This window comes from Mus musculus, chromosome 17 (genome assembly GCF_000001635.26).
Source record: "Mus musculus strain C57BL/6J chromosome 17, GRCm38.p6 C57BL/6J".
NCBI lineage: Eukaryota > Metazoa > Chordata > Mammalia > Rodentia > Muridae > Mus > Mus musculus.
In genome coordinates, this window is record NC_000083.6 from 61,171,343 (window position 1) to 61,243,431 (window position 72,089).

A 72,089-nucleotide genomic window follows, 5' to 3' on the forward strand; every position below is an offset into this window, starting at 1 on the left:
ACTTGATCCATAACAGGAAGATGTAATATAGGTAGTTTCTTTGTGTCTCTTGGCACAAAAATGTATTTGTATTACCAGATAGCATGATTTACCAACAATATTAGCCAAAACATATTAAAAATATAAGTGGTAAAAGGAAAATATTTGAAGTGAAATGGAAAGATTTTAATGTGGTTGTCTTAAGAATACCTAAATATAAAATCACATGAGTCTTTAGAGAAACATAGGAATGTCTTGATTTCTCAGCTTTGTTAATCTACAGTAACATGCTAAATCCATGTACACACTAGTCAAACTTGTTGAATTCTAAACGTGTGGATGAATTTCACATAGCTATCAGATAAAATAGATAAAACTCGTTTTAAGGCACTAAAATATATCCAAATATGTTTTTATAATACAATATTATAAAGAATGGAAAATAAAATGTAAATATATACTTTTCACTAATTCATGTTGGGGCTTGAGTTCATGAACACAGCAAAATTCTGTATTTTATAAAATATGCCTTCTGAAAAAATGTGTCTACCATATTTGTCACATGAATTATAGATAGCTGTCAATTCAATCTATTGATTTATGCAGAATATCTTCATTGTTTGGGAGTTCAAATCACATATGTAATATATGAACATTGCAGTCATCTGTTAATATTGCTTCATGGTGTATTGGAATGAATGCCCATCATTTGTTACTGAAAGTTATGTTTGTTACCTAAAACTCACAAGCCAGTCACTGAGAGAATATATTATGACTTCAGGGTCATTTGCTACTTTTATTAATGTACAGTAATCATCTTATCTCTTCTTAAGATTTTTGGTTGGACAACTTATTTAATATCATCAGAATTAATACGCCAGTAAGTTTTATTTGCTTGAATGAATATGTCCTTTAACAAACTGTCTATATTCACTTTAGTCAATCAAAATTTTTTGAGAGAAAGAGAGCAGGAGCTCAAGTATTTTCTGCTCGGCCAGATAACAACCTAAGTGATGAATATATATATGTGAATATGAATATATACATACATTAATATAGCCGGGCGATGGTGGCGCAGAGACAGGCGGATTTCTGAGTTCGAGGCCAGCCTGGTCTAAAAAATTTTTTTAAAAGATTAATATATATGTATATATAATTATATATAGATATACTATTTAAATATTGCTGTTAATATTCATAATTTTTTCCTAGATTTGTTATGTCTAATCCCCATTCCTTTTCTTCTCCCATTCTTTTATGCACTTTTATTTTTAAAACAGTATTTATTTATGACTGTTCCCAGTAATCGTTTGACTCCCTATATCCCAGAATATAAATCCACGTATATTCAGTCCATTGTTTTCATGTCAAGAAACCTGACCAAGGAGATTTTTTGTTTTTTACTTAGTTTACTTTTTTATTGTTGAACAATTGTGTTTCTCTGGGTAAGAGGGTATATTCTCACTGATCCTCTGTGTTATCTTCTACAATATTCTTTTTAGTCACCCAACATCATATTGATATATGAGCTAGTAAGTAAATAAAGTTTAAGAAATTTCCTTTCTTCTTCACTGACTTTTACTTTTTCTTCTCATCAGTAAGTGTCCTAGTCTTCCATACCTCATCTTCCTGTTTATTACTAACTCAACTATAACACCCATTTCTTATAATCCCTCCCTAAAACAATAAATATACTAGAAAGTTAAGTCAGTTTTCAAACAGTGTCAACTATTTTACTTTGCCTATTGCAATTTATGAAAGATCGTTTCTACATTTAATTTTATTTACTGTATTTTACAAACTACTGATTCAAAAAAAGTAAAAAGTCGCCATGGCATGTGGGTGCCAGCAGAGCAACAGCAGGGCACTGAACAAATGAGACAGATTAGGGTTAAAAATGTGTGGATAATGGCTGAAAACATGATTCAACAGGCACGTGTTGCTCTAGCAGAGAAGGCAGGCTCCATTCTCAGGAAGCCAACAGAGCCTCACAGCTATAGAGAACTCCAGTTCCAGGTTACTCTCTGTAATGGCTATTCCTGGTTGTCAACTTGACTATATCTGTAATTAACCACAGTCCAGAAATGAAAGGCTCACCTATGATCCTGATCTTGAGGCTGGAAGACACAAATGTTTCTGACCTGGATCTTGACATGGCGATCTTGAGGCATAGTAACTATGAAAAGCTTAGGCTTAGGCAAGGTCATACATGCCTTTAATCCCAGGAGACCAAGACAAGGAGATCTTTGAATTCAAGGTCATTCTGGGACAAAACAAATCCAAGATCTAGGCATGGTGGTAAACAACTTTAATCTGGACCATGTATTCTGCTGGAGACCTACATAAGGACATTGGAAGAAGGAAGATTTGCTCCTCTTTGCCTGCTTGCATTTACTTTTGAGCACATCTGGTGGAATTTACTTCTACAGAGGACCAGTTCAAACAACTTGCCTCATGGGACTGAGCAACTTCTGGATTCTTGGACTTCCTATTTATAGTTTGTTCATTGTTGTGTTAGTTTGACTACAGGCTGTACGTCATCACAATAAATCCCTCAATATAGAGAGACATTCCATAAGATCTGTGGTTTTAGAGAACCCTGGCTAATATATTCTCCCAGCCTCCAGAAACATCTGCATCCACATAAACACACACAAACACACACACACACACACTCACACACACACACACACAAGATATAAATATTTTTAAGAGATATAAATATCTTTAAAGTTATTTCATATCTTTATTTTTACCAACCTTATGAGAAATAGGTCACACTTTCCCTTCCCTTCTCCATCTTCCTTGACTTATTTTGCCTTAATAGTGTCTGTCATCCAATTACTTCCCCCAAATGAAATAATGTAACTCTCAGTGAATAGTGAATATTAAGCTACTTTAAAATGTTATTACTCGACATTGTCTTTATAATTTTCTCTTTCATATCTCTAAATTGAAAATGACTTTCCTTATTATTCTTAGGAGCTACTTCCCTTCCATCTTTAGTTTTCTATTAGCTATTGAGAATTCAAAGCCAGTATTATGTTTCCTCTTCTCTGTAATCTTGTATAGTATCATTTTCCACTCATCATCTAAAATCTCACAATCCTGGCAGACCACTTAAAAAATGAGGAGAAAAAGTAGTAATCTGACAAAACTCAGCCTCATGAAAATTGAGAAAATATTTCCTATCATTGCAAAATTTTCTCTAGAACAAAAAAAAAATGGTTATTGAAAATCATTTTTAACCACAAAAAGTAAATGTATGTCCTGGCCCTCACACTTTGTGACCCATAAAAATACAAAGTGCAAGTGACTGGCCTCTATTACAGATTTGCTATATATAAGACCAAAGACAGATTTTATTGTCAGAATTAATATATTTTATACTACATATATTATAGAGCTTTATAATAATTATCAAATTGATGAAAAGTAACTGTAACACCAGTAACCTTGCCACCCTATGAAAGAATAAATAGTCTACTGAACTAATAATATAAAATGAAATAGAGCTTAATTATCACAGATCTGGCAGTTAAGTTTACATTATGATAAATCAATACAATAAGGTAGTTGGAGCAATGCATATATTTTCTTGATAGTATTTTGAGAGTCTATGGTATTAGAATTTTCCAGTAACCTATTTATGAATACTAAATAGCATGAAAATAATTATGTATCAGTTGAACTTCTAGTTGACTATTTTTGGTAATTGATAATATTAGTATAATAATAAATGACGTGTATATCACATTATAGTTCATTAGACATTCCACAATATGTTATTTCATTGATTTGATAAAATATGAAATAAATAAATATAATCATCTTCAATTTACTGTTGGATTCATAGGATTAAGGTAGTAAAACTGGCCATTCTAACAAAAGGAATCTACAGATTAAGTATAATTCCCATCAATATCTCAACACAATCTTCTACAGGCCTTGAAAGGGCAATTCTCACCTTCATATGCAAATACACAAAAAGCAAGGATAGCTAAAACAATCCTGAACAATAAAAGGACGGCTGGATGTCCTACAACTCCCTATTTCAATTTGCACTACATAGATATAGTAGTCAAAACTGCATGGTATTGGAATAATTGAATTGCTAAACACATATCCACATGCATGTGGAAACCTGATTTTTGATGAAGGTGCCAGAAATACACAATGGATAAAGACAAGCATCTTCACCAAATGTTGCTGGCCAAACTGGAGGACTACATGTCAAAGAATGAAAGTCGATAAATGCTTATAACCCTGTAAAAAACTCAAGTCCAAGGGGATCAAAGATGGCAACATAAAACCAGATACACTGAACCTAAATGGAGAGCAACTTGGGAATACCACTGAATGCACTGGCATGGATGTCTTTCTAAACAAAACATCAAGAGCGCTTGGCCTAAGACTGACAATGAATAGATGGAACCTCATAAATCTGAGAAGCTTCTGGAAGGCAGAGCAGGCTGTCATTCAGAAAGAAGTGGCAGGCTACAGAATGGGAAAAGATTTCTAACAATTTCATATCTGAATAAATCCAAAATATGTAACGACTCAAGAGACTAGGTATCAAAAAAAAAAAAAAAAACCTAAATAATTCAATTGAAAAAATGGGGAACAAATCTAAACAGAGAATTCTTAATGGAGGACTCTCAAATGAAACTCTCATGAGTTTTCACTTGTGTTACTGATCTTAGCCATGCTGACAGGTGTAAGGTGGAATCGCAAAGTAGTTATGATTTCTATTTCACTGATGGCTAAGATGTCACACACTTCTGTACTGCCTTGTCTGTCTTCAGTGGAAAAGTATGTACTTAGCTTTGCAGAGACTTGGCATGCCAGGTTTGGGGGATACCCCACTGGGAGCAGAAGGTGAGGAGGGGGGAAGTTTATGGGAGTTGTTGACCACAAGGGGAGTGAGTAGGCTGTAAAGTGAATAAGCAAAAAATAAATAAATAAAATAAAATACTTAATAAGTAAAAATTAAAACAAAGCAAAACAGAAAACAATGACATGAAATTTGCAGGCAAATGGACTTAACCACAACAAAAATAATTCAGTGTGTTCACTCATCTCCAGAAAGACTAATATGGTGTATATTCACTTATAAGATGATACTAGCCATTAAGTAATGACAACCAAGCTATAATCCATAGACTGAGACATGTTAGGTAAAGAATAGTCTATGGGGGACACAAGGTTCTCCCTGGGAGAGGGAAATGGAATAGATTTTACAGGCTGATTGAGAATAGATAGAGAGGGAAGCAGAGATATCAGGTGGGCAGGAAGATGGGGTGGAAGGAGAGATGGCAAGAATTGGTAGGGCTTTTGGGTGCATGTGTCTGGGTAGGTGGGGAAAGATTCTTGGTAATCATAGGGTAACTAAGAATCCAAGACTCACTATCTCAGAGACATAAGGTAAACCCAAACTTTGCTGGTCTAAAAAAAAATCAGTTAATTTATTCTTAAGGCTATCCTGCTATATTCACTGTTAGTGTCTTATGCAACCATCATCAGCGTGACTTCCTCTGGCAGTAGAAGAGAACAGATGTAGAGACTCACAGCCAGAGATGCAGAGTTGAAGAGTCTGAATTGGAGGTCTTTATCAAATACATCCCTTATAGCTTTGGGGATCCTGCAGAAGAAAAGGAAGAAAGATTTTAAGAGTCAGAGGGGATGCAGAACACCAAGAGAAAAGGGATCTCTGAATCAACTTAGCAAGATGCATGTGATCTCACAGAGACTGAACCAGCAAGCATTAGGCATACACAGGCCTGCAGAGGTTCTTTGCATATGCATTTTATAGCTGTTACCTAGTATTTTATCAGACGTCTTAATGGAAGGTTGAGTGGGTCTCAGACTCTTGCCTCTTCTCTTGAGACTCTTTTCCCCCTGTTGGGTTGATGTGTGTAATTCTGACATGATAGTTTTTGTTTCAGTTTATTTTATTTATCACAGTTGGTTGTTATCACTTAGAAACCTGTAGTTTTCTAATGGGAGATCCAGAGTAAAGGGAAAATAGGAAGGAACTAGGAGGAACAAAAGGAAGGGAAACTATAATCTGAATATATTATATTTGCAAAGAATCACATTTAAATAAAGAAAAAATTCAAAAAAGAAGATGTATTCAACCTCACTACTAATACAAAGTGGTGAAACTTTTTTGGGCATAGAATTGACTCAGTTTATGATCATTTGATAAATAATCATAAAGTCTGAAGTTCAAACCCCAGTACCAAAGTGATGAATCAAGTATCATATACAGGCCTTTAGCTCCATGTCTTGGGTGATCAGACATACTTTGTATTGTTTGTGAATTGATGTATATAGCTATACATACTTACATGGATATGCGGCCATATGAACACTGCCAGACAGCAAATAAATAAATAAGTAAATAGATAAAAATAACTAAAGAAATGCATAAATATACAAAGTATTCTTTTTTCTTAGATGTTTTCTTTATTTACATTGCAAATTGAATCCCCTTTCATCATTTCTCCTACAACCCCTCCCCCCATCCCATTACCCCTCTCCTTGCTCACTAACCCACCTACTCCTGCTTGCCTGTCCTGGCATTCCCCTACACTGTGGCATTGAGCCTTCACAAGACCAAGGGCCTCTCCTTTCATTGATATCCCACAAGGCCATCCTCTGTTACATATGCACCTGGAGACATGGGTCACACCTTGTGTATCCCTTGGTTGGTCGTTTAGTCCCTGGGAGCTGTGGGGTTTACTGGATGGTTCATATTGTTGTTCCTCCTATGGGGCTGCAAACCCCTTCAGCTCCTTGTGTCCTTTCTCTAAGATACTCCAAGATGTAATAAGGACACATGCTACACTATGTTCATAGCAGCTTTATTTATAATAGCCAGAAGCTGGAAACAAACCAGATGTCCTTCATCAGAAGAATGGGTACAGTAAATGTGGTACATTTACACAATGGAGTACTCAGCAATTAAAAACGAGAACTTCATGAAGTTCTTAGGCAAATGGATGCAGCTAGAAAATATAACCCTGAATGAGGTAACCCAATCACAAAAGAACACACGGCATGCACTCACTGATAAGTGGATATCATTATCCTAGAAATTCGGAATACCCAAGATACAATTCACAAACTACATGAAGCTCAAGAAGAAGGAAGACCACAGTGTGGATACTTTAGTCCTTCTTAGAAGGGGAACAAAATACCCATTGGAGGAAATACAGAGACAAAGTTTGGGGCAGAAACTGAAGGAAAGGCCATCTAGAGACTGTCTCACCTTGTGATCCATCCCATATACAGTTACCAAACCCAGACACTACTGTGGATGCCAACAAGTTCTTACTGACAAGAGCCTGATATAGATAGCTCTCTCCTGAGAGGCTCTGCCTGTGCCTGACAAATACAGAAATGGATGCTCACAGCCATCCCTTCAACTGAGCACAGGGTCCCCAATGGAGGAGCTAGAGAAAGGACACAAAATATTCTTCAAAATATGACTGGGCTACTTATTTTTTATTCTCCTACTCTGCTTTGTATTTATGGGTCACAATATACTTAATATTGTGAATTATTTAGAGACTTTATATGTTTAATGCAATATCCCTTAAAAATAGTCAAATACTAAAACAAAAATATAGTTGAACTGCTGTGTTGATTTGCATAAGAGAAAGCAGTGAACAGAGTGGGTAGGGTGAGGTTATTCCAGCTCACCCAATTGGGCTCCATAGGTTCTCTGCAGAATGCCATTATGATTATTTTACGTTCTGTCTTTGGAAATTATCGCAAATCTAAAGTGATTCATATATTTATTGATTTTCTTTTGTCGATCTTTTCCTTTTAAACACAGTCTTCTTCTCATTCCAGGCCATCCTCCACCTCATGATCTTCAGGCCTTGGCATCTTGTATGCTTGGAATATAGGCAAGTTCTTAATATACATATTCTCAGGAATGATATAATAGCCCATCCATTTAGTGCAAATATATGCAGGCATATTTGAGGTGGCAATAAAAATCACAAAAAGTAAAAATACAAAAGTCAAACACAAGAGTGTTGTTAAAATAGAAAACGTTTACTTAGAACTAAATTGATGACTTTATTGTTAATTTGTATGTTTGTCTAATTTAATATGAAGTTAGAGTGAGTGTGATCTAAGATATTTTATATGTGAACAGCAAAGCACAGCTACAATTATATTTACATATATAGGGAGAATTAATAAGACTGATTTGGTAGCCTAAATTTATATTTTATTTAAATCTACTTGGCAATTGGATTTATAGGTACAACTTACCCATCTTCAATAAAAAATTGGATGTGGACTTAACAGGCACATCACTTTCTACCTTATAATTTATCATTCTCTTGAAAATACATACATTTTCAAAATATATATGAAATATATACATTTAATAACCATTCAATTTTAATATATGACAACATATCTAAAAGTAAAAGAAATATTAAATAGACACACTAGTTAATCATGTAATTGATCAAGGTATACAGTTTCTAATACAATATCAAGTTAATATTTTTTTCTCCAGGTTATTGACTTCTAATTAAATTAAAAAAATTAGAATCCAGAATCAATTAAGCCGTTACAAGTGAACAACTGGAACTGTATTTCTTAATCTGACTCTTTAGTACATGTATTTAAAGTTATTTAATGACATTTCATTGGTGTCACAATTGCTAAAAACATACCCTGAGAACTTAATGAAAACGGAATTATCTTCAATAACAGTAGTGAAGCTGAAAATAATCTCTCTTGCAGGCGTTCCATGAAGGGCTCCTATCGAAAGCCTCTTAGGACACCTTGGTGCTTGCAAATTCACAGGCTAAATAGGTAAAATACTCTCTTCAAATATTATAAATGTATATATTCATTGAATGTACTTTAATAATTTCTGAGATGCAAAATACATAGCATTTGAAAGTTGCACTTTTCTTTGTATGATAGAACCATTGTGTATGGATGGAATACTTAAAAGGACATATATAGCTGTCCTCTGCATATAAAAACTACTATGCCTCTAATAAGAAAAGCAAAAGAAATAAGCAACATGTCCTTTTAGAATAAAGATTGTGCTGTGTCTGAGTGATTTCTAAAGAACAACAAAACTAAAGGACATGGATTTGTGTAGAATACCTTTCTTGTTTAGACACCAGATGATTTCCAGTGTGCAGTCAGGTACTCTGTCCTACATTTGAGTCACTGTCCAACCTACATCCTCTATGGAGTATGAAGCATCAACATTTCATTTCATTCTGCTTGTGGAAATTTTGCATACATGACCTTAGTATGAACTCTTGCTCACTGCCTAAGTTTATTTCCTGCTTCTTACACACATACCTAGAAATACAACTAAAGCTTCAGAAAAGCACGAGGGAGCTCAGTAATACCACATTTCATATGGACAGGCCAATCTAACACATCATTTGTGTGTTTTCATGGTAGCAATCCTACATATTACACACATATTTTTTATTCAGATGATCAAACAATCAAGCATGTTACAGGATGGCAAATATTCAAGTGCTATTTTCAAGAAGTAATGAATTTATATTTCTTTCTTCCTTCCGTCCTTCCTTCCTTCCTTCCTTCCTTCCTTCCTTCCTTCCTTCTTTCCTTTCATTTTGTTTTTTGAGACAAGGTTTCCTCTGCCTCCTAAGTTCTACAATTAAAGTTATACACACCATCACTAGCAAGATCAAGAGGCTTAAGTGCTTTTAAATTATTGATATTTGTTTTGCTGTTGTTATTTTTATTAATAATTAAAAATGGCTTTGACAATCTCTTACATTTCTATAAGTCATCTGACTATTCTCATACTTATCTCCTGTCATCTCCCTCCTACGACAGTGTACCCACCCTTCTTGCTAAAAGTCTCTTTCTCGTGTCCATGTCTCTTTGTGTTGCAAGAACCAATGAGTTTATCTAAAGCCATAGGTGTTATAATGGATTTGGAACAATCCAATGGAGCTTGCTGGGATTACCAGTGGATATACAGCTAATCAGAGTAGTTCCTTTTCTGTCAGAATTCATCACTAGCTAACAAATCAGTGGGTAAGACCATGAGGTCCATGAGGACCTTCTCAACTCATAACTCACTACTTAAAATCCAAGGCCTAGGCAGGCCCATTCTTGGTAACTACAGAATCCATGATTTTGATGACTGTATCCTACCCAGGAACTAGCACTCTTACTTCTTATCTTTGTTCTTTCCTTACACCTTCCAAAGTATTCTTTGAGACCTCAACCACTTACCCTGGAGGTAGGGGAGAGGCTACATGGATTCACAACAGAATTATATCAGACTTTCAGAAAAGAACTACAGTCAATGCTTTTCAAATTATTTCTTAAAATGGAAATAAATAGAACACCTCCAACCACTGTTTACAAAGTAAATGTTAAGTAAAGCAGAAAGGACACAACAATAGAACAACACTATATGTCAATATTCAAGATTAAAATAGCTAAAATATAACCTTGATGAAAATTCTTGCGAACTAATACAAAAATACATAAGATAGATCAATCACCATGAACAAGTTAACTTTATTAAAAAGATACAGCAATGATTCAACATAAACAAATTTTTGAATGTAACAAGTCTGTTAATTGATCTTAAAATCAAGAATTAATTATTATCTCACAAATGCAGAAAAGAATATGGTCAATATCTAACATTCCTTCATTAAAAAAATCTATGGAGAGAATAAAGACACTTCAATGTAAAAAAGTCATATATGATACCACAGCCACCAATATCCTTCAAAACAAAACAAGAAAAACAGAAACTCAAAAGAATATCATTAAAAGATAGAACACTTCAATGTTTTCCATTATCCTTGCTTATTTTCAAGAGAGTGGTTAAAGTATTAGCTATATAATTAAGAAAACAAAACATACCATAGGAAAAGAATAACAAAACATTTCTGTGTATAGATGATATAATTCTTCATATACTCTCATAACTGAAAAATATTCAGAAAAAAATCATGAAATAAAAAGTAGCATGCAAAAATCAGAAGTCTTTCCATACACAAGTCACAAATACATAAAAACTATAGGCATAATACCAGACATAGTAGCTGAATAAAGGTGTGTGTATGTAGTCAAAATATCACTTTTTGCAGATGATATGATAGTATATATAAGTGACCCTAAAAATTCCACCAGAGAACTCCTAAGCCTGATAAATAGCTTCAATGTAGTACCTGTATACAAAATTAACTCATTAATTAATTAAGTCAATGGCCTTTCTCTACACAAAGAATAAACAGGCTGAGAAAGAAATTAGGGAAACAAACCCTTCTCAATAGTCACAAATAATATAGAATATCTCGGCATAACTCTAACTAAGGAAGTGAAAGAACTGTATGATAAGAACTTCAAGTTCCTGAAGAAAGAAATTAAAGAAGATCTCAGAAGAAGGAAAGATCTCCCATGCTCATGGATGGACAGGATCAATATAGTAAAAATGGCTATTTTGCCAAAAACAATCTAGAGACTCAATGCAATCCCCATCAAAATTCCAACTCAATTCTTCAACGAATTAGAAACAGCAATCTGCAAATTCATCTGGAATAACAAAAAACCTAGGATAGCAAAAACTCTTCTCAAGGATAAAAGAACCTCTGGTGGATTCACCATGCCTGACCTAAAGCTTTACTACAGAGCAATTGTGATAAAAACTGCATGGTACTGGTATAGCAACAGACAAGTAGACCAATGGAATAGAATTGAAGACCCAGAAATGAACCCACACACCTATGGTCACTTGATCTTCAACAAGGGAGCTAAAACCATCCAGTGGAAGAAAGACAGCATTTTCAACAAATGGTGCTGGCACAACTGGTTGTTATCATGTAGAAGAATGGGAATTGATCCATTCCTATCTCCTTGTACTAAGGGCAATTCTAAGTGGATCAAGGAACTCCACATAAAACATAAAACCAGAGACACTGAAACTTATAGAGGAGAAAGTGGGGAAAAGCCTCAAAGATATGGGCACAGGGAAAAATTCCTGAAAAGAACAGCAATGGCTTGTGCTGTAAGATAGAGAATTGACAAATGGAACCTCATGAAACTGCAAAGCTTCTGCAAGGCAAAAGACACCGTCAATAAGACAAAAAGGCCATGAACAGATTGGGAAAGGATCTTTACCTATCCTAAATCAGATAGGGGATTAATATCCAATATATATATAGAACTCAAGAAGGTGGACTCCAGAAAATCAAATAATCCCATTAAAAAATGGGGCTCAGAGCTAAACAAAGAATTCTCACCTGAGGAATACTGAATGGCTGAGAAGCACCGAAAAAATGTTCAGCATCCTTAATCATCAGAGAAATGTAAATCAAAACAACCCTGAGATTCTATCTCACACCAGTCAGAATGGCTAAGATCAAAATTTCAGGTGACAGCAGATGCTGGCGAGGATGTGGAGAAAGAGGAACACTCCTCCATTGTTGGTGGGATTGCAAGCTCGTACAACCACTCTGGAAATCAGTGTGGTGGTTCCTCAGAAAATTGGACATAGTACTACCAGAGGATCCCGCAATACCTCTCCCGGACATATATCCAGAAGACTTCCCAACCGGTATGAAGGACACATGCTCCACTATGTTCATAGCAGTCTTTTTATAATAGGCAGAAGCTGGAAAGAACCCAGATGCCCCTCAACATAGGAATGAATACAAAAAATGTGGTACATTTACACAATGGAGTACTACTCAGCTATTAAAAGGAATGAATTTATGAAATTCCTAGGCAAATGGATGGACCTGGAGGGCATTATCCTGAGTGAGGTAACCCAATCACAAAGAACTCACATAATATGTACTCACTGATAAGTGGATATTAGCCCAGAAACTTTGTATACCAGAGATATAAGATACAGTTTGCAAAACACATGAAGCTTAAGAAGAACAAAAACCAAAGTGTGGACACTTTGCCCCTTCTTAGAACTGGAAACAATCACCCATGGAAGGAGTTACAGAGACAAAGTTTGGAGCTGAGACAAAAGGATGGACCATCTAGAGACTGCCATATCCAGGGATCCATCCCATTATTAGCCTCCAAACACTGACACCATTGCATACACTAGCAAGCATTTGCTGAAAGAACCCTGATATAGCTGTCTATTGTGAGACTAGGCTGGGGCCTAGCAAACACATAAGTGGATGCTCACAGTCAGCTATTGGATAGATCACAGGGCCCCCAATGGAGGAGCTAGAGAAATTATCCAAGGAACTAAAGAGATCTGCAAACCTGCAGGTGCATCAACATTATGTACTAACTAGTATCCCGGAGCTCTTGACTCTAGCTTCATATGTATCAAAAGATGGCCTAGTCGGCCATCACTGGAAAGAGATGCCCATTGGACATGCAAACTTTATATGCCCCAGTACAGGAGAATGCCATGGCCAAAAAGTGGGAATGGGTGGGTAGGGGAGTGGGGAGAGGGCATAGGGGACTTTTGGGCTAGCATTGAAAACGTAATTGAGGAAAATACGTAATAAAAATAAATAAATAAAGAAAACTGTAACTCAACAACTTACGATGGATAATAGAGTACTTTCTCCAAAGTTATGAAATACCAATGGACTAGACATTGTGAATATATATAATGTATAAATGTAAAATAAAGTTCCTTTTATTGGACAAAAAAAAAAAAAAAAAAAAAAAAAGAATGTCTGGCCTGGCCCTGTGCCTCCCTATCTCCTGCCCTTCTGACCTAAGTTAAATGTTATCTGCATGTACAGTCTGTTGATGTTTAAATGATCCAATCATGTGAAACCATGCCAATTCCTCTCCCAGCCCCAGATCCTTTCCTATAAAAACCCCTAGCTTTCAAGCCACGTGGTCGAATCTACCTTCTCCTAAGTGAGGTAAGTTTCGACCTGGACTCTGCCATTAAACTGCCTCGTGTATTTACATCAAGATGGTCTGATCGTGTCTCTTTGGGTGCATGCCAAATCTGGGATTGAGTGAGGGTTTCCCCACTAGGTTCTTTCACCATCAGTGTAGGTCTTGCATTGGAGATGTATTTATTGGGGCTGAATTCCCAAATTCATATTCTAATGTGCTATCATCTCCTGTAATCACCCCTGTTGTTCAAAAGGAGAAGTTTCCTAGATGTGGAATGACAGCTATATTTCTTTGTGGGCACAAAGATGCGCTTTAAAATGTAGTTAAAAATTATGGTCCCCTAGTAAATTTCATGTAGTATGTTAGTCTTTATGTCCTATGAGCTCATTGCATATTGATACCTGGCTAGGTTTTTTTTTAAATCAGGCATGATTTCTCTCCTGTTGAGCAGGATTTAATGAAAATTGTGAGCTGTTGATTACTGGCCCAAATGAAAAGTGAATCAACACATCTGGAGGCAGATCATCTTTCTTCTAACTTTTCCTCTTTACCTCCTCCTCCTGCATGACACACATACATTAATAAAGTTTCCAATACTGCTTTGAGACAGTTTAACTCTGTACTGTTTTAGTGCTACATCCATTCCATTAGTGACAAGCGCAACAGGCCCCGAAAACCTGGGTGCTGTCCCAAGGCAAAAAGTTCACAGAAACATAGTCTCCTGGAATCGTGGCAACCTTGTATAAAGAATGCTCCAATATCCTTGCTTTAGTTGGTAAACGGATCTGTGTGCTTTCCCTTAATATTGCTTTATTATAAGTGCTCCTAAGGATTGATATTTTGACATATAGCTAAGTTAGATTCTAGGCAGTCCTTGATTCAACCTTGGGCATGGATAGCTAAGTCACTGCCCTACACAGAAATTTACCATTATCTAGGAGGAAGGAAGTTTGTGACCTAAAGAGGAACCAGAGTAGATACTTAGAACTACAGATAGCTGAATTACACCCATACACAAACAAGTATTTACAATGGTCTATGGGGAAGGTGGACTATACAATAGACTAGAGTAGGAACTATGGCAAGGGCACAAAGCCCTTGCCCCTGGCTTCGAAGATTAAGTGAACCTTAGGTGGAGCTGTTTTTGATCCTAGTTGTTGACATTGAGTTTTACCCCAGTAGGTTCCTGCCAGTTCTTCCATGTTTGTATTCCTTTGTTTTGTGTAAGAATCCAGTAACCTCTTTGTATCTTGCCTGTGTGTCACCGGATTTCCCTATTTTCTTCTGTATAAAAAGTTTGACGCTCGATTTGACAAATTACATTCAGATCCACAGTCCCTTGTGTTGGGTCTGTCTGTCAATTCCCACTGACTCTATGCCCATCTGTCTGAACCCCTGATTCCCACGGGTTGAGGGGGGCCGATTTGGCCCAGTCCGTGGCGGAATGGCTCCTGAACAGGAACCCCCGGATAGGTAAGACTTTATCTCTTTTTCCTTTTCTTCAGTTTCTACTTTACTTCTCAGGCATGGATAGGATCTCTTCAGGGCACTACAGGCCCACTGACAAAGAATCATCAGTTTGAGGATGACGAGTAAGTTTTTACCATGGGGCAGTCTGATGTTAAAACACGTTTAGATGTCTCACCAACTGTAGAAAAAGCCTACGTTGTAGCAATGAAGAGACAGAAACTCAGCGCCAATTTTAAGAACACCTGTGAGAATGAAAGGCGTTCTCAGGGGAATCAAGCTGCATGTTCCAGTTGTAGAAATCTGGAGCACCGGAGGAAATATTGTAAAACTCCCTCGGGAAACAAGAAGGACTTTCCTCCAGGTCTCTGCCCACGCTGCAGTGAAGAGAACCTTAGAGGAATGAATGCAAATCAAAGTCCCATAATGATGGGACTCTGCTCACTAAAGAAGCTGGTAAGACAAAAACCTACAGGGGCAGTCTCTTAGCCCCGTTCAGGAACTGTGGACCTCATTATAGGACACAGCCCCAGTTATATGAAAACTTCAAGTTGTGAATTCTGATACTTTAGGTAAAATTAAAAGTTATGGTTAGATTATGGTTAAAGTATAAAAAGAGACTTCATAAAGGTCAAAATATAGCTCAGTTCTTACTGTTACCTTATTTACAAACCTGCCTCCCCCACTCTTACATTGTGCCAAAAAATTAGTAGATTAGGTTTTATTGGAAGTTAGGAAATCATTTCCTGAAATATATATAATTCATTTTGTCTATGGAGTTTTGGATGGTTGCAGAAAGTAGAGAGCGTTTTGCAGATGGCTGTAAAATATTTGACTAAGTGTGGGCTGATGATGGCTTCAAAAAAGATTCAGCATGGTAAACTTTTAGGTTATTTGAGACATTTAGCGGATAGAGATTGTGTGTTTTCTCAAAAAAAATTGCCCTCAGATTAAATAAATTAGCAGTTTTAGATGCTTGCCAGAAGTTGTTAGAAAGTTTTGGGTTTAAATCCTGGTTTGACGAGCTGCCTCTTACAAGCAGGAAAGGAAAGGAAGGGATAGAGGTAAATGGATTTTAGAACTCTCCAAGGGACAAAGAGGAATCGGGGGACACCCTGTTTTATTCTCTCTGGCCCCTACAGAAGAAGTTCTCTTCCCTCTTTTTATAGTCTATGTTTGGTGCACCAATCTGTCCACCTGGCATTTCATGCATGTTTTTGTTTCGTTGTCTGAATGATTGTTTTGTTGTCTGAATGACTGACTGTTTTATGTTTCATGTTGAAAAGAAAAGAAAAAATAAATGGTTAAAACTTTATCTGCAGATTCACTCTCAGTTAGCACAATGGAGGCCGAAAGAGGCCCCTCACTTTACCCAAAAAACAAGCACAGCAGGAAAGGCCCTGCTGAAAACTGTTTTTTTTTTTTTTTTTTTTTTTTTTTTTTTTTTTTTTTTTTTTTTAAGGAGTCTGTAACCTCTTCATTCTAAGGTACATAAGCTGATAGTTTTTTTCCTAGAAAATTCTCTGCAATCATGATTATTGTGTTTAGCAACCGACAAAGTGTTTTTATCCTGAAATTATAGCTAGGAAAAGTAAAATTCTTTGGTATGAATTTATAAGATTCATGTAGCCACTTCATTTGGTATTTGACTGGACTTAGAGTATTAGCTTATAAGTTATTGGATATGATTAAAAGGGTGTAACAAGAAAGTTAGCTTTATATTGGTAACTCAGAGTTGGAGTCCAACATGTGGCATAAAGCAGCCCAGAAAACTAGGCCTCTAGGGATACTTCTAATTGAGATAATATTTAATGTGTTCTTATCCTAGAAACTAAACTTACAAGAGATAAGATTCAAAGCAATGTCTCTTTAATGAAACATTAAAATTTGCACTGTCATGCATTCATAGGTATATATTGGGAGCCAAACTTTGTAACTTGATAGTGATGTTTCTAATATTGATTCTAAAGATAAATTGTTTTAAAATTGGGTTTTGCTTTCCCAAAGTTGTAGATATTATTCTAATGTTACAAAAGAAACTTAAAAATTAAGGTTAAAATTGCCAGTGTTTCATTGACTGCAGCTTGCAGTTTGATCACAAGGTTAAGATTTTAAACTCATCCATATATTTTTAATTAAGATTATTACAAGAGTAATCATCTTATGAGAGTGCTAGTGCAGCTCATTTCAGCCATCAGGCCATACAAAGCAAGGCAGACTTATAGATATATTTGTCTTTGTACAGAAATTAGACCCTCATACAATCAGTTTGGCTATGGTTGCTGCCTGGCAAGAATACTACAGCACAAGCGATTTTTTCCCAGCACTAAAGTTATAAAGAACGTTTTAAATATAAGTCGTCGTAAGAAAGACTGTCCAAAATTAGAGGTATAGACAGACAGTCAAATTGTTCCCCTAGAACCTGTCCTCATTGCAGGAGGGCCAAGATGCTCAGATTTAAAAATATATACATTTAAGTTGATACAAAGCCCAGAGCAGCCTCAGGGAAGCTTGCCCCTGGCTTCTAAGATTAAGTGGACCTTAGGTGGAGCTGTTTTTGATCCCAGTTGTTAACTTTGAGTTTTACCCCAGTTGGTTCCTGCCAGTTCTTCCATGTTTGTATTCCTTTGTTTTGTGTAAGAATCCAGTAATCTCTTTGTATCTTGCCTGTGTGTCACCTGGCTTCCCTATTTTCTTCTGTATAAAAAGTTTGATGCTCAATTTGACAAATTACATTCAGATCCACACTCCCTTGTGTCGGGTCTGTCTGTCAATTCCCACCGACTCCTTGTCTACCTGTGATCAGAGACCCATTCCATGCAGACAAGGGACCAAGCGGTTCTGCGGCATTTGAGTTAACTGCTTGGACAATGAGGACTTCCTAAGATGAGATCTGCTAAGTTGATTAAAGGATAATAGATAAAAGCAGCTCTATCAAAGAGAAGTATCCTTCTACTATAGAAGGCTATTCGCCATCTTCCTTAAATTTCTTCCTAAGAAGTTGATGTTAATTTTTCTACCTGACTGTTCCAGGCTAAGTCTATGGCTTTTCAGACATATCCAACATCCATGATGCCTCTCTCGCTGATACTGAGAAGGAAGCACAAACACTGTTATTATAAATGACCGTTGTGAGTCATTACTTTAAGAAGTTTTGGGCCAGTACCATTTAACAAGAAAAGTTATTATTACGTGTAAAGAGACCTAAAGGCCCCCAGAACTGTTTCATGTAATGTGTGAGATACAAAAGCCCCAGGTTCAGCAACTAAAACTACCATTTGATGATGACAGGATACACTTATTTTTCAAGTCTATTTCTCATACCTAGACAGTCTGCTGAGGAAGCAAGTTTCGAATTACGACTTTGATAAGTTTCCATTATGAATTCTCTTCTTTCTAAGCAAAAGAGTCCATCAAAGCAACTGAATCAACATAACAATGTGGCATTTCAGTCTTCCAAGTAGGTGATGGCTACGAATGCCCGAGAAACACAATCACTCTCACAGATCTATCCCCAATTGTCTGATATTGTAAAATGTAATTGGATTTCACTTCAAATATTCAATTTAGGCTGTTCAATCATTAATCTCTACTTTTGAAGAAATAATGTTAATATTGTTGCAATCCATTTTAATGATTTATTAAATGAAATTATTTCACCTTTAACCAGTTCTGTCAATCTTAAATGTATCTGTGGTATGTTGTGACTATAATGTTTCCTCTTTTATGCTTTTATATCCTAATTTGACTGTATCAGATTACACGTGTTAAACCAAGAGTAATAATAAACTTGATATTAGTTAAAATATGTAGGGGTGATTATAGGGTTATTTAATGTCTTAATCTTTAATTAATCATGAGTAACTAAATTTAAAGATATTCCTCAATTTTAGTGTGCTTCTTATGATTTTATTAACTGGTTTTCTTAGAACAGATATAAAAACCTAGAAAATATGCATACAGCTCAGTTCCATTCTTTTTCCCTTGTGTATCAATGTTGTAACCTATGGAACTGTTGAAATTCATGCCTTGGTTACACTGTCTTTCTTTCTTACCATATTGTATTATGCTAAAGTCACTTATAAAGCACAGTAAACACTGCAAATTTCAACCAAAGGCACTGATTAGCCATATAGGCCAATGTACAATTTAGGTGAAAATGAATCGTTCATGTTAGAGAAGTTGATTCCTGGTGAGGCAAAGATTAATTTTTTAAATACTTGAATAGAAACCGTGGAGAATAACTGCCCATTAAAAATCACCATTCTTTTCTGTTTTTACCAGTGTGCCTGAAGACTGTGGTCTCATTACTCTTAAGGATGAGCAAAATAGGCCACTCAAAAATATCCTTTTCCAGCTTATTTCCAGAGGGCTATTCTGAAGTACTGCAGACACATGGAAGAATTTCAGAGCTGCCACTCTGAAAAAAGTAATGTGTATGTGGTAAACTACCAATGCAGGTAGAAGTGCTTCTGTCCAGTATCACTCTGTCTGGAAAGATATTTCACATGAAGAATAGATGCTGACACCTACTCCAGAGGGCGATTACCACATGTAGCTAGATGATGTCTGCTGCCTAGGAGACTTGATCTGCTAAATAGATAACTCCATTTGATATTTCAGTGCCCTCTTCCATTGTACCCAAAAAGCTTCATGTAGTATCAGCATCCTCTTCTTTCTCTCAGCTAAACATGATTTACACTTCTATCTCTAGGCTCTTCCTTTGTCTCATGCTTAGTGTATGGTTACTATGCTATTTATTTCAATACATTTGCATGTGCATTTTATTCTTTAATGTTATTTTTTTCTTTAATTAGTTATTCCAGAGGCTAAAATGACTGAACTTTCATAAAGAAACAGAAACCTTATATTTTTGTTAGTTATTAGTATTACAGTTCCTCTTACATGTACATGATGTTTGTCATGATTAAATGTTACCTCAAGACATAGCACTTTGACAGTTGAAAAGAGTAAAAACAGGAGCCAGTAGAAAGGCACAGTAATATTCTCTTTCCCCTTTATCCCTGAAGCAAGGACTGAAACATGGAAAGGTCATTAAAAGACTTACTTTCTCCTTTTACCCCGAAGCAGATGTTACATTTAAAACTCAAGAAGTCTCTTCTCAAAGGCAGAAAGAGACACATCTCTGGCATGGAAGACAAGGGGACAAAGAGTGGACCCTGAAAAAAAATCAGGTATTTCTATATTTTCCTCATTTATTATTTGTTGGATACATTTTTATTTTTTAGATATCCTTCCCTATAGCTGTCTCTTCTTCATCAGCTAATGTATAGAATCTTGCAGGCTTACTTCCATATTTGCTGATGCTCAATTTCCTGGTGCCAATTATCATGCTATATAAAGCATAAAATAGACAAAATTGTAGAAAGGCACAGTCACATTCTCTTACCCCTTAATCCCTGAAGCAAAGTATGAAACACGGAAAGGTCATTAAAAGACTCACTTTCTCCTTTTACCCTGAAGCAGATGTTTCACTTCTGACTCAAAAAGTCTCCTCTCAAAGGCAGGAAGAGAAACATCTCTGGCATGGAAGAAAAGGGGACAAAATTGTCTATTTTGTGTTTTGCTATAAATTCTCATACATGGAGAACAGGTTCTTTGTTTGTTTGTTTGTTTGTTTTGTTTTTTGTTTTAAAAAAATTCTGTTTTGTTTCTTCTTTCTTTCCCCAAGTGCAGAAGGGAGTTTTCATTACAAACAGAGTCATATGTGATATTATGTACAACTCTAAATTGTAATTATGAAAAGGAGAACATTTTTTCAAGTTCTTCTCAGCCCTTTGGTATTCCTCAGTTGAGAATTCTTTGTTTATCACTGTACCCCATTTTAATAGGGCTATTTGAATTTCTGGAGTCCAGCTTCTTGAGCTCTTTGTATATATTAGATGTTATTCCTCTATCAGATTTAGGATAGGTAAAACAACATGTGAATACTTCATTCCTCCTTAGAATAGGGAACAAAATACCCATGGGAGGAGTTACACAGACAAAGTTTGGGGCTGAGACGAAAGGATGGACCATTCAGAGACTACCCTACCTGGGGATCCATCCCATAATCAGCCACCAAACGCAGGCACTATTGCACATGCCAGCAAGATTTTGCTGAAAGGACCCTGATATAGCTGTCTCATGTGAGGCTATGCCAGTGCCTGGCAAATACAAAAGTGGATGCTCATAGTCATCTATTGAATGGAACAGAGGGCCCCAATGGAGGAGCTAAAGAAAGTACCCAAGGAGCTGAAGGGGTCTGCAACCCTATAGGAGGAACAACAATATGAACTAACCAGTACCCTCCCTGGAGCTCGTGTCTCTAGCTGCATATGTAGCAGAAGATGGCCTAGTCAGTCATCATTGGGAAGAGAGGCCCCTTGGTCTTGCAAACTTTATATGCCCCAGTACAGGGTAATGCCAGGGCCATGAAGTGGGAGTGGGTGGGTAGGGGAGCAGGGTAGAGCGAGGGTATAGGGGCCTTTGGGATAGCATTTGAAATGTAAATGAAGAAAATATCCTAATAAAAAATTGAAAAAAAGGAAAAAAGAAAAAAGAAAAGGAGACCATGACTATGTGTATATGTATTGTATGTGTCTGTTTTGTTTAAATGTATTCATATTGTATATATGTTGTTCTGTCTGTTTTGCATGTGTGTTGTGTATATTGTGTGTCATATATATGTTGTATGTGTGCATGTATGTGCATGATTGAGTGTCTGTGTAGCAAGGTATGGGTATATGTGTATATTGTGTGTGGTATGCATCTATGTGTGTATCCATTTTTCTCTGCCAAGTCAAATATCCAAAAGTAAAACAAAATAAATTTATTATTAGATTCTCCTAACTAGAAATTAGAAACAGTAGTAGATATATGTTCTAATTCGAAATATATAGTTATTTCAATTAAAAATATCCCTACAGGGGTTATATATAAAGCTGCCTTAGCATTAAAAAAAATGTTTGTGCTATGACAGAGAACCTGGGCTTATTTCCCAGCATCCATATGGTGACTTACTACAATATGCTCCTCCAATGATGTAGAATCTGATGGCCTCCTCTGGGTTCAGCAGATACCAAATTTACATATGCTATGCCAACATGCATTCATGCAAACACTCATACACATAAACATCAATAAATGTCTAAAATAAAAGTATTCCCATATAGCATAACATTCCACATGAAATATGAGATTTTTCTTCAAGATTAAATTATTGATTTATAACTGAAGAAAAACTTCCCTTCAACTTACTATGCATTGCAGGAAGAAATTGTTTATTAAGTAAAGAAAAAGTTCGACTCATACAAGCATTAATTGTCTGAAACTATATATGTAAAACTGATGTATTTCTTTCAAGTTGAATTGTGGAACAAGGTACAATAATTACTCACCTTGATAATACAAGTGTCAAATTTTCTAAAATCTCAAAATATGAAAATTAAACTTTATTTGAAAATGCAAATATCACATACATTATTTATAGATCTTAAAATGACTGCAAGGTTTCATGGTAGAAAGGTGAAAAAAAAGCCATTGATGTAGTTTATTTGATCAAATTTAAATTAATTTTAGAATTCCTTTTCATCTTTTAAACACAATTCCTCATGTGTATTCTACTTAGCAATATTGGGTCATATAAATTTTGTAAAATTCTTTTGAAGAACACATATGACAGGTAAGGAGTTACAAAATAAAGAAAAAGAAACAGAAAATATTTAGGTATGATGTAATAAAACAAGATCTAAGGCAGCATTCGTCCTACAATTAAATATGACTACGATATTTTCTAGAAGAAAAATACCTTTCCTAACTTCTCACTGGAGATTATATATATAAATATATAAATATATATGGGTTCCTGAGGCTTGTTTAATTTATTGTAACCATTAAATGCTACTTCATTGAGAGATTTACACCAAAACCAAGGCAGATTCTGATGATATATATTTGCATTAGTGATGAGAATCTTTTAAATTAACATTTTCTTTCTGCATCTAGCCCTAAAGTAGTATTTCTTTCAAAAAGCCATTGCAATACAATTAGCATATTTATTAACATTGATCTCCTGTTAGATTCTTCAATAATATTTTATGCTCATATTTCTTGTATTCTAACTCAAATATGAAAAATTTATAAAATCACAATTATGTTTGTGTCACAAAGACTAGTATAATCCAAGTTTGTTTTATATTTTTCCAAATTAAGTGTCTAAGTAATGATAAAAAATGTTTTGTAAAGATCACATATCTTTTGAAAAAGGACCTGGGATATTTTTGCAGATATTATCTCTCTGATTTATTTCTTATGTTATTTACTGACCTTTACTCAACAGTAAACACACTAAAAGCAAAATTAAATGTAAAAATACATATGCATATGCAAACCACCAACATTTGAGATTTTCACAGTTTCATATTGTCTAAGCATCCTGGAACTCATCTCATTATATTGCTGTATAGAGCTGGGGATGTCCATGATCTGAAGGTCCTCCTGTTTCTATGCCTAAGCACTAAAATTACAGAAGTATATCAACATCCCCATTTTATGTGGTTCTGGGAATTAAACTCAAGATTTTGTGCCTACTAGAGAAAAAAATTACCTGCTGACGACAACTTGAGCTCTTTCTCCTCAATTCTTAAAATTAAAGTATGCAATATAGCTGTCTCTTGTAAGGCTATGCCAGGGCCTGGAAAACACAGAACTGGATGTTCACAGTCAGCTATTGGATGGAATACAGGGACCCCAACAGAGGATCTAGAGAAAGTACCCAAGGAGCTGAAGCGGTCTGCAACCCTATAGGTGGAACAACAATATGAACTAACCAGTATCCCAAGACCTCGTGTCTCTAGCTGTATATGTATCAGAAGATGGCCTAGTCGGCCATCATTGGGAAGAGAGGACCCTTGGTCTTGCAAACTTTATATGCCATAGTACAGGGGAACACCAGGGCCAATAAGTGGGAGTGGGTGGGTAGGGGAGTGGGGGGGGGAGTTATGGCGGACTTTTGGGATAGCATTTGAAATGTAAATGAAGAAAATACCTAATTAAAAAATGTGCTACAGAGCAAAAAAAGAAAAAAAATTAAAATATAAAATCAAATAACCAAGTCAAAGTTTTCTTTTACACTAAAACTGATGCACAGGTTGACTAGTCTTTCTTCCATCTCTTGAGAAATGCCAGGGTTCTTAAATTGAAGATACATTTGTAGGTGCATTAATTAATTTTCGCAAAATCAAGTAATTCCCTATTCACTGTAAACCCTGTTTATGTGTCATTTATGGCAGAAAAGAATTAGGAGCACACTGCATATTACCTGACCATGGGATGACATGTGATAACTGGTACTTCTTATTGAATAAAAATATAGAATTGATATTTTTAAAACAGAATGTTACAAATTCAGGTTGTTTCAAATCTTCCCAGGTGCTAATTCATTAAAGCAATTAATCCATTCAAAGAAGAATATTTAGATCTTTAATCTTTAATTTCTATAGAAGAATATACTAGCATAACATACTTACCTCAGAAAGCTTATGGAATATAATGATGTCCATATTAGGAAGTAGTGCATTGAAACAAGTAGTTAATGGAATATGATCTTCAGAGGATGACACTGAACATTCAGGAAGTTTGCTTATTGCAATACATACATTGTAATGATATTAAATGGGTGCTATACAAAATTTACTATCAAAAGCATCATAAAGAATTACAGATAAAGAAATTAGCATACATTAAAAACAATGATCAACATGGAACACTTTAAAGTAAATTACATGTGTGTATTGCATGTTATACAATGGAAAGTCTTTACAGTTAATAACAGAACACTGTATATATTGGTCTCATAAAATTATAATAGGGTTGACAGTTTTTGATCACCAAGTGATATGAACATCACAGCTTCATGTGTTGATTCAAATGTAATCAAATCAACTAGGACAGTGTTGTACAGAAGTAAGAGTTATTCAAATAAGCACAATAAATGATACTTTATCATGGTAACACATGGCTATGATACTACCAGTATATGTACTAACTATGCTATGCTTTTGTCATTCTTTTACAGTATGAATGCTATTCTGTTTAGAAAACTTACTCTAAAACAGTAGGGTCCCTAAGTATCAAATTCACATAGTTCACATTGGCTGGAACTTTTAATGATTTCATGTGGTCTCGTGGAATGAATGATTTATGTCATCAAGTGTGCCTACATTCTGATGTTCAAATAAATAGGAAATCAATAAGTAGTGCATGCCTTAATTCGTATTCATGTTGTTAGTTAATGTATAGCAGTCTAGCTCATTGTGGGTGTGTTGCTGGGAAAGGCACTCATGATGGTAAGTCAAACATAAGATAAGAAACAAATTAACATAGTGTCTTTATGCCATGGCAAAGAAAGTGACTGAAGTCTACAAAGTATATAAAATGAAAAGTTGAGGGAAGTATTATCATTCATTAATGCAGTACATATTTATACAGTTAGCTAAATATTTTGTGTTTCTTAGACAATAATATAACATAGTCTCAAATATAAGAAAAATGTATTAAATGCCAACCAAACATTTTCTAAATCTGAAAAAAAAACTGCTCTGATTTTAGATATCATGGAAATGAAATTCAAAGTGAATCTTACCTTACCAGAAGGAATTTGCATCACAATATTTATGTTAATTTCCACCTAATGAGGATATTGTGAAATATATGGCAAATTGCTTAATATCTGCCTAATACTATGTATAATGACCTAATGCTACATTAATATTTCCATATCAAAACAATATAGATTAAAAATTAGATAATTTATTAAACATAATAACAAAGACAGAATAGAGAAAAATGAAAAACAAAATAATGTTACTGCAAAATATATAATATTTTGTGTCTTCCGTATACTTGGAGTACCACAAAATAATCTCTCATTCATGATGATCTATCTAAAGGAACATGAGATTTAAAATGGGCGATTGCTAGCACTATAAGCACCTTCTGGTATTCTGCTGGGGACGCTCCTTACCTGCATTCCTTTCTCCACCTACAAGTCCTTTCTGGGCTGCATTGAACCTCACCTCCTAGCCAGACCACTCAAAAGCATAGTACAGTCAGTCTCTTTGACACTTTCATCCAACCCATCAGATCTAAACTGTTGCCAAATCGAATTCTCCACTCTTGTCTGGTCGATGCCACAAACAAACTCAAAGCTTTGTCGTGGAACCTCTCTACCACCCCAAAACCCGCACAGATTACCCCAATGTCACACAAAATATTTCCTCCAAGTTATATTTATAACCTCATCCAGGTTTGGACCAGGAGGCACTAAACTTGCTTAGTTCATTATGCCCACCAGACTTCACTCCACTGAAGCCATTTTCAACCTCTAGGCCCAGCCTGTTCACAAAACCACCCTTCTGAAACAGTCTTCTTAGTCACTTAAAACAGAAAAGAAGCAACCAAAACAGTCCACAAGCCCCAATCTCATTACAAAAATTCAAACACTTGGAAAGATCAAGTCAGTATCTAAATACTGCCAGACTTGCAGAAATGATTGCCAAATGGAATTATATAGATGAAACCATAGGACACAGAATATCACAGAATAATCATAAGCTTCATCAAAGAATTCAAAGAATTTAAAGAGACAAAAATGAAATGGCTCAAAAGATTAAGAAGAAAGACCACAACAGATATGTAGGATATATGCAATCTCAAGAAGCCACCATCAGCCGGGCGTGGTGGTGCACGCCTTTAATCCCAGCACTCGGGAGGCAGAAGCAGGCGGATTTCTGAGTTCGAGGCCAGTCTGGTCTACAGAGTGACTCCCAGGACAGCCAGGGCTACACAGAGAAACCCTGTCTCGAAACACACACACACACACACACACACACACACACACACACACACACACACACACACACACACACAAAAGCCACCATTAAGGAACATTTCTAAAACAGTGACAAGGATATGTTGCAAAGGCTAAGAAGAAAAGTGACAGAATATTTAGTGTCCAAACTTAACTAATTTGATTTCCAAAATAACTACTAGAGTTAACTCATGGCTCAAATTATAATATAGTAACTATAAGCACACACACTTACTCACCGGGCCAAAGGCCGTCTGATAGGGCCATGAGAAATGAAGCCAGACCATTTTGTTGGTCAAGAACAAAACTTATGCTAGGGAAATTTTATTGAGAGTAACCAACTTTTTATTCTTTTACTACAAACAGAATATAGTGACAATTGCTAAAACTGATATAGTTGTAGTTGCTAGGAAACATTGAAGTTTGCAAGCTACATGGGGTATAGCAACTTAATGTTTATGATCAATTGTCATGTCAAGGATTCATGCCTTCTTGACCACTAAGGGCAACACAAAGCAACCTGAAGGCTCCAGTGCCTGAAGGAGTGCATCAGGCTGTCAAGAACTGAAAGGCACATTGTGTCTGAGGAGCCATTTACTCTAATCCTTGTGACACATGAAACTCAAGGGAGCTAGACCAGACCAACCTCATGGTTCTCAGCAAGTTACAAAAGGTTTTTGTTGCTATAAATGCATAATTGTATAATAGCTTATGTCAGTGTGTGTGTGTGTGTGTGTGTGTGTGTGTGTGTGTGTGTGTGTGTGTGTGTTGTGTTCGTGTGTGTGTTTAAAGATTGCTACATCTACTCCAGTAGTGACAGGCATGACAGGCCCTGAAAACCTGGGAACTGTCCTGAGGCGAAAAGTTCACAGAAACTTAGTCTCCTGGAAACATGGCATCCTGTATAACAAATGTTCCAATGTCCTTGGTTTAGTGGTAAACAGATCTGTGTGCTTTCCCTTAATATTGCTTCATTATAAGTTCTCCTAAGGATTGATTTTTTGACATATAGCTAAGTTAGATTCTAGGCAGTCCTTGATCCGACCCTGGGCATGGATAGCTAAATCATTGCCCTACACAGAAATTTACCATTATCTAGGAAGAAGGAAGTGTGTGATCTAAGGAGGAACCAGAGTAGATACTTAGAACTATAGATAGCTGAGTTACACCTTTATACAAGTATTTACAAAGGCCTAGGGGGAAGGTGAACTATACAACAGATTAGAATAGGAACTATGGCAAGGGCACAAAGCCCTTGCCTCTGGCTTCTAAGATTAAGTGGACCTTAGGTGGAGCTGTTTTTGTTCCCAGTTGTTAACACTGAATTTTATCCCAGTTGATTCCTGCCAGTCCTTCCGTGTTACTTTCCTCTATTTTGTGTAAGAATTCGGTAACCTCATTGTACCTTGCTGGTGATGTGTCACCTAACTTCCCTATTTTCTTCTGTATAATATGTTTGATGCTCAATTTGACAAATTACATTCAGATCCAGCACACTCCCTTGTGTCGGGTCTGTTTGTCACCCCAATCCCCACCAACTCTATGCCCATCTGCCAGAACCCCTGATTCCCACAGATTGAAGGGGGGGGGCGACTAGGCCCGGTCTGTGGCAAAAGATATGATTAAATAGAAGTCAATGCAATCATACTGTTTGTTTTGAATGAGAAAGGCCTTGATAGGAGTCTTAGTGAGGGTTTATATTCCTGCACAAAACACCATAACCAAGAAACAAGTTGGGGAGGCAAGGATTTATTCATCTTATACTTCCACATTGCTGTTCCTCACAAAAGGAAGTCAGGACATGAACTTACACAGAGCAGGAACCTGGAGGCAGGATTTGGTGCAGAGGTCATGGAAAGACACTGCTTACTGGCTTGCTTCTCTGGCTTGCTCATTTTGCTTTCTTATAGAACCCAGCCCAGGGATGGCACCACCCACCATGAGATGGGCCCTCCTCACCTTGATCACTAATTGAGAAAATCTATTATAGCTGGAGCTTATAGTGGCATTTCCTCAAGGGAGGTTCCTATTTCTGAGATAACTCCAGCCTGTGTTATTGACACCAAAAACCAGCCAGTACAACAGGCTCATATATTTGAACTCCTGAATTCTAGTTGGTTAAACTGTTTGGGTTAAGAATTAAGTGGTGTGACTTTGCTCGAGGATGCTTGTTGTTGGAGATATGTGGTTTTCATGTTTCCAAATCAAATCCATGGGCAAGTCGGTCCAAATCTTGGTCTACACAATCTATGTTGGTGGATCAGGTATACTTTCTCAGCTACTGCTGTATTGTTATGCCTACCTGCCTGCTGCCATGCTTCAAACCACAATGATCATGTATTCACCCTTTAAAGCTGTGAATAGGCTCTCAATTAAACATTTTTCATTTTCTTTTTTTTATAATTTATTTTTATTGGATACTTTATGTATTTATATTTCAAATATTATCCCCTTTCCCAGTTTCCCCTCTGGAAACTCCTATTCCATCTTCCCTCTAGCTGCTTCTATGAGGGTGCTCACCCTCCCACCTACCCACTCCCAACCCATCACTCTGGCATTCCCCCATACTAGGGCATCAAACCTTTACAGGACCAATGGCTTCTATTCCTATTGATGCTAGACAATGCAGTCCTCTGCTACAAATGTGACTGGAGCCATGGGTCCATCCATGTGTACTCTTTGGTTGGTGGTTTAGTCCCTGGGAGCTCTGGGGTGTCTTGTTGGTTGATATTGCTGTTCTTCCTATGGGGTTGCAAACCCTTTAAGCTCCTCAGTCCTTTATCTATCTCATCCATTGGGGTCCCTGTGCTCAGTCCTGGTTTTGAGCATCTAACACTGTGTTTATCAGGCTCTGGCACAGCCTCTCAGGAGACAGCTATAACAGGCTCCTGTCAGCAAGCACTTCTTGGCATCTGCAATAGTGTCTGGGTTTGGGATATATACATGGGATGGATCCTCAGGTGTAGTAGTCTCTGGGTAGCCTTTCCTTCAGTCTCTGCTCCATACTTTGCCATCATATTTCCTTTAGATAGAAGCCATTCTGGGTTAAAAATTTGGAGATGAGTGAGTGGTCCCATCCCCCAACCTGGATCCTTGACTTAACTCTAGATATGGTCTCTACATGTTCTCCCTCTCCTTTGTTGGGCATTTTAGCTAATCTCATCCCTATTTGGTCCTGGGAGCCTCTTGCATTCCTCCCATCTGGTACTTTTTGTTGACTACCCCCAGGTCCTCAACCTCAATTGCTACACTGTTCAAATACCTGACCCTTTGTATATCATCCCAGACTCTTCCCATACCTGATCCTGCCTCCCTTTTTCCCCAGACCCCTGATCTCAAGCTGTATTTCAGAGCAATAGTGATAAAAAATAAATGGTATTGGTAGAGATATAGACAGGGAGATCAATGGAATATAATTGAAGACCAATTAATGAACCCATGTACCTATTGTCACTTGATCTTTGACAAAGGAGCTAAAACTATCCAGTGGCAAAAAGACAGCATTTTCATCAAATGGTGCTGGATCAACTGGCAGTCAGCATGTAGCACAATGTAAATTGATACATTCTTTTTTTTTTTTTTCCAGACAAGGTTTCTCTGCATTGCCCTGGTTATCCTGGAACACGCTATGTAGACCAGAACTCACTATGTAGACCAGGCTGGCCTCAAACTCAGAAATCCACGTCTTTGCCTCACAAGTGCTGGAATTAAAGGCACGTGCCACCACTGCCCAGCTAAATTGACCCATTCTTATCTCCTTGTACAAAGCTAAAGTCCAAGTAGATCAAGGATCTCCATATAAAACCTTATAAACTGAAACTAATAGAAGAGAAAGTGGGAAAAAGCCTCAAACATATGGGCACAGAGAAAAATTTCCTGAACAAAATACCAATGACTTATGCTTTAAGATCAACAATAGACAAATGGGACTTCATAAAATTGAAAATCTTCTGTAAAGCAAAGGATACTATCAATAAGACAAAAAGGCAACCAACAGATTGAGAAAAGATCTTTAGAAATCCTACATCCAATAGTGGGCTAATATCCAATATATAAAAAGAACTCAAGAAGTTAGACTCCAAAGAACCAAATAACCCTATTAAAAATGGAGTACATAGCTAAACAAAAAATTCTCAACTGAGAAATACTGAACGGCTGAGAAGCACCTAAAATGTTCAACATCCTTAGTCATCAGGGAAATACAAATCAAAACAACCCAGAGATTCCACCTCATAACAGTCAGAATGGCTAAGATCAAAAACTTAGGTGACAGAAGATGCTGGATAGGATGTGAATAAAGAGAATACTCCTCTGTTGTTGGTGGGATTGCGAGCTGGTACAACCACTCTGGAAATCAGTCTGGTGGTGCCTTAGAAAATTTGACATAGTACTACCTGAGGACCCAGATATACCTCTTCTGGGAATATACACAAAAGATATTCAACATATAACAAGTACAGATACTCCACTATGTTCATAGCAGCCTTATTTATAATAGCCTGAAGATGGAAAGAACCCAGATATCGTTCAACAGAGGAATGTATACAGAAAATGTAGTACATTTACACAATGGAGAACTATTCAGAGATTAAAAAGTGACTTCATGAAGTTCACAGGGAAATGGATGGACTTTAAAGTATTATCTTGAGTGAGGTTATCCAGTTACAAAGGAACACACATGGTATCAACTCACTGATAAGTGCATATTATCCCAAAAGCTCAGAATACCCAAGATACAATTCACAGACCATAAGAAGCTCAAGAAGAAGAAAGACCCAAATGTGCATGCTTCATTCCTTTTTAGAAGGGGGAACAACGTTCTCATAAGAGGTAGAGGGTTTGAGGAACTTGGAAGGAAAATAACTATTTTAAAACTGATGTTTGGGTTTGGTGTTTGTTTATGGGATGAATCCCCAAGATTTTGTTGACAGGACCCCGATATAGCTGTCTCCTGTGAGGCTATGTCAGTGCCTGGCAAATACAGAAGTGGATGCTCACAGTTATCTATTGGATGGAACACAGGGTCCCCAGTGAAGAAGCTAGAGAAAGTACCCAAGGAGCTGAAGGGGTCTGCAACCCTATAAGAGGAACAACAATATGAACTAACAAGTACCCCCAGACCTTGTGTCTCTAGCTGCATATGTAGTAAAAGATGGCCTAGTCAATCATCAATGGGAGGAGAGGCTCTTGGTCTTGAGAAGATTATATGACCCAGTACAGGGAAATGCCAGGGCCAGGAAGTGAGAGTGGGTAGTTTGGGGAGAATGAGGAGGTAGGAGGGTATAGGGGATTTTCGGAGAGGAAACTAGGAAAGGGGATAGCATTTGAATTGTAAAAGAAGAGCACATCTAATAGAAAAAAAAACCAAATGTTGTTTGGCATGGTGACTCTTGACAACACTTAAAAAATAATTAATTCAGAAGTGGGTATCAGGAACTGAGCTATTGCTGTAACAATATTGAATGTTGGAGAAATAAGGAAGATATTAAACCTTTGCAATAGAAAAGAAGTAGAATGTTATATAAGAAAGGCTTAATGAACTATCCTTTTAAAGGCATAGAAGACAATAGTGCTGATAGAAATGTAGACCACAGAGGCTCAGTTCCAGAAGCTATCGCCAACTGATAGCTGCTCACATATGAAAAACTAGTTACCTCCAAGCAAGTCACACTGGGCATAAAAAACACTCAAAAACAAGCCCCGTGGCATGGATGATGGACACTAAATAAAGTCATGGCTTCTTTGGAAGCTCTTTATTTCATAATATTTCATGGCATTTTTGGCAGTTGTTTGTCTTATAATGTTTCATCAGGGCACCTTTAAAAAACTTTACTGTTCTTTTTATATGTTCTTTTATGGCTTTCAGTTTCATATTTTATGAAATTCCTGTGTGTACAACCAATGAATTTTTTTCCAGTTACTAACTGTGGAATGCAAGAAGGATATGTACATGGTGAGTAATGATTCCAAACTATTTGCAATACTTACAGAGTACCCCAGTGTGTCCCAGTTCAGGAAAGACGAGATTCTGGAAATTGACGCTCACTGCACAATTTGGAGGCAACTCAATAGGACAGATTATTTTTTTCAGGTTGAGTATTTTGCCTAAGTTTTGTTTAGTTAGCTTGACTAATGTCTGAAAATCTCAGGAGCCCGATTGCTTATATTCTACCCTATGTTTTGGGAAGGGTAGAATCTACCACATCACATCAATTCCAGGGACTGTGAGAGTCATCAGAGTTCCTCACTTCCCAGTCTTAAGTAGTGACCCTACAGGATGGGATGATGTCCCTCTCTTAGGAACATTCTGAGTCTTGGAGGTTTTCCTTCCAAGATGGAATTCTCTTTCCAGTCATAGCACTATGCCAATATATCCCATGGGAATATTAATCTTCCTTAGAAGTTCCAGTGACACAAAAGCAAAAGCAAGTGACACAAAAGCAAACATTGAGGGTATGTGTAAAGATGTTCTTTCTGTGATCTGTAACAGAAAGAGTTTCCCAGAGCAGCCAGTGTGATGAGTAGACACCCACTTTAGTTACTGTGTCAGTACCAGTTCTGTTAATGTTGGAAGTGCACCACACGTGGTGATTTAAGTCAGAATAATTCCTATAGGTTGATCTCTATGAATGCTTAGTCACCAAGAAGTGGAAAGGTTTGTAAAGATTACATGGATTAGGGGTGTGGCCTTGTCAGAGAAGGTGTGGCCTTGTTGGACGAAGTGTGTGACTTGGAAAGGCTTTATGGTTTCCAAAGCCCATGTTAGCACCAGAGTATCTCTCTGGGTCAGGATTGTACTCACAGCTCCTGCACCAACACATGCCTGCATGCTTTCATGATTGATGCCGTGATGAAACTGGTTGAAATTCTTGGAACGGTAAACAAGTCGCCAATTAAACACTTTCCCTTATAATAGCTGTATTAGTCAGGGTTCTCTAGAGTCACAGAACTTATGGATAGTCTCTAGATAATAAAGGAATTTATTGATGACTTACAGTCGGCAGCTCAATTCCCAACAATCGTTCAGTCACAGCTGTGAATGGAAGTCCAAGGATCTAGCAGTTACTCAGTCTCACGCAGCAAGCAGGCGAAGGAGCAGGAGCAAGAGCAAGAGCTAGACTCCCTTCTTCCAATGTCCTTATATTGTCTCCAGCAAAAGGTGTAGCCCAGATTAAAGGTGTGTTCCACCACACCTTTAATCCCAGATGAAAGGCATAGCCCAGATTAAAGGTGTGTTCCTTAACTCGGAGATTCAATCTTCTGGAATCCATAGCCACTATGGCTCAAGATCTTCAAACCAAGATCCAGATAAGGATCTCCAAGCCTCCAGATAAGGGTCACTGGTGAGCCTTCCAATTCCGAATTGTAGTTCATTCCAAATATTGTCAAGTTGACAACCAGGAATAGCCACTACAATCCACCCCTTGTCAACTTGACACAAATAATATCTCATGTTCACATGAAACAATAACAAGGTTGTAAATACGCCTAACATGATATAACTATCCCTCGTACAATCGCAAACGCATTAGTAAATTTACAATGGGCATTCATATTACTTTATAATCCTCGTTTCTGCAACTGGTTACGTGGCCTTAATTGGTATTTATAACTACCTTCCTCTACTACCCATTCTGTATTTCCTTCACCTTCAGCCAGCACCTCAGCAGGTCTTGGCTCTTTTCCTGGAGGATTGACCCATACCTTCATTCCTGATGGGTCTGCGTCCTTTGTCATCCTGCTTGGATTAGGCTGTTGTAGTTTCCCATTGACTTTAATCACAGGACATGGTAGTACTAAGAGACGCCCTAAGGGATCTCCTGCACTCCAGACATAATCTTGCTTACCACCATTGTGAAGAGGTAATCCAATTTCCCCATGGTAATCTGGATCTATCACCCCTCCTAACACTGTTATTCCTTTTTTAGCCTGTTGGTTTAAGGGCATTAGAAGCCCAAAATGACCAGGGGGAAGTCTGAGCTTCCAGTTCAATGAAATGTTTGTTGTAGCTCCTGGTAGGAGCACTCCCCTCTCTGGAGCCAAAACTTCTAAGCCAGCAGAACCTAGAGTTATGGGGACAGGAAGCAAAAATTTTCCTAGAGGGTCACTAGGAGTGATAGTAAGTGGAACTATTCCGTTTTCCACCCCTTGATTCCTGGACCCATGAATCCTGGCTATGGGTGAAACTGTACCATATATTGAGCGCTGATTCAAAGCATATACTGCCTTCTGAAGAACTCTGCCCCAGCCTTCCAAGCTGTTACCACCTAATTGGCGCTGTAACTGCGTCTTCAAAAGGCCATTCCATTTTTCTATCAGCCCAGCTGCTTCAGGATGATGGGGAATGTGGTAAGACCAGTGAATTCCATGATCGTGAGCCCACTGTCGTACTTCTCTGGCTGTGAAATGAGTTCCTTGGTCAGAAGCAATACTGTGTGGAATACCATGACGATAGATGAGGCATTCTGTCAGTCCGTGAATGGTGGTTTTAGCAGAGGCATTACGTGCAGGAAAGGCAAATCCATAACCAGAATAAGTATCTACTCCAGTAAGAACAAAACGCTGTCCTTTCCACGAAGGAAGTGGTCCAATGTAGTCAACCTGCCACCAGGTTGCTGGCTGGTCACCTCGAGGAATGGTGCCATATCTGGGGCTCAGTGTTGGTTTCTGCTGTTGGCAGATCTGGCAATCAGCAGCAGCTGTAGCCAGGTCAGCCTTGGTGAGTGGAAGCCCATGTTGCTGAGCCCAAGCATAACCTCCATCTCGACCACCATGGCCACTTTGTTCATGTGCCCATTGAGCAATGACAGGGATGGCTGGGGAGAGAGGCTGATTGTCCACAGAACGGGTCATCTTATCCACTTGATTATTGAACTCCTCCTCAGCTGAAGTCACCTTTTGGTGAGCATTTACATGGGACACAAATATCTTCACATCCTTTGCCCATTTGGAGAGATCTATCCACATACTTCTTCCCCAGATGTCTTTCTCACCAATTTTCCAATTGTGATCTTTCCAAGTCCCTGACCATCCAGCCAATCCATTGGCTACAGCCCATGAGTCAGTGTATAATCGTACATCTGGCCATTTCTTCTTGCAAACAAACTGTAATACCATGTGTACTGCCCGAAGTTCTGCCCACTGTGAAGATTTCCCTTCACCTGTGTCTTTCAAGGTTGTCCCAGAAAGGGGTTGTAATGCTGCAGCTGTCCACTTCTGGGTGGTGCCTGCATAACGTGCAGAGCCATCAGTAAACCAGGCTCTAGTCTTCTCCTCTTCGGTCAGTTGATCATAGGGAACACCCCATGAGGCTATAGGTGCATGCTTGGCAGCAGATGGCATTGTAACAGGAGTAGAAACCATAGGCATTTGAGCAACTTCTTCATGTAACTTGCTTGTGCCTTCAGGACCTGCTCTGGCCCGATCACGTATATACCACTTCCATTTGATAATAGACTGCTGCTGTGCACGTCCCACTTTATGACTTGCAGGGTCTGATAGTACCCAGCTCATGATGGGTAGTTCAGGTCGCATAGTGACTTGGTGTCCTATTGTCAGACGTTCAGTTTCCACTAAGGCCCAATAGCAGGCCAAGAGCTGTTTTTCAAAGGGAGAATAGTTGTCTGCAGATGATGGTAGAGCTTTGCTCCAAAATCCCAAAGGCCTTTTCTGTGATTCACCTACAGGGGCCTGCCAGAGGCTCCAAACAGCATCTCTATCAGCCACAGACACCTCAAGTACCATCGGATCTGCTGGGTCATATGGTCCAAGTGGTAGAGCAGCCTGCACAGCAGCCTGGACCTGTTGAAGGGCCTTCTCCTGTTCCAGGCCCCACACAAAGCTAGCAGCTTTCCGAGTCACTTGGTAAATAGGCCTAAGTAACACACCCAAGTGAGGGATGTGTTGTCTCCAGAATCCAAATAGACCCACTAAACGTTGTGCTTCTTTCTTGGTTGTAGGAGGGGCCAGGTGCAATAACTTATCTTTCACCTTAGAAGGAATATCTCTGCATGCCCCACACCACTGGACTCCTAAGAATTTCACTGAGGTAGATGGTCCTTGAATTTTGGTTGGATTTATTTCCCATCCTCTGATACGCATATGTGTTACCAATGAGTCCAAAGTGGTTGCTACTTCCTGCTCACTTGGTCCAATCAGCATAATGTCATCAATATAGTGCACCAATGTGATATTTTGTGGAAGATCCAAACGATCAAGATCCCTTCTAACTAAATTATGACACAGGGCAGGAGAGTTAATATATCCTTGAGGCAAAACTGTGAAGGTATACTGTTGGCCTTGCCAACTGAAAGCAAATTGCTTCTGGTGGTCCTTATGGACAGGTACTGAGAAGAAGGCATTTGCCAGATCAATAGCCGCATACCAGGTGCCAGGAGATGTGTTAATTTGCTCAAGTAAGGAAACTACATCTGGTACAGCAGCTGCAATTGGAGTTACTACCTGATTTAGTTTTCGGTAATCAACTGTCATTCTCCATGATCCATCTGTTTTCTGCACTGGCCAGATAGGAGAGTTAAATGGAGATGTGGTGGGAACCACCACCCCTGCATCTTTCAAGTCCTTGATAGTGGCAGTAATTTCTGCAATTCCTCCAGGAATACGATACTGTTTTTGATTCACTATTTTCTTTGGCAGAGGCAACTCTAAAGGCTTCCATTTGGCCTTTCCAACCATAATAGCCCTCACTCTACAGTTCAGGGAACCAATATGAGAATTCTGCCAATTTCTGAGTATATCTATCCCAATTATACATTCTGGAACTGGGGAAATCACCACAGGATGTGTCCGGGGACCTACTGGACCTACTGTGAGTCGGACATCAGTCAAAACTCCATTAATCACCTGCCCTCCATAAGCCCCTACTTTAACTGGAGGGCCACAATGTTTCTTGGGATCCCCTGGGATCAGTGTCAACTCAGAACCAGTATCCAGCAGACCCCGAAAAGTCTGATTATTTCCTTTTCCCCAGTGTACAGTTACCCTTGTAAAAGGCCGTAGGTCCCTCTGGGGAAGAACTGGAGAAAGGGTAACAGCAAAACCTTTGAGTGTCTTATCAAGATCCTTCCTCAGAGGAACCTGGCCACCCCTTCATTCAAGGGGTTCTGGATCTGCAAACTGTCTCAAGTCTGGAAATTGACTCACTGGCCGAGATTGCTGTTTACCACGATCTAATGTAGCCTTTCTTTCATTTGGCTGTTTACCACGATCTAATGTAGCCTTTCTTTCATTTGTTTGAGAATTTTTCTGCTTATACAGATCAAACAAATATGCAGTAGGCTTCCTATGTATTTCATTCCTGGAAACACCATGATTGGTTAGCCAGTACCAAAGGTCCAACCGAGTCATGCCATTATAAATTTCACCTCTCCTGTGCTGACCATTACTGGGTATGTTATTATAAACATTCTTTTGTCTACGCTGTCCATTATAATAACTAGAATCACCTTGTCTCGGGCGATTCAATGCTGCCACCTGGCCCTTGTTACCTCGGAATCCAACTAAACCCAGTGAATTTAATTCATCTAATTGAGCAGAAGCATCTCCAATGCTAAGATCTGGCACAAGGAAAAGGGAAAGAACAAAACCCTTCAAATGTGCTGGTGCCCCTCTCACCAATTTGCGTCTTATAGAGCTGGTGAAAGGCATATCTTCTGGACCTTCCCATTGTGGACAATTATGCTTTACACAATATATCCACTCTAGCATTGCAATTTCCCTAAGTCTTAAAATCCCTTCATCAACACTAAGCCACGGAATATCAGGCATCTCCAAGTCATTTCCAGTAGGCCATCTTTTGATAAACACCTCAGCCAACCATTCAAACAAACTTTTGACACCTTTTTTAACTATGCGAGCTTCCGTATTAAACCTAGAATCTCTACTCAGAGGACCCATGTCAATAAACTCAGCCTGCTCTAGTTTTATGTTCCTTCCACCCTTATCCCACACCCTTAAAATCCATTCCCACACATATTCACCAGGTTTCTGCTTGAATGAATTAGCAAACTCATTAAGCTCCTTAGTAGTGTAGCGAATTTCCTCATGGACTACACTTTCTACCTCCCCTCTAGGAGCCTGTTTTGCTTTGAGTCTGGTTACAGGTCTAGAAGAAACTATTGGTGGGCCGTGAGCAGACTCTGCAAAATTAATTTCCTCATGTGGGGAAGGCATTATTTCAAGAGGTGGGGCTGAGGGTACTACTTCCTCAGGTGGGGCAAACCCTTGAGAATCTGAGGATTCAAAATTCTCAGCTTCAACATGGTCTTCCCACACATCCCCATCCCATGTTGTAGGATCCCATTCTTTGCCAATTAGAGCCCTTACTTTAACTGTCGACACACTCTGAGGCTGAGACTTGAATTTTCGCTGTAGTTCAGCCAACCTTACAATGAGAGTTTCTGTTTGATTTTCTGCAACTTGAGCTCTATTGCTACAAGAGAGAAGATTCTCCTCAAGGACACACTTAGCAACTTTTAGATCGTTTACTTGTGTCTGGAGCCTTTCGATTTTATCACACAACTCCTTCCTTTCATTCATCATTTTTTTCCACAGATACTAAGAGCAGCCAGCCTGTAAAATCATTTTTCGATTTTTTCCCCATCTTGTAGAAAGCTTTGTGCACTGAATCACCTAATTCATTAAGAAAATCAAGGGCATTAGCTTCTTTAAGTTCGGAATATAGTTTCAACCATGGGTCTTCAAAATTCTCTGAGCTCCCAGGAGGGAGAGAATCTGGAGAGGTTTCAATAGTTGAAAGTGCTGGTGGATCAACAAGCCAATTCCAGAATTTTAAAAGATTCATCCTTGTACTTCTGTTACTCTAGAACCACTCCTGGTACCAACTTCTGTATTAGTCAGGGTTCTCTAGAGTCACAGAACTTATGGATAGTCTCTAGATAATAAAGGAATTTATTGATGACTTACAGTCGGCAGCTCAATTCCCAACAATCGTTCAGTCACAGCTGTGAATGGAAGTCCAAGGATCTAGCAGTTACTCAGTCTCACGCAGCAAGCAGGCGAAGGAGCAGGAGCAAGAGCAAGAGCTAGACTCCCTTCTTCCAATGTCCTTATATTGTCTCCAGCAAAAGGTGTAGCCCAGATTAAAGGTGTGTTCCACCACACCTTTAATCCCAGATGAAAGGCATAGCCCAGATTAAAGGTGTGTTCCTTAACTCGGAGATTCAATCTTCTGGAATCCATAGCCACTATGGCTCAAGATCTTCAAACCAAGATCCAGATAAGGATCTCCAAGCCTCCAGATAAGGGTCACTGGTGAGCCTTCCAATTCCGAATTGTAGTTCATTCCAAATATTGTCAAGTTGACAACCAGGAATAGCCACTACAATAGCTATTTGATTATGCTGTCTTTTCACAGCCATAGAACAGAGACTAAGCCGTCATTGTTCCATACAATAAAAATAAGACATTGTATATGTGGCGACTTGAGACTACATGTTTTCCTCAAACATCCTCATCAGATTAAAACTTGTTTCATGTCAAAATCTTTCAGAATACTCAGCATTTTCTCATGTTAAGTACAGGATATTTTACGACAATGCTGTATCTACACGGTGGGGGGGGGGGTGGGAAGACATATACTTAAATGATTAAAGGTATTTTTTTAAACTTAACAGTGAGAACACAAAACTCAATTTAAAAAGAAAACATCCAACAATTGTCTTATTAAATGCAATATGTGAATGTCAGATAAGCACCTGAAAAGTTGTTGGGTTTCATCGACTACTAGGAACATGCAAAACAAAGCTTCAAGAGCACAGCATTTAGAACTATTAAATTTAACAATCCTGACAGTGCAGAGGGTTGAAAGGTGGCAAAGCATTAAGGATCCCTATAATTTGCTACAGGGGAAGCAAGAGAATGGAAAATAAATCAGGGTCCCAATATAGAAAATCATTCTTCAGTTTCTTCTGAAGTTCAATCCATATTGATGTAAAATATTACTCAGAATCCCACTCCTGGATATTACACTATACTCATACAAAAGCCTGTACACATGTTCTTACAGCACTCTTACGATCAATCATGAGAACTTGGAAATAAACGCATCTTTCAGTGGGATAGATAAAATATTATGTTATTTTATCATATAAAATATTACAAAATATAAAGCAGAAGTGATGCATGACAAACATAGACGAAGCTGGAAGACTTTGTTCTTAACAAAAGGGGTCAGACTGAAAACTTCTCGTGCTAATTCTACTAGATAGCATTTTCAAGCAGATAGAATCACAGCAAGGAAGATATTAGTAGTTAGTAGCACTATAGCTGGAATGATGATTGAAAATAAATATGAATTAATTGTGTTTTATGCAACTATTTTCTGAGGAATATTTTTAGTTAGAATACAGTGATGAACAAATGTTTGGGAGGGAGAGGGATATCCAGATACAGGTGGAAAGTTAATTAAAGTTTGAGAGTTTTATATAATCTCAACAAAAACCAACATATTTGTAACCTTAATGGAAATAATAAAAGAAAGTTGATAGGGTTAAAATGTTAAGAGGCAGCCAGGCCCTGAAGAGACTGTGAGCATGGAATAGGCTGTGAAGCTCTTGGTAAATAAAGTTATTTTCTGAAAGGTTAACAAACTAGAATGACAATATATCCTACTCAAGTAAGACATCACTTAGAGTAGAAATGCCCATTGGGCTTAATTTATCAGGAAGTGAAGTGCTGCCAAGCAGGTTTATACCACTTTATATGAGAGGAAATAGATATGGTTTTATTACCAAACACTTTTACAGTGGAAACCATACTCAGAACTAAAAATTAATCAGCAATTTTACATATGTCATACATAATTATGATCATAAATATGAGACGATGAATGCATAAAATGGACAAATAAAAATGCATATGTAATGCAAATTTTCAGAAACCATGAAATCCAATAGCTGGAAGAGACAGCATGGTCATGTTTCCCAAACCAGAGTTTTATTTCTTGAGGCTGAGGCATGAGATAATTTAGGACATACAGATGGATGTTAAAAGTATAATACCTGCTGGTTTCTTAAATATATAATACAAAAAATTAAACTATCACTAGTACATAAATGCTTGTATTGCATGAATATATCTTTAATTTAAATAGATCTTTTAAGTACAATTAGAATTAATACTTTCAAAACTATTAGTATATAAATATAAAAAACAAAGTTTCAGTGTGTAAAAAGTGTTATTGTATATAAATATGAAAGTTATGCAGGCTTCTTTTTTAAAATAACCCAAATGCTTTTCAAGCTTTGAGTAGAGAACATTTCATAAGCACTGTTATCTCTATCGACTCTGTAGATTCTGTGTACTATGAATTTTCTCTACATATTATAACCTTTTTGTTCAAAGTCCAGGTATATCTATTTACTATTTCTGCCATCGGTTAAGTGTTCAGGAGCTAGAGAAAATTGTATGTTTCACTGTGGTCAACATGAATGAAAGACAGACCACTAAATAGAAGCAAGAGAGTGTTCTTGGTCCTGCTATAGGAGACTATAGTGGAGAGCAAATGTCACCATACCCATTCTTGCCTAATACAGGAATGAATGGCTGAATAGACTGAGGCAGTAATAATCTTTCCATTTAAAAAAAAAAGAAGATAAGGCTTAGCAACTCCCTGGCAATGGGTATAAAACGATATTTCAGGAGAAACAAGACTTTCAGAGAAAGAATAAACAAGGATTTATAGGCAAAGATGCTATTTTCTCCCTCAAACTTACAACTATAATAGCAACACTCTTTATAATTTCTCTTTATCATTCCATTATGTAAGTAAATTTATTCTTCTTTATTTTGCAAAACAAGCCTCTTTCTACATTTAAATGCTTTCAAAGATAGATGTGTTTCCTACAAATATTTCAAATGATAATTTGGGTTCTTACAATAATGTGAAAATATCCTTACAACATGAAATATTACTGGTTTCTTTTTTATTTTTAAATACTACACGGTTTTAACATCTAGAACTCTCCTGAATAACGATATCTTGTTTTTTTTACAAATATTTTTGTTGATTCTTTAAGAAATTCACACTATACATTTTTATTACATTCATCCACATTCCTCCAGTAAATTCTCTCCAAGAATGCCTTACTTTCCCACTTGAAGTTCACACACCTTCATGTAAAAAAAATCTATCTATCCATCTATCTATCTATCTATCTATCTATCTATCTATCTATCCACACATATATATGTATATATATGTATACACTCTATATTATATACATTATATATTGTATACATTTATATAGTATATATAGTAAATATAAAGTGTGTATATATAGTGTATATATACATATGCATAATATATATGTCTGCATGCTTTTTATGTATGTATACTATAATACATACATATACATACATATATGTATATACATATATATATGATAAGCATATACATAGTATATGATATGTATTTTGTATATAAAGTATACATGCACTGTATATATATATATATATATATATATATACTATATATGTCTTTACACTATATGTGTATTATGCTATATATACATACATACACATACATACATGCACACATACACACATGTATATGTATATGTGTATGAGTATATGTGTGTGTGTATATGATGTATATGTATATACATATATAAGCTCTCTGTAATCTCCTGGGTGTGTAGCCACTCACTGGAGAATGAGTTGCCTTTCCTTTCTTAGAAGGCATCAAATTTCCACAGCGTCTCAATTTGGTGCAGGAACACATGAAGCCTAACCCACTCCATTCTAGAATGCTGACTGATTTCCTTATCCAGATTCTAACAGACTCTTCTCTATTTTATCAATAGGGAAAATTATTCTGTATTTTGGTCTCGTGAATAGTTCTTTTCTCAGTTAGACTGAAGTAACATTTTAACATATTAAACGGATGTTTTTGGTTTTGGTGGTTTTTTCTTACAAACACATATATCCACAAGATGCAGAAATTAAGTTTTTAACAATCCTTAATTCCTTGATCCTTCAAAAACCAACTCCTATGTTTGTGTTTACTCGTCTTTGTTATTTCTTCACTGGGGTTGTGGAAGCACGGGGAAGCCTCGGCTCTGGGAGAGATATGAGAAGAATTTACAGAAGGTATGGATCATACCTTTACCCCGAAATTTTACTTCTTATGCGTAGCCTTCAGAAAGCAAGAAAAGTGTGCTTGCACTGGAAAAATCTTTACTTTTAAGCAAATTTCTAGTATGTCACTTATACAGGTATAAATAGGCGAATAACTGAAATTCACTTACATTTATGATAAATATTGGCCAGTTTAATTAGAGATTTGCAGTTACTAAAACAAGTTCATCTTCTAGGTCTCTTATTAAAAAGCCGTAGTGAAACTCCAAAGCACAATGTAGCAAAGTCCAGACTGGACTAAATTCCTGCCAGTGCATGCTTCCACCATCCAATTGTTTTTGCCTCTAATGTTACTAATTACTGAGTATATTTTACCAAAGAGCAGTCAAAGAGAACTACCAGGCATAGTCAGTGAATTCAGATTTGTATGAACCCTCATCCAGCTTGGAATAAAAAACCCAGACATATGTCAGAGGAACAAGAAAAGCCAACACTGTATTAAATATTGCAGATCCAATATTTAGTTTTTTCGGCTTAATTTGTGTACCTTAGAAGAGCACATTTTTATGATAGGTATCTTCTTTCATTGTGAAACATAATTATGCCAAGGTAAAAATGAACTTTGTTTAAATTTTACATACAAGTTTCAATTGCACTTATTCATGTTTTAGAAGAATAAACTATATGCTTTTTGGTGTCGACATATGGCAACCCTCATTTCTAAGGTTGATGAGGAATGAATATTTATTTATAAGAAAGAAAATGCAAAAACACCAACAAGAGCAACCCAAAAATCATTGTGGCCCACCCTAATAAACTGAAGGTTCGAGATTTATTAGAATGATTTATTTATGAAATGGGCAAAATGTGCTACTCAACACTGGCTACTTCTGTCAGTGTTTCCTAAAAAAACCACTGGTGTTATCTAGAGGCTTTACTTTTTAATCTTTGTCTAGTCAATCAAAAACTATTATAACCTTTTCAACTTCAATTTTCTTCTTTGCACAGTGAGGAATTGCAACTTCATGGCTTTGAATAAAACACATACAATTCTATTCTTAATAATATTTTTGTTAATTCTCAACAATTTCATACAATATATTTTGATCATAGTCACGATTGAACTTCTCTATTCCTACCCCATTTAACTTTCCCTCCCTACCCACCCAACTATGCTATGGCTACCTTCCTTCCTTCCTTCCTTCCTTCCTTCCTTCCTTCCTTCCCTCTTTTTTCCTAATTTCTTCTTTTCTTCCATCATCTTCAGTTCCTAGTGTCTTGTTACTCGTACAATGTGTTTTATTTATCTGCCTGAAATAACATCATCCAGCAAAACACTTTCTTTCAACCAGTATTTGTCAATTGTCAACAGTTCCTTAGCTCTTCTATTTCCAAAATTTGGATAAAATTAGTTAAACATCCTATTTCAAGTGTGTGTGTTGTGTGTGTGTGTGTGTGTGTGTGTATGATAGTCAGTTTCTAACCATTGTTTCTGGACACTCACACACACACACACACACACACACACACACACACACACACACAGAGCCAAACTGTTCTCTAAGCAGAAGTAAAACCCATATGATGACACAGCATACTTAGGACTTACTGGGCAGGAAACATGCTTTTTTCTCATCTCATTTTCTTCTAATGACGCTGCCTCTTTAAACATCAACATAGCATTAATCACACCGCGCAACACAGATTCAAAGGGAAGGAAAGTCTGCTAGCCCTCTCCAGTGAATTCACATAAAGGATGTTACTCTCATCCGAGTAATTCCGAAGGTGACAAATATTACAGATGCTGAATTTATGGGAGTGCTTGCTCCCTGTTTATTAACTCATCCATCTTGTGAGAAATAAAAGGCCCAAACAGTGAGACAAGTGGGCTTTTCTTATCCTGTCAGCTCAATGATGTTTTAAAGTAATCAATATATATAATTACTGAATTCTGCCAAGGCTGTTTAACCCTTCGCTTTCTCACTGTTGCAAACTTGCTTCCTATGGCAACAGCACGTTCAAAGTTAAATAGACACAACTATAACATTTCTTTTATCAAGGTCATATCAATTTAGGAACATCACGTACCATTTTTCTAGCTGTGGATTTGTGTATCAGGAATTCATGAAGTGGGACAAGGTGACAAACAGAGGTCTTTGTGGAATGTTAGATACGTGGTCATCATGGGCCTCATAGTGGAGACTTATTAGCAGTCTAGTGACATCAGATTCTATGCATCTATTCTATGTATTCTTGCAGACCCAACATGGAGGTCTAATGGGTTGAAATTGATCTTAGAAGAGGATTGGGGAGTAATATCATGAAAATAATCCAACACCTGTAAAATTAATAATATGTCAGGGTCAAGCAGAATTTATTCCCGAATTAGTAAATTCACACTTGAAAACCAAACAATACAGTAAATCGTGCTGAGAGAATTAAACTTAGAGCAAACTTACCAATTCAACAATACAGAAAAACATGTAATTGGTGTAAAATCTTCTCAACCTTCTCAGCCACAGAGGAATGATGGAAGGGCTCAAAGGCTCACTCTCTAGAGATTATGAAAATGTAATGCATCGGTTTCTCCTGAGTATAGAGTATCCAAGGATGTACATACTTCTTAATTTCTTTGAACACTTTACAGGGTTAAGTCTTTCCATAAGTCAAGATAAAGACCCAAAAGATGAAAAGCAAGTAAACATTTGTCCCCATCATCTTGGAGCGTCAGAAAACAAAACAAAACAAAAACAAAGTAAATCTATGGTCAGAGCAATAAAATATGTCTGTTTCTAGAACTCACACGCCAATTCAAGCAAAGTTTCAAGATTAAATGTGTAAATTTAATATTCAAAACTATAATTCTCTACAATATCAACAATTATAAAACAAAATCCAAAGGAGGGAAAAAGACATCCCAAAAAGAGTACAATAGCAGTATTGGTATGACTCAGTTATGAAATCAGTTATTGATAATTCCATCTAAAAAGGGAAAATGTGAAGGAAGAAGCTACTGGCTTCAAATAATTTTATCATTCCTGCCAGTTAAATAACATTGTTTTCAAAGACAATAAATAAGCTACCAACATTGACCTCTGCACTTCAGCCCAAAATGTTTGTGTGTGTGTGTGTCTGTGTATGTGTGAGTGTATATGTTACATTCTTATATATTCACTTATATGTTCATGGATAATCTGTTTAAATAATTTTAAGGGACTAATTATGATTGTCTATTTGTTCAGTCAGTTTGACAGTTTTTATTGTTATATGGAATCTTAGCTACTATGTGGGGCTCCCATTTCTGTGACAGTGACTCATCTCATTAAGTATGAGCCTCTTCTGTGCACCTTTCCCTAGGAAAAAAAATCTCCTTTTCGCATTGGGCACTCATTAAGACATATTAGATGATTTTTTTAAAGATCAAAACCTAATATTTTAAAAGAACATTTTGTGTTACTAAATTTTTATGCTTCAGTTTTTGAAATAATGAAATGTCATTGGCCTTGGATAAAATAAACATGAAATAAACCAGAGCAAAGCTTTAAACTGAAATTATAAATATTTTCTATAAAATAAGTCAAAATCTAAGAGTTATATGCAAACACAACCTCTCCATGCGAAAAGAAAATCTTTTTTAAAATCTCTATTGCTTTAGATGGTAGATAAAATGTTGGAGAGAAAAAAAAAATCCCTCACCAACCTTCAAAATGAGAATAATTACTTTAAACAAGATGGCTATGTATGTTTGTATGTATATATGTATGGTGTATTATGTATGTATGTATCTATATGTATATATAAGTATATGTATATATGTCATATATATATATCCATTCATATAAATTAAAAATATCATGACAAAAATGAAACCAGTGTAAAAAATTGAGAGTTCAAGAGATAAAACATATGAAAATAGAAACATTAAACTTAGTGCAAAAGGCAGTCGACCTTACAGAAACTATCAAAAGTCAATGCAAAGATGGAAAATACTGAGCCTTATCGCTCAAAAATAGAGGGAAACATTTGAGTTAAAATTAGACAGGTATGCAAATAACTGTATTCTGCAGTCTCTGTGAAGGAGAATGGTAAAAATTGGGATGATAGAATATTTGAAAACTGAAAGACTGGAATATCTATAGTTTGGTAAAACATAAGGATAAAACATAGTTAACAGATAAATTTGAAAACCAAAATTTGAAAAAATAATCCCTCTAATAATTGTGAATATGGACTAACAATTTGATTGATACTGAAATGCTTTCTGAAACCATAGGTGTCAAAGGTGCTAATTTTTAAGCACTGAAACAAATAACTGTCAAAAGCAAGTTTTAAAAGAAAAATTATATCTGAGAAAACTAGACTTCAAAAATAACAGTGGCATAAAAGTAGCCTTTCAGGACAAAGTGTCCACCTCTTCTTGGACCCTTTTGACTTTAAAGGTTTCTGTCCAGTCATCCTGAGCTATTCTAATAGGTCTGCCTTTGTAGGAAACTTGACCTTTGTCTCTTGCAGATTCAGTCCCCTTTCTTTATTCTGTGTCTTTGAAGTTTTGCATTAGTGTGTCATGGAGAATTTCTTTGTGGTTGTTGCACAGCAGTTTCCTTAAAGTAAAAATCTCCATCTGGAAGGTAAGCTCAAGTCACAGGTGATTAGAAAGGACAACAGAATTTTATAAGGGGAGGTAGAACATTCCCTCCTACAGTGATAGATTTTAAGGTCAGGAAATGAACATCTGAAATTCAAAGTTCCTGAAATGGACCAGATGCACAAAGCGTTTCCAGCCAGAGCATAGAAAGTTTAATTTTCTAGAAGAAGTAGAGATCAGCCCAGCAATCAGAAAGTTGCTCAGAACATCTGAGCTGTTTGAAAGAGCCAGCCTCCTGCCTGTTGAGAGACCTGTGAGTCCTGCAATGTCCTTCAAGATTCTAACTTTTCTGAGTTGTCAACATGCTGAGATAGGCCTTCAGTGATGTAGTCTATGAATCATGTAAATTCCTATAAGTGACCCCTCACTCATATTTCTGTGACATTAATAAAATCCCTTGATTCATCAAGTCAGATTGTGTTGGTATCAGAAAAATGATCTGTTGTTGTTCTTATTTAGAATGAGTAGACATGATTTTTTCATTTTCACTGTTTAAGAATTGAGCCATTCAGCACATGGCCTTGACTCTTTGGTATACTTTAACAGTCTGGTATCTAAATGGGCATCACTTTCTCTACATGTGGAAAATTTCCATCTAATATATTATGGAAGATAATTTCTATGCTTCCACTATAGTACTCATTTTTTTTTTTTTGCTAAAGTTCATAATTTGAAGGTTAGTTACTTTCATGTTTTCCCCAAGTTCTCCATGTTCGTTTCATGTATCATTAACTTCTAATGAGTGATTTAGTTCCTCCATCTTAGAGAATCTGACCTAAAATTGAATTCTCTAGCACCAGGATCCAGGTTACTCCTCAACAAACCCAAGTAAGTTTATAATTTGGTGGCCAGCACCAGTCAATTATTTTAAAGGCAAACAACATTCCATAATAGCACCCCCCCCCCCAGGCAGATGTGTGCCAGACTAAAATCCCCTTTATGTCTTTGCATGCCTCTATAGATGCTTACATGAGACTGAGCTAGGGTATCCAACCTCCTGTCCTACTGCTTCTGAGATTGTGATGTGGCCAAGCTCGAGCTTGAATAAAGAACCCTAGTGAGATTACATTGAAGTCAGCTCCTTGGTAGTCTTTTGGGGCTCTGGAAGGTTTAAGAAGCACAACAAACTCTACTCTACTGCACCGCAATCACCGTTCTGACTCCTGCCTGACTTTCTCTTTCTGCACTTCTCTTAAGTAGTTTCTCTTTCCTTTGCTGTTCCTGTGAGAGTTGGGTGTTTCCTACCTTTGACTCATTCTGTCAAATATTTCCTGACTCATCATATTGTCTGCCCTTCAATTAGGTTTCACGTTCAACCATGACTGCTTCCCTCTACAAACTCATTTCACCTACATTGTTAGGGAAGGAAGGTGTATGCTAAAGGGGTCTACACTCTAGATAGAGAGATTAAAGGTGTGTAGCATGTCTGCACTGCACCCAGATCACACAGGCCTAGAAGGGTTTTGGATGTGTGCCTTGCCAGAGCAGCCACCTTACTGGATTAAGATTCCTCTACAAACACACACACGCCCACATGCATGCACACGCACGCACACACACACACACACACACACACACACACACACACACACACACATGCACTCTGTATGTGTATGTGTTTTATGAGTACTTTGATGAAATGAGGGAAGCAAGTAGTCCTACTCTACAACATGTACAAATTTTATTTAAAAAAAATTGCAAATTCACATTGGCCATGAAATTCAAATTAGAAATTAGTGTCTGGCCAAGGAAAATCATGATTATGAACTACCATACAACTATATATATTATATATTAGTATGCTGCTTTAATTAAAGCTGGGAGAGAGAACAAGTGTTGATGGCATGGTATGGTGGTATAGTACCTTTGTTAACCATTATCAGTGTTCCACAACATATTAAAAATATTGTTATCATGTAATCTAGCAATCAAACTTAGAACTATGTTTCCAAGAAAGTTGAAAGCACATGTCTAGCTAAGTACTTGTATATGAACTGTTGCTAACAGCTTTATTCCTAATAGCCAAATAATGGGAACACCTATTCAATCATCTAAATTGAGTAAATAAAACGTTGCATATAAAACTGAATATTATTCTAGTATAAAAGCAAATGAATTACCATGACATCCAATAATATAGATGAACCTTGAAAACACCATGGAAAATGAAAGAGCTCCTAAGAATTACCAATGTGCTGCATATTTCACCTTAATATTTCCTAATTGAAAATATTCATAGCTACAAGAACGTGTTAACATACTTACTTCAATGATGGTTTTAGAGCAGAGAGAATGAAATTATCAAGGACAGTTTTGTAGGCAAGTTATTCCTTCTGATATTATGAAAACATTCTAAACTACATAGTAGCAATGACTGTGAGTCTTTGTGAGTGAATAAATAGGATCTATATGGTCTCTAAGAAATATATATCAACATTAAACATTAAAGATGCACAAATATAAAGAAACATATATATATGTGTGTATGTGTATATATATATATATATATATATATATATATATATATATATATATAGTGTTTTAAATAAGAATGACAAGAATGGCACTGATAGTCTCATATATTTGAATACTTGTTCATCAGTGAGTGGCACTACTTGAGAGGGAGGAGAAGTGGCCTTATTGGAGGAGGTATAACCTTTGTAGAGTAAGTATGGACTTTTAAAGGAAATGTGACTTTAGAGATGTGTTTTGGGTTTCAAAGCCTTAAGTCAGTCCTAATACCTCTCTCATCCTGCTGTAAATTTAGATGTCAATCTTTTATCTACTTACCAAATACTTTGTCTGCCTGCATGCTGCCCTGCACTCTGCTCTCTGATATGATGACAATAAATAAACATTTGAACCTGTAATAAAGTCCAAACAAATGTTTCCCTTAAGAGATGTGGTAATCATAGCGTCTCACAGCAATAGAAACTTACTAAGAGATCTCTGTCTCTATCTAACCTATGTCTCTATTTAATCTGTATCTATATCTATCACAGTAGAAGAGACATGTTTTTTTTTCATTTTTTATTAGATAATTTCTTTATTTACATTTCCTAGTTTCCCCTCTGAAAATCCCCTATCTCTTCCCCCCTGCCCCTGCTCCCCATTCTCAGTCCAGGCATTCCCCTATACTGGGGCATAGATCCTTCACAGGACCTAGGGCCTCTCCTCCCATTGATGACTAGGTCATCCTCATCTACATTTACAGCTAGAGACCCATGTCCCATCATGTGTTTTCTTTGATTGGTAGTTTAGTTCCAAGGAGCTCTGGGGGTACTGATTACTTCATATTGATGTTCCTCCTATGGGGCTTCAGATCCCTTCAGCTCCTTGGGTACTTTCTCTAGCTCCTTCATTGGGGACCTTGTGCTCTGTCCTATGGATGACTGTGAGCATCCACTTCTGTATTTTCCAGGCAAAGGCCCTCAGGAGACAGCTATGTCAGGCTCTTATCATCAGGCCCTTGTTAGCATCTGCCATAGTGTCTGGGATTGGTGGTTGTTTTGGGGATGGATCCCAAAGTAGGGCAGTCTCCAGATGGTGTTTGCTTCAGTCTCTGCTCTGACCTTTATCGCTGTAAGTCCTTCCATGGGTATTTTGTGTCTCCTTCTAAGAAGTATTCTGAGATTCTGGGCTAATATCCACTTATCTGTGAGTACATATCATGTGTGTTCTTCTGTGACTGGGTTACCTCACTCAAGATGATATTCTCCAGATCCATTCATTTGCCTAACTATTTCATAAATTCATTGTTTTTAATAGCTGAGTAGTATTCCATAGTGTAAATGTACCACATTTTCTGTATCCATTCCTCTGTTGAGGGACATCTGGGTTCTTTCCAGTTTCTAGCTATTATAAATAAGGCTGCTATGAAAATAGTGGAGCATGCGTCTTTACTACAAGTTGGAACATCTTCTGGGTTTATGCCCAGGAGTGGTATTGATGGATATTCTGTTAGGACTATGTCCAATTTTCTAAGGAACTGCCAAACAAATTTCAAGACTGGTTGTACCAGCTAACAATCCCACAAACAGAAGAGGAGTGTTCCTTGTTCTCTACATCCTCACCAGCAACGGTATTCCCCTGAATTTTTGATCTTAGCCATTCTGACTGGTGTGAGGTGGAATCTCAGGGTTATTTTGATTTGCATTTCCCTGGTGATTAAGAATGTAGAACATTTTTTGGTGGGTGCTTCTCAGCCCTTCACTATTCCTCAGTTGAGAATTCTTTGTTTAGCTCTGTACCATAATATTTAATGGGGTTATTTGGTTTTCTGGGGTCTACCTTCTTGAGTTCTTTATACATATTAGATATTAGTCCCCTATCAGATTTAGGATTGGTAAAGATCTTTTCCCAATCTGTTTGTTGCCATTTTGTCTTATTGACTGTATCCTTTGACTTACAGAAGCTTTGCAATTTTATGAGGTCCCATTTGTCGATTCTTGATCTTACAGCACAAGCCGTTGGTGTTCGGTTCGGGAAATTTTCCCCTGTGCCCATATCTTTGAGGCTTTTCCCTACTTTCTCCTCTATAAGTTTCAGTGTCTCTGATTTTATGTGGACTTTCTTGATCCACTTAGACTTGGACTTTGTACAAGGAGACAAGAATGGATCAATTCAAATTCTTCTAAATGATAACTGCCAGTTAACACAGCACTATTTTTTGAAAATGCTGGGATTTTTCCCCCCACGGGGTGGTTTTAGCTCCTTTGTCAAAGATCAAGTGACCATAGTTGTGTGGGTTAATTTCTGGGTCTTCAATTCTATTCCATTGATCTACCTGTCTGTCACTGTACCAGTACCATGAAGTTTTTATCACAATTGCTCTTTAGTAGAGCTTGAGATCAGTGGTGGTGATTTCTCCAGAGATTCTTTTGTTGTTGAGAATAGTTTTGCTATCCTAGTTTTTTTGTTATTCCAGATGAATTTGCAAATTGCCCTTTATAACTTGGTGAAGAATTGAGTTGGAATTTTGATGGGGATTGCATTTAATCTGTAAATCGCTTTCGGCAAGATCGCCATTTTGGCTATATTAATCCTGCCAATCCATGAGCATGGGAGATCTTTCCATATTCTGAGTTCTTCTTCTATTTCTTTCTCCAGAGATTTGAAGTTCTTATCATACAGATCTTTTGCTTCCTTAGTTAGAGTCACATCAAGGTATTTTATATTATTTGTGACTATTGTGAAGGGTGTTATTTCCCTAATTTTTTCTCTGCCTGTTTATCTTTTGTGTAAAGAAAGGCCATTGATTTGTTTGAGTTAATTTTATAGCCAGCTACTGCACTGAAGTTGTTTATCAGGTTTAGGAGTTGTCTGGTGGAAATTTTAGGGTCACTTATATATACTATCATATCATCTGCAAATAGTGATATTTTGATTTCTTCCTTTCCAATTTGTATCCTCTTGATCTCCTTTTGTTGTTGAATTGCTATGGCTAGGACTTCAAGTACTATATTGAATAGGTAGCAAGAGAGTGGGCAGCGTTTCCTAGTCCCTGATTTTAGTGGGATTACTTCAGTTTCTTTCCATTTAGTTTGATGTTGGTACTGATTTTCTATATATTGCTTTTATTATGTTCAGGTATGGGCCTTGAATTCCTGATCTTTCCAAGACTTTTATCATGAAGGGGTGTTGGACTTTGTCAAATGCTTTCTCCGCATCTAATGATATGATCATGGGTTTTTTGTTTTTGAGTTTGCTTATATAGTGGATTAGCTGATGGATTTCCATATATTAAACCATCCTTGCATCACTGGAATGAAGCCTACCTGATCATGATGGATGATAGTTTTGATGATAACAGTGCATTTGTAAATAAGTATCTTGAAAGTCCTTTTTCAGTCTTCTGAAAATAAATGCATAAAAATGTATTTGTATAATTGGACCTGGAGGGCATCATCCTGAGTGAGGTAACACATTCACAAAGGAACTCACACAATATGTACTCACTGATAAGTGGATATTAGCCCAAAACCTAGGATACCCAAGATATAAGATACAATTTCCTAAACACATGAAACTCAAGAAAAATGAAGACTGAAGTGTGAACACTATGCCCCTCCTTAGAAGTGGGAACAAAACACCCTTGGAAGGAGTTACAGAGACAAAGTTTGGAGCTGAGATGAAAGGATGGTCCATGTAGAGACTGCCAATCCAGGGATCCACCCCATAATCAGCACCCAAACGCTGACACCATTGCATACACTAGCAAGATTTTATCGAAAGGACCCAGATGTAGCTGTCTCTTGTGAGACTATGCCGGGGCCTAGCAAACACAGAAGTGGATGCTCACAGTCAGCTAATGGATGGATCACAGGGCTCCCAATGGAGGAGCTAGAGAAAGTACCCAAGGAGCTAAAGGGATCTGCAACCCTATAGGTGGAACAACATTATGAACTAACCAGTACCCCAGAGCTCTTGACTCTAGTTGCATATGTATCAAAAGATGGCCTAGTCGGCCATCACTGGAAAGAGAGGCCCATTGGACATGCAAACTTTATATGCCCAAGTACAGGGGAACGCCAGGGCCAAAAAGGGGGAGTGGGTGGGTAGGGGAGTGGGGGTGGGTGGGTATGGGGGACTTTCGGTACAGCATTGGAAATGTAAATGAGCTAAATACCTAATAAAAAATGGAAAAGGAAAAAAATATCAATATTATATTTACTATTATGTAGGAGAATATACAGTTTTGAAAAGATATATTCTTGAACATGTAAATGCTTAAACATCACAATAGATAAGCATAGACTAGGGGAATGAAATACTTGCCACAATTTACAAAATAAGTATGGACGTGTCTGTCATAAACATATGCCAAAATGATTTGATTATTTTACACTTCAATGTTTTCACAGTGATAAATATGTAAAGGTAAACTACTAACAAAACAGAGTATAATTTCTAAGCTGTCCCCATAATATGTTTCTTGTTATATATTAATCTGCTAAAATATTGTTTATAATTGCAAAGAGGTTTTGCATCTTTATTATTCTGATCACATTACCCCCTTCAAGAATTCTTGAGTAGTTCTCACTATTGCCTAGTGAAACACAATGTGTTATATAAAGCAACACTGCTTCTGACCTCATGCAGTGGTCCTGAGTCTATTCTGTGTATAATGCTAAACATGGATACTGCACAGACACATATGAAGTAAATGAGAACTTCATGTACTTCATATTCTTGCTTCAATCATTGGTGTGCTTTGGAAATAACTCTCTCTCTCTCTCTATCTATCTATCTATCTATCTATCTATCTATCAGGATATATATATATCCTGATGACTTGAGAGGAATCTGAAAAGAAAAGTAGTTATGTTTTCATTTTAATTTATTCATGCCTTCTTAAGAATTCAACCATTTAATTGCTATGATAGGGTTTCACTAAATACACCAACTTTGTAAATTCTATTTTTTTGGGGGGGGGGTTCGAGACAGGGTTTCTCTGTATAGCCCTGGCTGTCCTGGAACTCACTTAAAATAATGAAATAGTTAAAAAGAATGAGGTATAATTTATACAGCCACAATAGTTTAACTGTTCATGAGTGTCTGTTCAAAGGTCAAAGACAGTGACTTTCATTATTGAGCGCTGTAGAAGCTAATTTATGTCCTATGGCCTGAAAGATGTTGACAAGCCAAGATATCACTTGTAGATACTGCCAACCACAGCTTTTGTTATTGCACTTGTCAAAATGACTCAGTGGGATGGAAGATTTATTAGAATTTTCTTTCCAGATAAATCCCTGTTGTGAATCAAATTATTCACTTTGAACTGAACAATATTTTTAGCAGTAATTTTGGACTCATCTAAAAGTTATCATGAAGTCTTCAGTCATATATTTTGATAATAAAATTAAAATGTCCCGAAGTTCAAATGAATGAAAAATATATTTTATAAGTTGTCTTTTCACTATTTAATATCATTAGATTTTTACGGTAGCATTACATCATATTTATTTTGAGTCATAAATTTTATTTATGATCTGATAATAACTATCTTTTTTGAGTCACTGAAAATTGTGAAAGATTTCAACTAGAGATTCAATTCCATAGTGATGAATGCCCCAAAGGGTTTTGAACGGTAGCCCTTCTTGTATATGGAAAGACTACAACCAGAAAATAGATGAAAATGGTTTAAGCAAAATTTGTTGTGTTCATTTGTCATTGTGCTTGAATGGTTTTCCAAATGTGATAAATGTAGAGGAGAGCAAAAAGAAGTATTTGGTTCTCAATGGCAGTATCTTCTCAATACTTAAGTGAATGACCCCATCCCACTGAGGTTCTTCTCTGTGAGTTAAGTTTAGAAGCACAGAAATATTTCGTTAGAAACAAACCAGTATGTGGAGGCACTTGATCTAGTAAAATACAAAATGGGTGCACTTTGAATTGTGTGATCTGTATTCAAATGAGTCACAGTAGTTTAAAAAGCACACATACATATTCAAGCATACATTTGAGGCATATTCAGGTTTGTAAAGTAGGAAGACTCGAACTGAAAATGAAATCTGATTCTCAGGGTTTAAAACATATTTCTGAATTAACACAACACAGTTGTAGCATGATCACCTTCATCTGTGTTTCAGCAAAGAACTTAAGAAAAACCAAAATCCATGGCCTTTAAAAATTGTCAGCAGTGAAAATGGAGGTAGTAATGTAAGTTTGGAAGTTTGACCTTACACATAACCAAACGTTTCTCTAAAGCAAACATATGTTTCCTAACTCCTATGGAAATCTTCCTGACACTTCATTTGCTTTGCTAATTTTAAAAACACAGCTTACAAAGCCACAATTCACTATATCTGTGTCTACCTAACATGAAGAACAATCAGGAGTGTATTACATCATTAGTCAAGAGAAAATGTTGATGCATCTCAGAGCATTCAAAGTGGTTGGACGTTAGAGACCTATGGATCACTGAAAAGCTGATAATCATTTGTATGCATGCAGGAGCACACACATGTGGGTATATGCACATAATCAAGAATTGAAAACAAAACAGAAGTAGACATTTAAACCTATTATGAACCTCGGATTAGAATACAGAAGTCTGCAGTAGATACTGAATAAATTCTGAGTGTATGATCACTTACAAATTTGTGTTAGCAATCATGGCAACATTATGTTGAGGTTCCTTGTTTCATTAGATTTTCATGAACTTTAAATAAAACTTCTTCAAACTCTGCTACATTTGCTAAGTCTTAGAAGAATAATATTAAAGTTCTTTCTCAATTTAGTAAGATTCAAAACCTCGTTAGGTCTTCACAGATGCCCTATTTTTTTTTTTTTTTTGGAGATGATTTATCTTTTTATGAACTGTAACACAAAATAATATTTAAATGCTACATAAATTGTTAAGCAAATAAGAACATATAAACACATAGACACACCAATACACACCCTATTTTTCCTGATATTAAATGATGACATTGGTCGCGTTTTCTTTCTTGTCTTTCTATTAAACTGTCTCTTCATTTCAAAATAAAAACAAGTCTAGTGACATAAGAAAGACGATCTGGGCTACTTTGCTACTATAGAATAAAAGAGAATGTGAATCTTTTAAATAAGCATTAGGGATGTTTTTGTTGTTCCTTCATTATGTTTTGGTTTATAGGAAAATATGAATAGTCTCTACTTGAAGCAATTAATGCAAAAGTTATTTTTTAAGCAAGAAGCATCAATTCCAGCATCAATATCTTGAATTCACTTGGAAAATACATTGGGCTCTTAAAATAAATAAGTATATGGTTCATAAACTAAAAATCTAACAAAGTAGTACAATAGCACAACACTGGACATTGTAGCAAACAAGAAGACACACCTTGATTCTTTCTGCTTCTTGCTTTCTTTCTGTCTACCAAGGAAAGTCACTGAAACTTCATAGGACTAGTTTGGCTGTTTTCTCTCTTTACTTCCTAGTTCCATATTGAAAGGCAAGGTTAAGCCAAAATTAAAAAAATGAACAAACAAACAAGAACTAAATAACACAAAGAGTTATTTGTACTCTTGCTCACTTCTGACTAGAACACAGGTATTTCAAATACACACATATTCTACAACACTAATCTCCTTGGGCATAGCCATTCAGACATGTGCATGTCATTAGACTGAACCATACAAATTCAATACTTTCCTCTCTCTCTCTCTCTCTCTCTCTCTCTCTCTCTCTCTCTCTCTCTCTCTCTCTCTCTCTCGTTTGGTTTTTGAGACAGGGTTTCTCTGTGTAGCCCTGGCTGTCCTGGAACTCACTCTGTAGACCAGGCTGGTCTCAATCTCAGAAATCCACCTGCCTCTGCCTCCTAAGTGCTGGGGTTAAAGGCATGTGCCACCACCGCCCGGCTACATTCCCACTTCTGGTTCTAAGATACAGATGAACTTCCCGGTGTAAATTTATTTTTGATAACTTTCTCCCTTTCTTATTCTATTCAAAACAAAATAAAAGATTAATTTTACATTTGGAACAGAGGAATATGTCATGCCAGCATCCTTTTTGTTTCCTTTCTCCCTCCCTTCCTTCCTATCTCTCTTCCTTCCTCTTTTCCTTATTTCCTTATTTTTCATTATCTTCTTCACTTTTCAATCTTTCCACAGAGTATATCAGATTATGATTAATCTTCAAGATATAAAATATTCACTATTAACTTTATTTTAACCATAAAAATAACATGTTCTGGACTATCTCTTTAATAAATCTAGATTTTTTGATAAAACTAGATTTTTCTGCTATACTAATCTAAATTATAACTTAAGAAAGACATTTGTAGAGACAATGATAACAACAGAAACAGAAACAATAGAGGCACATTATATTGTTACAGAATGGATTGAAATAATGTTAGAGTTCATTTCCACATACTGATTAGTAGTATAAATATACCACACAGTTACATTAATTGAATTAGAGAAAGTGTAGAAAATGAATTCCTCCTCCTCCTCTTCTTCTTCTTCTTCTTCTTCTTCTTCTTCTTCTTCTTCTTCTTCTTCTTCTTCTTCTTCTTCTTCTTCTTCTTCCTTCTTCTTCTTCTTCTTCTTCTTCTTCTTCTTCTTCTTCTTCTTCTTCTTCTTCTTCTTCCTCCTCCTCCTTCCTCCTCCTCCTCCTCCTCCTCCTCCTCCTCCTCCTCCTTCTTCTTCTTCCTCTTCCTCCTCCTCCTCCTCCTCCTCCTTCTTCTTTCTTCTACTTCTTTCTTCTTCTTTCTTCTTCTTTCTTCTTCTTCCCCAGCAAATGCTGCAGGGCACCCACGAGCAGGTTGTGTGGCAGATAGATGGAGGCTCTGTAGCCAGCTAGCAAATCAAGCTTTATGTTAAACTGGATCATAAGTCTCTATTTGGTCTCTATTTGTTGTGAAGCATCTGGTTTTAGATGAACATTGCGCCAAGCCCATCCTTGTGTCCCTGCATTCGGTTGTGATGAGCCTATGTGTGGTGGCTATTCTTGGTTGTGAACTTGACTGTATCTGCAATTAACTAAAATCCAATCAGCTGGGTAAAAAAAAAAAAAAAAAAAAAAAAAAGAAAATGAATTCCAACATAGCTGTAACTTATCCTTTATCTATAATTATTTTCCTCTTACATTTCCATTGGGATAAAACAATAATTATATATATATATATATATATATATATACACACAACAAATTCAAATATAAATGTTTTAACTGCTTGACAATAAAGTATATAATCAAGAGGTTTATTTTATAATATTTAGAAAAACAAACATGTAAAATGAGTAATAAATTAATTATTATTCTATTCAAGCTTTATCCATTATTATTAAGCTATCTTGATAAATCCACTTATTTTATTGACATTTCATAAATCTTGTCAAAATAACCAACAATAAAATTCTGTTTTAATATATGTAATCATAGACCATATATTAAAATTTAGCATTATTGCTGAGGGTTATGTATTTCTTTTCATCAGAGAAATAAGAAGCATGGTCTATTTTCTGTAAGCGTATGAAAGGCTGAGAAATTAAAACAGTATACTGGAAATGTGAGAAATCACAGAAGTCACAAAGAGTGCTCTAATGGAGATAATTTGATAATAAGCACTTAAAGCTACAACCTTAATCAAGTTATTAAAGCAAGATTAGACTGATTTTTTAATCCTGTGAAATAGCTCCCACACTGAAGGCTAGCTAAGGAAGGTATACGTCTGTCCCCTTTAGTCCCTCACTTATTGCCATCTGGAGTGACCACTATTTTCATTTGTCTTCTGAAGGATGTATAATTTTTGTTCTTGCCTTTTCTTGATGGCTACTGAACATTGCCTAGGTTCTGGAAATAATCTGCTTTTCCTCAAATCTTTTGGAGGTAGTGTAGCCACACATTTCTCTCTTTTGATAATGACCCATAATGCCCTTGTTTTCCTCTTATTAGTCCACAGTCCACATCTCTGCAATCAATTTGTTGTGCAAACACGTTACCTTCTGATTAGTAAAACACTGTTACTGATTTAATGTTCAAAATAAATTAACTAGGACAGCAAATCCTGCTTTTCCACCCAGCCACACTCTGCATGTCCTTCATCAAGGTATGAAGCCCTCCAGATTCCATTCTCTGTATACTCTTTAGCCAAAGATGATTATATATAGATGCCATTATAAATGCATTATATATACATTTTATACAAATATGCCAAAAACAAATGCTAGTACAAAGAAAAAAATTTCAACAAGTGGTATGTGGGGTCCACATAAATGCCTATCTTTTCTCGTGAAAGATAACTCCAAATTCATCAAAACTCAAAAGGTGAAACTTCAAACTGAAACTACTAGAAGAAAATATAGGTGGTACCCTAAATAATATGTGAGTAGGAAAGGACTTCCTGAAGAGGACTCCATTAGCTCTTGCACAAATGAACAATCTACTGGGTAAAGAGGAGGCCATAGAATGGGAATATTTTTTTTCCTGTGGTACATGTCTTCCATTTATTAATATCAATACTTTTATTTTTTCTCAATTTCTTTTTTGTTTATTCTTTAATCTTTTTTTATGGTTCAGACTTTATCCCCCTCCCAGCCCACCCTCTGACTGTTCCAAATCCCAATGCATTTTTTATCAATACTTTTAGTACAATTAATTATCAAATGCTTTAGATATATACATACCCAATACTTTTACTGTTCAATATCCAATTAATTTCCAGTACTAAGAACTAAAAGGAAAAACAAATAAAACAATGTAAAACAAACAACACCCTCCCCCACACACAACCAAAAGGGCATGGGTGCCAGAATATAGTTTTTTTTTTTTTTTTAACAGAAAGGGAAGGGATACTAAGAAATATCTTCTTCAAGAGAAAGTAGCCAAGGAGCTAAAGGGATCTGCAACCCTATAGGTGGAACAACATTATGAGCTAACCAGTACCCCGGAGCTCTTGACTCTAGCTGCATATATATCAAAAGATGGCCTAGTCGGCCATCACTGGAAAGAGAGGCCCATTGGACTTGCAAACTTTATATGCCCCAGTACAGGGGAATACCAGGGCCAAAAAGGGGGAGTGGGTGGGCAGGGGAGTGGGGGTGGGTGGATATGGGGGACTTTTGGTATAGCATTGGAAATGTAAATGAGTTAAATACCTAATAAAAAATGGAAAAAAAAAAAGCCCATAATCCCTAGCAACTAGGGAAATGCTAATCAAAATGCCTTTGAGATTTCATTGTACCCAAGTGAGATGTCAAAGGTCAACATCAGCAAATGCTAGAGGAAGGTGAGATAAAGAGGTCTTTTGCACTATTAGTGACATGACAAATTAACCAACTTATTATACAATTCTCACAGTGCAGAATTACATTAAAAAATCTACCTTATGAGCCAGCTCTATTGCACCTTAGGATATGACCAAAGGACCTGACACCTCATAGCACAGATACTTGTGTGGTCATGTTCACTGCTGCTCTATTCACAATAGCCAAGACATGACGAAAAGCTAAATGTCCTTCAACTGATGAATTGATAATGAAAATAATGTTTGTGTTCATTGTGGAATACTGCTCAGCTGGAAAGAAAAGTGAAATCATGAACTTAACAGATAAATGTATAAAAGTAGAAGAGATCATGTTAATTGGTCTCTCCAGACCTAGAGAGATACACATAGTGTTTTCTCATGTGAGGCTTCTAGCTCCAAATAGTTAAAAATGATTTCATGTCTTTCAGTAAGGGCAGAACCAGGGAAGGCAAAATAAGCAAGCTTGATTGTGGTTATTAGGGAGCAAGAAAGGAAAAATGTTCAGGCTATAACCGATTTCATGAGGTAAATGCAAAAGAGGGGAACTCTAATTTGAGAGGGAGAGAAAGATAAAAGCAAAAAGATGAGGTAGGGTAAAATATCAGCAACAGTTTCTAAAGAGCTCTAATGAATCATAGTATTAACTATCTACTTAGAGAACTATAATACATATAAATCTGCTTGTAAATATACATAGACAGCTTAAATAATCATTTTTAATTTGTGTTGACAGTGGTCTCTCAGAATCCAAACACCATCTAACAAAAATTCCAATATTAGACATTTTCTAATGTCTAATATTGAGTTCTAATTTAACTCTTTCTTTTTGAGTTCTAATGTCTTCTTTTGAGTTGTGATATTATCACAAAGAAAAATAAATCCAATATTGCATAAAGAATGAAGAACATCAATATAATGAAATACATTGAAAGCTTAATCGTGTAATATTCTTGTCTTAGTGGGGGTTTTATTGCTGTGAAGAGGTACCGTGACCATAGCTACTCTTGCAAAATAAAGCATTTCATTGGGGGTGACTTACAGGTTCAAAGGTTTAGTCCACTTAGTAATTAATGGCAGGAAGGATGAGTCACTCTCAGGACAGATACGTTGCTGGAGAAGCAACTGAGAAGTCTTAAGAGAATTAACAAATGTAGGAATTATTTTTAAAATTAAGATTATATCTGAAAATCTTGGAAGAAAAAAACTTAGAAGTGTCCTGCAGATCAGCCTGAAACCTGGGCATTCACCTAAAATGATTTGGAATTCCATAAGCAGTAGAGAGTTACGAAATACTTCTAAGATTCTAAGTATTATAAGGAGATACTACACCTGCTCCCACCACTTGGCATGTAGGGGTATGGTCATATAAATATTCATCAGATAGCTTGAAAGAAGGAAATAGTCACTGTAACCTACAGAGCAGAGGTATAGTGATCCATGGTAAGTACAGAGCTTGGACACACATTAAATAGTAAATACTCAAAGTCCACAGCAGCAGAAGGAGTGCAAGAAAGATGCCTAAAAGACTTTACAAATGGGGTGGGGTGAGGAAGAGGGTAACATGATGTGGTATTGCGTGGGGGAAAAGAACTGAAACCCTGAGGGCCAGCAGAAAGAATGGAAACAGGGATCCTCAGCAGGTAGGAGGTTGGGGGGACCCTCCAGAATGGACCAAAGACTTGGGAGGTGAGAGATTCGCAGGAATCAAAAGGAGGACCTTAGATAGCCTACAGTGGAGAGAGGGAACTTCTAGAGCCCACCTCCAGCATAAATTGAGGTCATCAAGTGTGGGATGGGTTCCCATACCACAGTCAAAACTCTGACCCATAATTTTCCCTGTCTGAAAGAATGGCAGGGATGGCAATGGATAGGAGTCTGAGGAAAAGAAGGTCTAGCAACAGGCCCAAAGTAGGATACAGCTCAAAAGGAGGCCCCAAGGCCTGACACTATTACTGAGTCTACGGACCACTCACAAAAAAGGACCTATCATGACTGCCTTCCGGAAGACCCAACCAGCAGCTAAAAGAGTAGATGCAGATATTTCCACCCAACAAATGGATAGAAGCTGTTGACCACTGTGGTTAAATTAGGGAAAAGCTGGAAGAAGATGAGGAGGAAGATGACCCTGTAAGAGGACCAGCAGTTTCAATTAACCTGGATCTCCCAAATCTCTCAGACACTGGATCATCAACCAGGCAGCATATATCAGCTGATATGAGACCCCGACACATATAGAGCAGATGATTGCCGGGGCTGGGTTTAGTCAGAGAAGATGCACCTAATCTTCAAGTGACTGGAGGCCCCAGGGAGTGTAGAGGTCTGCTGGGGTGGGGCTTGGGGGTAGGGACATCCTCGTAGAGTCAGGGGTTTACGAAGGAGGTATGGAATTTGAAACAGTCAGAGGGTGAACCTGGAGGAAAATGAAATCTGGAGTTTTAAATAAATAAATAAATAAATAATTTTTAAAAGGCTTTACAGAAAAAAGTCCATTTTTAAAGTTGATTTTGATCACAATCATAAGAACAAAAACATTCATACTAACTGCTGTTGAATACTGAGTAATACTAGGCATGCGTCAGAGATGTTGATTTCTACTGACCACTAACATCCAAAACGTTACCACATTAGGAGGACGTACCTAACTGAGATGTTACTTCACACTGGACAATAATTGGAAAGGAGAAAAGGTTGCCCGGCTTCCAAGATCTTGCTAAAGTATGTGTAGTAGCATTTTGTCTACTCTGAGGAAATTAGAATATATTTTAAAATATAAGGATAAATTATTTTTGAAATCCATATTAAAGTGATATGAATAAATCCCTATAATTAATTAACCCAGTAAAAAAGAATATCTGGTACTGGCATGCTAGATTGCAAAGACAGAGATAGGAGTAGGAAAGGTTGGTAATATCACTGTACTTCGTGTACTTACATGCAACTATCATCTTAAATCTTCCTAATGTACAAAATATTATGTATAAAAGACATTTAAAATTATAAAATCTCTTGCTTACAACTAGGTTTGTTTGTTGGTTTGTTTTTCTCTTTTGTTATGAATGAGTAATACCATGCATGAGAAAGATTTAAAAATAAATTATGCTGACACAGAAAATTCTGCGAAGTGGAGCAGAATATTTATTTCAGTCTGATCTTATCATGCATTTTTTTAATATTTGCACCATTTTCATTAGTATTCAAAAGGGTTAGACTTCATAGGGAAAACTTGGATATTTTCTAATCTCATATCCACTAATTTTCGTATCAACTCCTTTATTCTTACTTTAAATGTGTTCTTTAAGTAATATTTAATACAGGACCTTCACACTATAGACCATAATTTGGTGATGTGCTTGTATTAAAGGTGTCAAAATAAGGCTTATTAAATAAATACTGGGCAAGAAAAACAAGAATACAAATTGAAAAAAGAAAGCAGGTTTTCAAAGGTACTCTCTGTGCCCGCATCGCCCATTCAGTCCACCCTATCTATCCTCTCTCCTTAGGCACACTTACCTACACTTGGAAGTGGTCCCTGTCTATAGAGGACACTTTCTCTCTGAGAAGCAGCATTAATTTTAAAGTTTTAAGCTCCCGTTGTGTAGAAGAAAACTTTACTATGCCTGTGAGATGAAGCATAACCTAAGAACACAATCAATAGCTCTAAAATAGCTCCTGCTCATAAATCTGTCTATAATACAAAAAAAAGGAGGAAGAAAGGGAATCTATACAGATAAATATGCTTCATTTAATTATTTCCCAGTCAGGGAACATAAAGTTGATGGCTTTGCCTATCTCTTCCTCTCTTTTTTTCCCATTATTGCTCTTTATCCTACTTTTTCAGCATTGAGACTGGGCTAAGACTCAGAGAAATTTCTCCTTGTTCCTATCATAAATACTTCATTTAGACACATCTAATATCATAATACTCACGTGAAATGTTAGTGTTTAGGAAGTATTAGAAATAAAATAAAACTTTATATATAGTGGCATGAAACAATATAGCAATCAAGTATATCAAATGACCCAGAAATGGAAATATCATGAATGTCACCCTCAATATTCAGTTAACAGTTTGATTTACCCGGTTCCTAGCTATAACTGACCTAAATGTTCCCTCCCTGAGGACTAGCTTTAAGGTAACAGAAGATATGTATTTTTAAAGGAAGTATAGCATACACACACACATACACGTGTGCGTGTGTGTGTGTGTACAAATATGTGTGTGTGCGCGTGTGTGTCTATACGTATATAATAACAACTACTTAATTTGACAAAAATGAGGGGATGAGGCGATTTGGAGGAAGGAAATAGAAGGAAGAAATGTTGTAATTGTAATTCTCAAAAAAAAGTACAAAATCTGTTACAGGAAATATTAAAAAGTGACCTTCAAGTTTCCCGCACTACTGCAGAGCACTGGCAACTCTCTGCCCCATGGAGCCTGGCCTGCCATGCACTGGTGGACAATGGTCGACCTGTTTTTATCTCATGGAAACTCTGACTCAGTACTCCAAAATGTCTCCAACCAGCTTACTAAGTTCCCACTGGTGGGTCATTACCATACCAGCCCCATGCTTCAATTCCCCCATGGCCTTTGTGGTGCATATCTGGCAAACCCATGCTTTGCTGCTGTACCTTTCTCTCTGGAACCCAGTTGAACCACTGCATGAAGGAAAATGCCACACAAAATTAGTTCAGAAACAATGGTAACTCAATAGCTGGGCGCAACGACTAAAATCCTAATCTGTAAACCTTACTAAATCTAAATCCTCCAGTGGCGAATCCTGATGGATCTGCCATTGAAGCCAGCAGACTCTCAAAATTACATCCTTTTTTTTTTTTTGAGACAGGGTTTCCCTGTGTAGCCCTGGCTGTCCTGGAATTCACTTTGTAGACCAGGCTGGCCTCGTCAAAATTACATCTTGTCCTTACTCTATCCCCATCCAAAAAGACCTGATTCCTCTTGTCTCCTTTCCAACCCAGAAGTTCCGCCTACTTGCCCAGTGATTGGCCCTTTTATTCATTAAGGAATTGGTTAACAAGAACAGCACCATTCCCACCCACAAGATAGAAAATAAATAAATAAATAAATAAATAAATAAATAAATGACACCCAAAACAAAACAAAGCCATAAACCAAAACCGCGACACATTTTCCATTATTACTTTCTATTGAATGTCCTTAGAGGTTAGCACACTGAAGACTTGGTCCTTGGTGAAGCAATCCTCAGAGGCAGGGCTCTTCAAGAGTGCTGTGCTAACAAGGTCCCAAACCCATGAAGATATTAATCCATTGGAAGTGTTCTGAATCTCGAGGTCAATTGGAAAATGACAGAAAATTGAAGGTGGGACCACACTGACAAGAGATAGGTTCTCTGAGGCCTGCTTTGGAGTTCATAGATTATCCTTATATCTGTTCCAGTATACTATTTTCATCCTGATGTTCTTCATAACCTATGTCCAAAAGCAACGAGATAAAAGATCATATTCTGAAACCTCTGAAACAGTAAGCCACAATGCCAGCTGTCCTTTAAATGACTTACTCAGGTATGTTGTTTCCAAGATTAAAAGTGTACACATCTACCTAATTGCTTTCTTTTCTTTAACCTTTTTCTCTTTCAATGTATAAAACTTCCCAGTGCCTCCCGGATCCCCCATGGATTTTTGTCATAAACATTATCTAGCCAAAAATTTCTGCCACATTTCCCCTTCCTTAATGGTGACATTTTCCTGCACAATTATACCATTTTTAGCTTCTCCTATTATTACATAGATGTCTTTGATATGTTATTTCTTATTATCTCTTTCTTTCAATAACTACCTTTGACATTCCATATATTTCCGAGAATCCTGTTATTACTGTTTTTTTTTTTCAGGACTGCTGTCTGAGTTAGTGTATGAAAAGTGTCTACATTATTCTACAACTATTACAACTATGTTTATTGAATTATATTTCTTCTATATCAACCTTCACATGTTTAATTTTTTTAAGGAATAAAAGCATCTTGCTACAAGTTCATTAGTGACATTTAGCAAACTGACTTAATATTCACTTAATCCACAGTGAATGAAATAGATAACATAATGAGTCCAGATTTTCCGACTCTTACAAGACACATGTACTTAACATTCTAAGCCAATGGTTCATAAGATTTCAGGGAGCCAGTGCCTGTATAAGTTTCTCTCTTTGTTTTCATCCTTGGCCTTTTTAATTAAATATTAATAATTCAATTTAGAACATGCTAATTACAAACTCTCTGCATAGCCTGTGATGCATGGTTGCAAATAAACCTTGTTTGCCCTCAGTGCAACCAATCTCATTTACATGTTCCAAAATGAGACTAAGAAGCACAAGGACATACTAGATCAAAACAACTTAATTCTTTAAGCCCTTTACAGTGTTTGGACTCATCCAGTGAGGCAATGTGAAGTGCTATTTTAGGCTTTCTTTTAAAAGCACATAGTAATATTTTAGGTGGTTGTCTCTATGAAACATAAATTTTATACACTACTATGTACACACATGTGTGTATGCACATGTATCCTAAATGTTAAGTAAACTTACTTTTTGGAGGGATACATCTTGATTTTGGTTATGCATAGATTTAATTATTTGCAACAAATATCCATTGTAATCTTTTATATTCCCGGGGAAAAAAGTGAATAAAGTGTGTGAAAGTTTGTGACAGACCAGGAATCCTGAGCTACTGAATAACAGAGCATATATGCAAATATGATTTCCACAAATTATTTCTAAAGCTTAAAAAAGTAATTAATACTTCTCAGTTTGATTTAATTCTTCTAAATTTGACTTCAATTCTTTCTTACACAAAGCTTCTGTTCCTGGATTGTGCTGCTTGATCATTAAATTACTCTTTTTATGATTTGTGTAATTTTTGCACAACTTTGTAATTGTACTGTCTATTAATTTTAAATGATTTGAGTAAACTTGTGTTCTTTGCAACATACTAGATGTTTAGTTTAAATAAGTTAGTTCTAGGATTAGCTCTAGTAGCTATGTTTGCCTGTACAAGATCAAGCAAGTCAAAATTCCAACATTTGTGGGAGGGACCCTGAGATCCCACCGCTATTGCTGCACTCCTGACAGTTGTTGGTTGATAGGGGAAGAAGAGTAATTTTTCGTTGGCAATGCAGTTTCTGATAGACTACTTATGCCTCATTTGCTGACCACATACCACCTGCATATGAGCAGCGTTAAATGGCTCCATGGGATAACAATAAAAGCAGATGACGTCAAGCCGAGAGTAAGTCAGAGTAAGGAAACACAGGGACAGTTTGAGAATGTAACAGTGAAAAGGTATCATCAGTACTCAATGTATACATGTCTGCGATTTATCAAAGGGTAAAAGGTACTATTTCATATATATTTAAAGAATGGGCTAAACAGTTGACTAGATTTGTGTAGGAATTTTTTTAACATTGTGATATACTTAATTATGCAACTCAACAGTGTACACTGGAACAACAATTAGTGTTGTATAATGCATACAGAATGAGATGCAAATAGTAAAAATTAATTCATATATATGTATTTAAATGCATGATGTGAAGTTAATGTTGGCCACTTAGAAGATGTGCTATAGAGATGAACACTGGACAGTCAAATAAACAGAGGGTTAATAAATATTTTTAAATTTATTTATATCCTTAATACTAAGAAAATTAAAATTAAAATAATTTTGTGATTCAAATCATCCCTCTAAGTTATACTTGTTATCTGGAAGACAAATGGCCACAAATGCTGACAAGGATGTGGAGAAAGAAAACTCTAATGTCAATGGTCATGTAATAATGGAACCAGGATGTGAACCATTACAGATGTTTCTCAAAAGGCTAAAGACAGAGCTTCTATATTACCTGGCAATACAACATCTGGGCTTGTATGAAAAGTATTCCACATCCTACTATACAGATACATGCTTATTCATGTCCATTGGTCTTTGTGTTCACAAATAACTAGGAAATGGAATCCATCTAGTTGCTTATCAACTGAGGAACAAATGATGAAAATGTGTTCCATATATACAATGTAATTTTACTCAGCTATAAAAAAAAGTGAAAAATAAAACTGGCATCAAATGGATATATCTGGGAAAACTATGCTCAGCAGGGTAACTCATGGCCAAAAAGAAAACTGTGAAGTGAAAGTTCCTGGTTGGATCAGGTGATGCAAACTCACATGGTGAGGCCAACTCAACGTGTTGTTTTTACTGAAGCAAGACTTGTGGGAGGATATGTGATATTTGGAGAAAATATAAATAGGTCGCAATGAAAAGTGATGGGACACTTGCATAGCTAGCTTTAAATTCTTCCTTGGTGTCTTATCTTCATCTTTTCACTTTGTTGATAGAAGCATAGCAGAGCTGCCTGGTCCTGGCCTCTCCTGATGAATCATGCTGATTTGACAGAGACCTGGCTGTTTCTGTTGGATCATGCCACTGCTGATTCATGTTTGTTATCCTGACACAACTGAACTGGAGTGCTGATATCCTCACAAATGGAGATTGTAATCACACCAAGGAACTACTTCTAAACAGATCCAGATCCTATTGTCTTATTTACCATCTTTCCTCCCCTACCTTTGGACAGTGAGGTAGGAGAGGGGTTGAAGCCTTGGACAACATGTATTAGAAGTGGTTTTGAAAAATCTAAGGCTACAAAACATATCTTATGATTTTTTTTTCACGAGTAAATTTTATATTTGTATACTTACATTGGAGTGTCTGTAGAGACTTGGAAACTATAGAGATGCTATGAAAAGACTAAGAGAGATGCTGGGAAGAAGTGGCTTTCAAGGGAGGTCAGGTAGGATGGGACCGAGGTAGAGGAGTAAACTGGAGCTGGGAATGCATAGGTAGGAATTGTAGGGTGGAAGATGAAGAAGAGGCAGGGGATGGTGGGAGTAAGGTTAAAAAGGGTAAGAGCCCTCTACATACCTGCCTCCTATGCAGCTGTTTCCATGATAGGATGATTTCACCTATGGTTACCTGCACAACACCTGCCCAATATTGAGTTTATTAGCATCCAAGTCCCAACAGTGGCAAGGGTTGAGAGTCTAACATTTCCCTCAGGAGCCATTAGCAGTTGATGACTTCTAGGAAAGTGGTAGGTCTTTTGGCTGTGTAGACACTACTTTCCCCATGCTTCAACTAAAAATCCCCATTCATGCTCATGAAAGTAATTCTACTTTAACCCAAGCAGATTAAAAGGAAAACCAAGAGATATGGAGGAAGGAGGGATGTATGTTCTGATGGAGCCGTGGTTTGTCCTGAGTGAAAGGAGGGTAATGGCACATTATACTGACGTATGAAATTATCACAGAATGAACACAAAGATTAACTAGCACAGACACAGTACTCCATTTTAGTTTACATGTACTTCT